The following is a 72,089-nucleotide window of genomic DNA, read 5'->3' as shown; positions in this document are numbered from 1 at the left end:
GTTGAGAATTTAAAACACTGAGTATCTTTGTAAGTAACAACACTGATGGTTTTATCAGTATTGATTAACTTGGATTTAAATTCACTTTTTACTTTCTAAGAATAGACGTAGAACTGATTAAGTAAAGATTACGATCAATTGATGTTAACACAAAGAGGCAAATTATTTCCGATTAAGATTCCGTTAAAATAGAGTCTCTATATGTAGACAAAACTAAAGAATATTATTTTGCTTTCTACTTGCGGTATAAATCTGAATTCATTAGAGTTCACTAATCTTCAATTACTTATAAATTAAATCTCATAAAAACTGGTGCTTTAATAATGAAACAATGGTCACATTTTTATAGCTTTTTATATAGAAGCTATCCCATCTCTTTGAATTTGATCACTTTGCCACGTGCAAATTCATATATAAAACAATTGCAATAAAAAAGTAATAATAAACAAAGTTATTATTACGTATTATTTAATAATAAAAAAATCGTATATTTGTATTCTTTTTTCAACAGCCTTTTATATATCTCTAGATAACTGCAGATAACTGATACGAGATACTATCGAAATTTGATTAGGCTTTCTTCGTTTCGCAGTTTCTTTTAAATACTTATCTTTTATATTACGATCATTTTAAAATAAAGTCTGCTTGAAATTAACATTTCAATTTAATACGTTCTAAATTTATCGCTAAATGCGAAACACGTGTCTCACATTTAGAGATACAATAAATTGAATAAATAATTAAATACTTCAATTTACTTTTCAATAACTTCCCCTCTCTGTTTCATTATCCTCTTGAATGCGCTCTTCGCATCTCGCCTCTTCGCTCGACAATTTCCTCTCAATCTTTTTACCGCGGAAAGATTTCGCCGTGGTAGTAATTGGCGTTACAAACAACAACCCTTCGACAACGACGGCATCGGTTACCAGGGGGATGTCTAGAGAGAAAGAGAGAGAGACGTGATTGTGTCGCTCCAGCTGGCATTTGAATGTAGGCCGCGGTGACTCCGAGTCGATATTATCGGCGTTATTAAATATTCCGGCAGTAATGATTTTCGCTGGGGTAGCCCGTAACGATCGCTCCTCCATCGTGAGAATGTACGATACAGCGATACTTCTTTGTTGGCCTGCACGTGGAAACCTTACAGGGCACTCGCAATAATTATTTTGCGGGTGACGTTGCACGGAATTCTGTGCTCTCCAAGAAATATAACGGCGCACGGATTTTCTCGATTCCGGAGAAAGTTTCGGCATCTCGTGGCTCTCAAGTAGCATCGCAACGCGTTCGCATTACTCTCTTCGTCTGTTTTCCGTCTCTATTCTTCTCTTCTTCGCGTGCGAATTGGCAAGTAATCGATCGCGCTGCGGAAAAACTAACTGTATTACTTTCGTTCCGGTGTAAGTACGTCGAGCGCGGAATCGGTACTGTTTTGCCGTTATCAGATACTCACGGAATTGAATTTTCGTTTAACAGAATAGCACTGTAAACGCTTAACGCCTACACCTTTATAACGTTAATCTCATCGCTTTAACGAGGCTAAACGCCGATGGGAATTCCCAAATTAGCATCCCTCAGCAGGATGCTGACTCTGCTCAGACGTGCCGGAGCATAATATGGACGATACAATTAAAAAGGAAACGAATTTTCTGCCGCAGCTGTATAAACAATCTCTAAAATAAAATTAAAAAAACTAAACCCACGTAAAGACGCATGCTGATTAGTGGCGTGCGAACATATTTAATTACAGTTAATGACAATCCCTTGTATATGTAAAATATTGTTTTTCTCAAATTAGACGAGATAACTTTCTAAATATTTATCACGAAATTAAAAAATAACAAAATCGATATACCGTGTGCATTTCATGCATTTTAAAATATACCGAGTGCTTCTCTCTCTCTCTCTCTCTCTTTCTCCTCTCTTCCTTCACATGGTATTGATTACCTCAAGAATATTCTTTTGTTTCTGTTCCGACATAAATAGCAATGATAGATATATATGCATCACATAAGACACATCGAGCTTACTGGTATGTAAAATGCATCTCACTCCGATACACATTGCGATAACATCAATTCTTTTATCCGCTGCTCATTATATAACAGAAGCTCTGCCAATTTATTTTCCAAGATAAAATAAAATAAAATAACTAGTGGTTTTTTTTATCTACTTCCTTTCCATTTAATAATATTAATTTATTCCTCGCAAAGTCGTTTTAACAAAGGTCGTTGCAAACACGTTACATTTTAAGCCTATGATGCAATAGCTAGATTATCCTTATCGGAGTTTGAAATATAAACTGCTAGAAACTCAAGGTAATTAAGTATAAATATTTTTCTCCTCCATATGTGAGGTCCCGAGGGAGACATTCCGACAAATTTTCTCGACTCTTTGACGCACGACCAATCGCGTTCTCTGGAACTATTTAATATTATAAAGTTCATACGTTTCAATATGTTTTTTGTGCATGCATCGCGTACGTCAGTTAATAATACGCGCATACAAGTATAAATAAGCCTGGCTTTGCGGCACCGAGCGGCACGCCGCGTACCTTACGCCCGCGAGCAACCCACGCCTACACAACAAACAAGCCGTCCACGCACCTTCCTGCGTGACAGACGGAGAGAAAGCCGCGAGGCGACTCACCGGAGGAAAACGGGGCGAGCACCTCCTGCCGCTTCTCCATCGTTTCTCGCGTCCCTCTCGGGGGCCGTATCCTCGCGCGGCCGCACCTCGCTCTTCTCGAGAAACACTGCACGGACTGCAACAGTCGAAAAGTACGGCCTGAGAAACGCGTGGCGACGAGCCGGACCCTGCACGCAGGGTCGAGATTGAAGCGCGCGACGGCGACGACGGGGCGCTCATTCGGAGGCGCCGTGGGAACCCGCGGCGGCGACGCGGTTCTCCTCTTCCGTGTTTCTCTCGCGATCTGCAATTGCGAGAGATCTGCCCGCGTCTCGGGATCGAAATGCTCCCGTGGAGGAATTCAAAAAGACAAAGGACGAATTTTATTCGCGGGCAGACAGACGCTCGCTCGGGCGCTCACTCGCTTGCGCGCGCGCGCGCACCCGTCGCACTTTGTGCGCGCTAGGTATTGACCAGTATTGACAGGTGGATCGCGGTCGATTGGTCTCAATCCCGCGTCTCCTCCGACACCCACGCGGCTCCCGCACCCGCGGGATACGTACCCAAGTACGCCCTTTATCCCGCGATAGCCATTTAGCGTCGCGCACGTCGGCGTCCCCGGGGCGCGTCTCTGTCTCCGGGCACGGCGGGGCTCGTTCTCGGGTTGCGCGGGGTAACGCACAGTCTCGCGTCGGCAGGCGGCCCACCGTCAGCGCGACACGGTCAAAGGCACGTCGACCATCTTGTACTGGCCGCAGTGCCGTGTCGCGTCACCGCCGTCGCCCTCGGCGTTCTGGAACTCCGGACACCGGGCTGACCGGGCCCTGGGGACGGTGACGAATGGAGATAAAATTTCGCAAATAATGATGATTAAAATCTACTGATGAGCGTCCAATCGAATTAGTTCTCGATCTCACTTGGGGACGGTATTTATACTACTATAGAAAAACAGGAATGACAATTGGGTAAACAATGGTGGAAGAATCGGAAAAATGACTTCTCGAATTGAACGCATACCTGTTGCGCCTCGTTTCCTCCCCCGTTTTTCTTTCAAGTCGTTTTTTTTTTTCAACGCGTTGTGCCTTTTTTGCTACGAGTATGCGATAAATGAAGACGGATTTGTTAGCCGATGTTGACGCCGCGGCAGCTCGACCACGTTCCGGTCCTGCTTTTAAAAGGAAACGGGAAAAGCAGTTAGGGCAAAGAAAATACACAAGGTGGAGTGGGAGGGATAGAGGAAACAGATTACGTTTACTGCATTTAAAATCAAACGTCGTATGTATATGTATACGTATGTACATGGATTTCGAAAGAAAAGCTTGTAGAAAATTATGAAGAAGAGATGGAACTGTAACATATACATACATACACTATTATTTATACGTAGATTTATTAGTTTCGGTCATATCTTGTCCTGAAATTCAAAGTGAAACGGTATATCCATGATAAAGGAAATAGATCCTGGAGAAGTGCAGAAAATGTAGATGTAGGTATCAGGTAAAGGAGCAAACGAGCGAGAACGGTTGCGAGATGCGAGATCAGCGAGATCCTTCGACGTGAAGGAGGCCGTTGTCGACGAGACGATATGAAAATTGTGCGAGTTTTCGAGGTTTTTCTCAAACTCGAGAAATTTTGAACGATAACAAAGCCGACGCCACGAACTTTGAATCTGTAGATTAGTGTAGATTGAATAAAAGACGAGGGAGACAGTAGTGTCAAATGGTTCGAGTAAACGGCTTTCGTTTCTTACGGTTGGCCGCATTGTGGCACGCATTTAATGGGCGCGTTCAGCAGACCAAGCCGCTGAGTAGCAATCGAACGTGATTGGCTCTTACTTTTAGAACCAACCAATCAACGTAGAGTGTTGATAAGACGAACTCAACAGTTGTATCTGCTGAACGCGGCCAATATCGCGCATGAAATAATGTCCATTTCTATGTAGATAAATTTTAATTTTGGTTCAACTTCAATTAGTTAATTGAAGTTTAGTTGAGGTCGGCCTGAAGAGACCATATATTTTTGTTAGAAATTTTGTAATAATTCCTGCTGATTGAATTAATCGCCGATTAAATTAATCGGAGGTTGGTCGGTTCGTTCCGAAGGCAGAAACATGAATTTTTCAATCATTTTCAAATGTAACATTTAATCACAGTCTCCGATTAACGTGATCCTCCGATTAAAATCACTCTGCATCTCTTTCTAACTGTCCCCCTAGAAAGAGATGAAGAGTGAATTTAATCGGAGGATCACGTCCAATTCAAATTCGATGTCGCCATCGTCGCCAATAAATCGGCTCGCTGCGCATGGCGGTGCCGCGACCTCAACCAACAAGCAAACTCAGCAAACTCTCTCGCATTTCGCGTCTCGAAGCAACTCTACGCAACGCGCGTACGCCGTGGTGACGTGTGATACCGCAATTGTATCGCGTATCCGATTGTGCTGGGAATCGGTGGGCTATTTTGCCGCGTTTTCCGTGCGAGAATTCGCGTATCCCGATTCGACGGTATTAACGAGATGACACGTAGATCTTGAGCGCGATAACCAGCGATCTCGAGCCACCAGCCCGGCCATGTGAGTATGACCGCGAGCGAGCGGAGCGAGTCTCTCTCCCCCCGTGCTTGGTGGTTGGTGGTTAAAATCCATCATCTTTGACGTCTCCCTGTCGGGTCGGGCGTTCGCGAACGTGTCGGCGAGCGTCGAGCGAGGCAGAGGCACGCTTTTGCGACGGCCGAGCCGACGCGTCCGATCTTCCGATTGCAGTTTTCGTTTAATTTTGTCAAACCAATTCGGAGATATATCGCGACCGCACACTGAACTATAGATCACGGAGATTGTAGAGATAGCGACGGGGGAAAGGGGGGGAGAGAGAAAGAAATAGTGAAAGAGAAAGAGAGAGAGAGAGAGAAAGAGTAAGAGGAGTAAGAGCAAGAGTGTATGTATATATGTATGTGTATTTTATTGTCGCATTCATACAGCACGCACGTGAAACGTTTTGTCGGGTCCTATTCACAGATTAATCAATTCCGCGTGTGACTTATTTGTACTTTTCATTCGAGCATTATCACGTATCTTTGTGAGAAGAATCAAGCGCGATCAGCGTATCGTGTTGCAGTGAGCGTCTCACGTCTCGCATCTCGCGCTTTCTCATGTTTTTTTTTACAAGTGCAAAATGAGAGTTAAATTCGTACTTTGACACCATTTTATCTCCAACAGTTGCATTTTGTAAGCTGCGATACGTGCAGTAATATTTTTCCCTGTATAATTGTACTTATCCGACAATCAGCAACTTACTGCTAAGGTGTTACATTAGGATATCACTTTTTTTTGTATAATTTTATCATCTTATGTCAAACTCAGATGACTCAATGAAAGATCAATTTGCTTGATACGTAATAATGAACGGTTACTTTGTAATTGCTATAATTATTCCTGTGAGATTGTAAATTCATTAATCATCTGTAAAATACAATTGATTCTTACTTGTTTGCTCAACATTTGTGTAACTTATTGTTGCAGAGTGTTCATCGCTGTAATATCAATTTGTCACAATCATGTCCTATCCTGGTCAGCCGCCTATGGGTATCCCAGGGATGCCTCCGATGCCATACATGGTTGGTGCGCCACCACCAATTATAGGAGGTGTCATGCCTATGGCCCATGTAAGTAAATTTGCCTCTTTAGGGCATGATAGACGTGTTTCGATATTGATTGATTATTTGTAAAAAGTATTTGTTTAGACGCGAGAGTTAAGCCAGTTTGCGTGTAGTAACTTTTGCTTTTGCTACCGCTGAACATATTTTTTTTTGAAATTGTCATCAATAAAGTGTCTGCGAGAGCATTAATTTTATACAACGCAGTACGCAACATGCATAAGTGCCCATCTACAATAGGTGTTTTAAGCCCTAAGCCTTATGTTTTATGCTCTAAACTGTGACGTATTTCCAGCCTTGAGCGTTCCTCCTGCTGCTCTAAGCTCTAAGCTCGAAGCGAGTTGGCCAACTCCCATTTTTAAAAGCTTAGGGCTTGAGAGGCTTAGAACCCATGTAATATCTTTCTAAAACAAAGACTAGGGCTTAAAGCACCTGTTGTAGATGGGGACTAATGAAAGTAGCATTGATTAATACATTTGCTGTATTATCTTCTACACGTGAAGCACGCATTTACACATTTCTATTGCTGTAGAGTGATACGTATCGTTTAACAATTATTACATCATAGATTTTCTTCCAAGTATATGAAAACAAACGTGCTTTGAACGAGTTTATAAGCAGCTTTGTACATAAAAAGGAAAAAGTTATCTTTCTTTGAAATTTTTCTTTAAATTATTTAATGCATGTGTAACACGCAGAGCAGAATGGACAACTTGATAATCCGTAGCTGATGCTTAGTTAACCGAAGTAAAAATATGAATTAATCGTGCTATTAGAGAGGGAGGGGAAAAACTGAGTGCATGAGTAGATATGTGCATAATTAAGAATCCTACCATTTATAAAACATAGATGATTCCATCACCCGTATCTGCGATGCAGACCTCCGCGCCGGCTGTACGTTACTCGCGCAATCAGAATCGCCACGATAATAATCGAAGGCGCGAGAGAGAGTCCGGCCCACCTGTCACGGTATTCATTGGTAACATAATGGACAGAGCGCCCGACGTGATGATACGACATATTCTGGGAGCGTGTGGGCATGTTCTCTCTTGGAAGAGAGTACAGGCATTCGGCTTTTGCGAATACGCGGGTCCGGACGCGGGCCTCAGAGCAGTCCGATTGCTCCATGACATGGAAATAGGCACGAAGAAGCTCGTTGTTAAAGTGGACGCTAAAGCTAAGGTAGTCCTGGACCAATTCAAAGGTAAGCTTTCAGCAGAGGTGACAAAAACCAAGATAGAAATAGGATAAAATATAACCAACGCTTTGCTTTATAGCTGAAAGAAGGAAGAAACTCAGAGGTGGCCAATCGCCTCTACAGGACGAGGTACCCGGTGAAGGAGTTGACGGCGAAGAGGGTGAAGATTATATGGACGAAGGCATGAGAGTGGTCGACGCAGATGCGCTCGCTCGCATCAACCAGATTATAGCAGAACACGCTATAGATCTAGAAATGGCTCAGGTTGCTCCAGGTAATTATTTAAATGGTCGCTAAATCTTATGTACAAGGGACACGTGAGTTTCTTACTGTAATTTGTCGCAGAGGAACACCAGACAAAAATGGTAGCTAAATCCTTAAACCTGGATGATGCAGAGATAGAAGAGAGTAAAAGAGACTTGATTACCCGAGAAATTGGCAAATTCAGGGAGGTCATGAAGGTAATTATTATTATTATATTATTATTACGTGTATCTTTAAATCTTTTTTTTCTTAGTCTTATCTTTTTTCTTTTTTGTAATCATAAAAAGTTTGTCGCGTTAGACGTAATAAAAGACGGAATTTTGATCTCTCTCTTAAAAAATATATTGAAAATTTGTTCATTTATCAATCCACGAGGAAATTGATGTTTATGTGTAACACTCGGTTTACGAAGCATTATAAACATATCTTTTTACAATTGATCTCATTAGTCATTACACTGTAAAATAATGGAAATTCAACGAGATAAAATAATGCATTCCAGATGCAGCAAGGTCAGATAAATAACTGTGATTTAATTGTGCTATTCATATATTAGCGATAATGTATGATGTATCCGTATATTTTTCTCTGAGTATTGATATTTTTATTTTTCATCTTCTTGTGTCTTTTTCTTTATCATCTTGATATAAAACTTTGGAAAACATCTTTTCATCTTTTATTTTCAGAATATCAAGTATATGTTTGTAATACTTTGTATTATTGTTGATTGTTGTTTTTACATAATGTTAATTTTTTTACGCATCTATCGGTTCATTCACAAGTTTATGACATTTGAGTATGTCAATGACGCCGATCGGATATAGTTTGCGTACGTAAAATTTTCGCAAAGCTTGAGAATATTGAATGTATAAAAAAAAACATTGTTACATCTTGTTGATTTAGATGAAATCAGAGGTATACAACAGTTATTACAACGATGCTATACACGAAAGAAAGAACTCATCTTTTAATGTTTGTCAATGAATTGCCGCTAGTATCTACCTCGTATGTATGTTGCGATTGGACACGATTCATTACGTTCACGCTAGTGTAACACATGATCTAAATGATAAAACATGGAGATGCAAATTGACGAGCTCTTGTTGCAATGCGAGTACTGAAAGTGTCCAATTGCATACACATTCTATCGCAGACGCTGGTAATTAGATTCTTTCTCTCTCTCTCTTTCTCTGTCTTTCTCTCTGTGTACACTTAAAATGTAAAAAAATGTATTTGGATATATGTATACAAGAGAAGATTACGAGTATCTCGAAAGTCGTAGCTTTTAAGTAATTTGTGGTAAAGTGCGTGTGTGCTATATTAGCTCTGAACAATTGGAGCCGTGACTCGTTGCTATAATTATAATAACAGGCAGCGTGCGTCGCACACAGCAAACGCACACGCCTAGGAATGCTGTGTGTGGGGACCACCCTTTCACTCACTCATTGGCTCTGAAGGGAGTCAATCACAGCACATCCCTCGTATTTTCGCAGGCGGCTGCAGGCTCGTTGGTAAGTCAGAGTATAATCCAAACAACCAAACATGAAAAAAAAAAAAGAAATGCGCAATACATTAAGAAGGAGACTCATAGCTCTCCGCGACAAGCTGGCGACATGTAGCTGATCAGTTTGTTTCTCTTGGTATTCTGTTTTACTGATTCGTCGTAAATACAGTATGCTACATTGCGGCTATTATACTTTTGACGTTTAGAGAAAGATACCATTACGATTTATTTGGCACTAAACTAACTTTATCTACTTCTGTATATGTCATACTAAACTGCTAGGAATTAATGTCCAAAATATGTTTTAATCTGCCAAAATGGTGCGCTGAAATAATGAGTTCTTTTTATCTGTTGTGCAGCTATATCTGGTTTTTACAGTAAAACACAATTTTTATTCGATACATGGTTGCCGAATATATTCCGAGCATCTGTTTATTTGATCTATCAATATTTTGTTTTCGTTAATTATGAATACGCATTAAGATCAAAATAATTTATCAACTAACATTGCTGCAAATTACAGTGAATTATCGAATGTATGCTCGTATCAAACGTTATAAGTATTTATTTATTTAAAATAAGAACTAATTAATGCATTAGAGGATAGGAATGGAGGTTACTCCTATAAGGTGAATCACTAGAAACAGAACAACTAAATATTTCTCTATAATGTCAAAGATATAAAAAGAATAAAATTTAGATGGTTTTGGAAACTCTGACTGTGGGGATAAAAAATTATCTTTTAAAAGATCTTTACTTTTTAGAATTAGTTGATCTTTTTTAATTAGATATTTTTATAACAGAATTAGAGAGTTATTGGTCGATTCGACCCAATGTTCAAGATCTTGTTCTGGTCATGCCTCAACATCTTCAAGTCTAAAGAAAATCTTTAAATGTTTTGTTTCTTGTTAATCACCATGTATACGCATTATCGTGTATCGCGTTTACATTAACGAAGCAATACATTGTCTCTCTACTTAATTTTTTTTCGCAAGAGACACGCGTGTATCCGATTCTGTATCAAATTAAGATGAACGACGAGGAACGATTGTTTGCCGTTTACGGATGTTACATTGATTATTCGTGTTGACGCCTAGCAGTCTAGTATTCGCATATCGAACGTAGGTAAGCGGTTGTCCAGGTTGCTTTCACGCACACAGCCTAGGATTGGAACGTATTATCATTTTGAACAAAACACACTTTGGCGCTGACACACTTTTTACATCTTTTTACATCTTTGGGATAGACTATTTGTTAGGGCCGGGAGACTCTCTCTGTGCGCTACACACAATGAAACTGATTTTGTCCATCACCAAATGGCGACTGTTCAGTTGTTGTCTTTATTTTGTGTAAACAGCTTCTGTCAGCGTCTCGATCAGACATGTAGTACCTAGGTGCGCGCTCCTCCATTCTCCGGTACCACCACACTGACTGACCAAGTCAACTTCACACCGTGAGTAAACTCCACAACCATGAGCCAACACAAGCATTCGGTTCTTGTAGTATTTTTGCTAGTCAACTGCTCAGTCTGAGAAATACCTTTTTGACCACGTTTCATGTTTCAGCAGTCTATTTTCTCCTCACAATGTGCATCTACTTTTATGCACTGAGTTATTCTACCCTTGTTAGAGCTTTAAAATCATGGGTTACCGTATGGACGAGATAGCTTACGTTCTATGTGTCATGCTGACGAGACGATTGTGTAAAACAGTAGTAGGATATCATTGTCAATGATGAGAACGATAAAAGATTAAAAGAGCTACATTTTCTCAAATTCGATTATTGTAATAGCAAATATGCCAATACTGTAGCGATATCATTTCTATAATTACATACGTCAGGAAGAATAGTAGAGAAAAAAAATGTATAATAGTGTAACGAGTAGCATTTTACTAATAGAGATTATACTTGTTTGTAGAATATTTTATTTAAATATAAATATTTATATTCAAATATTGTGAGCAGATTACGTTTTAATCTCATATAATGATCGCGCAATAATTTAACGTCGGGATCGATTTTCCAAACAGTAACCCATTTTTGGATAGTAGTATAACAGAATAAGGATGAATCACACTAATTTATTTCTAAGACGTTGCGTTTATAACACGGGACGATAACGGTGGGCAAACTATTGTGCATTTGATATTCAACAGTTTGCTGCATCGGCTGCCATAACGCGTGTAACCATTACCAGAGGAAAACAAATGTTGTCAGACAGTGTGAGACAGTTTCTTGGCAAATGTGAAAAGATGTTTTGGTGGGATACCCTTCTTCGTGATGACTGCGCTTCCGATTGGTATAATACTTTCTAATAATTATTGAATATTGATCAAGAATGTCTAAATAATCTCAAGACCCCTTTCAAGCTCTTAGATTTTATCATAGATTTAGACACTATCGATTTTACAGGCACATTTGCAATGTTGTAAGTACATTGGGTGGCCTCTGCGATGCATCTGTTAATAGCGTTAAGGTATTTAAATTATAAGCTAGAGTTTAAGATAACTCTTATGCCTGTATCCAAACATTTGTACCTGCACTTAGGTAATTGATATGTAAACGAGATTTCTCTCGCGTAAGATGCTGCCGATCGAGCATACTCCAGTGGAGTGAGTATACCATATTGAAATGAACATCTCTCTACATTCGTTATGTCAGATGATTAAGGCTTATTACAACTAGTAATCGTTCTGTATACGAATCGTGACATGGACATTTACACGCGATTTAAATGCGATTCTTTTTTCTGTTTACGCGTACGTCCTTTCTGTTGATTGTTAAAAAATGCAATAAAAACATCTCAACAATTGACATACATTTGGCAAAATGTATTTAACAGATTGGAATAGCTGCGAATTTTTAATTTGAAGTTTTGTTCAGTAATTAGTATGCGTTCTCATTTTTATAATGATGATCAGAAAGATCCTTATTTGCTAACAATATTTACAAACATAATAGTATTTTTTGTTGCATCTGAGGAAGATACGATTGCTAGTTTCTTGGTTTCCATCATTATCACAGATCGACACGCTTGTTTTAACCTTTTTTCTCACCTGTGCCCGCGTTCTTGTGTTTTATAGAAGCAGGAGGAGGAGAAGGCCCAGGTAAAGCGAAAGAAGGAAGCTGTCGAGAAAGAGGAGCGCGAGAAACGGGAAAAGGAGCGACGCGATAAGCGTGACGATGATGCTTCCAACAAGGATGACCAAGATGGTGACCCTGGTAGTCCTACGTCTCATAAAGGTCGTAGTGATAGTACCGGCAGCAGTAGAAGGGACAAACGTCGCTCTAGATCTAGGTGAAGTAACGTTTGCATCCCTTATTGGATAGATGCACTATATTGAGCAATGTATAAAGCATATTGAACTAAATATTTTTGCGAATAGGAAAGCGCGTGTAGAACGCAGTTTGAATACATTGTACAGATTTATGCGAGCCATGCTACATGATGCCATCCTTGGACATTCACCAGTGATTTCGTTGTCTTGGATAATTTTTTTTGGTGTTGTTTACAAATATAGTTTATTCTCTACTTCATAAACTGTTTGAACTTTTCAGATCTAAAGAACGTGACAGGGATCGGTCGAGAAATGACAGAGATCGGGATCGAGACAGAGATCGCGAGAGAGATCGAGAACGGGAACGTGAACGGGAACGGGAACGAGAGCGAGAGCGAGAGCGGGAACGAGAGCGGGATCGGGATCGTGAAAGGGAACGCGAGCGGGAACGTGAGCGAGATAGAGAGAAGGAGAGAGACCGAGAACGGGAGAGGGAACGGGAGCGAGAAGAGGTGAGGAAGAGCGAAAGAGAAATTATGCGCGAGAGGGAGGAGGAGGAGGAGGCAAAAGAGAGGAAGAAAAACGAGAGGCGAGCCAGAGAAAAGGAGGCAGCGTACCAGGAACGTTTGAGGGCATGGGAGACACGCGAACGACGCAAACAGAAGGAGTACGAGAAAGAAGCAGAGAAGCGTCGTGCGAAACGCGAGGCCAGAGAGAGGGAGGCAAAACGTTTGAAAGAGTTCCTCGAGGATTACGACGACGATCGCGACGATTCCAAGTATTACAAGGGTAAAGAGTTGTCTCGCCGACTCGAAGAACGAGCACTGGAAGCCGAAGCAGATTCGCGGGATCGTTGTGCCGAACGCCAGGAGCTTCAGCGTTTACGTGACAAATTATACGCGGATGCCTCCAATCCGGATCCTGCCGCGGAATTTGAAAGGGTAGGTCATATTCTGTATTTAAGCTTATAATTAAAGAAACATGAGATTAATTCTTAATAAATTAAAATAAATTTTAATTTTGCATTTTTTTCTTTGAACTGAGTTTGAGACTCGCACAGAAATGTAATACTTCCAGTATTAAATTTCTGTAAAGAGGAATTATTTTGTAAAAAAGGTATATTTTACAATATTGTATAAGAATTGGTTCTGCTTTCTATGTTATAATTAAAAATATACTTTATTACGCTACAATACTACATAATGCTGTAGACATTATCTAATTACAAGGAAATACGTAAGGGAATTTTTTATCTTTTATTTACTTTCATGTTTTGCTCCTTTTTTTTATTAGTTGAAAGCCGAAAGGGAGGAACAGTATAAGCCTAAACCAGTAATAACTATAATTGACGAAGAGGATGACAAAGTGGTGAAGAAGGATAAAGAAATAATGCCGCCGATAGAAACCGAGCCAATAGAGAGTGACAGTGATGATGGTGTGCAGTTTGATGATGTTTCTCAGCCAGAAGCACCATCCAGGACGCCACCGCGACATCATCATCACCATCGTCGGCATCATAGACACCATCAGAATCATCATCGCGACGGTGAGGAGAATCAAGACGTATTAGCGGATGCGGATCGAGAGAGTCTAAAAGATGCACGACCTTCACCGGGGCATCAATCAGGCGCGACACCTGCTCAATCCATTCCACCATCGTTAGATGAAGATTCACGCATGTCCCTTGTTAGTGAACCAGAAAAGACAAGTGGTAGTAAGTGTCTCTTGGTTTATCTACAAATACAATACCGTAAATTGTTTCCTCGCAATTTTCATAGGAATACAACTTCAAACAATCTTAATCATTTATAACAAATATTTCGTGTGTTTCGATAATTTTACATTGTCGAGTTAATATATATGAAATGTGCTATAATGTATCGTATTGATATAAATTCTTCAATGTATAATAGCATTCCTCCTTGGTGTAGGTAACTTTGTTCCATTTGCTATGGGAAGTGGGGGCAATCGTGCTAGCGATCACAGTATAGGCGGTAAAACACCGGTCAGTCCTAACACCGCTACTAATACGAATTCACAACAGGCGAATCAAACGCGGAAAAAGGGCCGTATTGACGTTAAGGACGTATTTAATAACGACGACGATGACGATGCTGCTAATAACGCGAAAAAACGTAAACTTGTACCTTTAGGTAAGTGTTTTACCTTCATTATTAGTTCTGAAGTTGTTGAGAAGTTGAGATACTTAGAGCTTACATCTTCTCAGATTACGGAGACGAAAAGAAAAAGAAAACCGAAGAAGCCACGAAGACGGGGAAAGAAGAAAATACAAAAAGCCAAGAAGAAAAACGAAAACACATAAAATCTCTTATAGACAAAATACCTACTGATAAGAACGCATTGTTTGGCTATCAACTCGATTGGGCACTCATCGATAACGTAAGTATTATTCATTTTTAGAAGAACAAATTTTCTTTGTGGAACAAGCTTTCCTTTTTATAAAAAAAAAAAAAGAAAAAACTGATTTTATTAATATATCGTTTAATTCCAATCTTGTCTTAATTCATTCTGTACTTTTTTTTATATTACGGTGATTTTTATTGGTAAACCCGACTCTTATAAGCATGTTTTTACATGTTTCGCTTTTTCGTTTAGACATTGATGGAGAAGAGGATAAGACCTTGGATCAATAAAAAGATTATCGAATATATTGGCGAACCCGAACCTACTCTAGTGGATTTTATTTGTAGCAAAGTAATGGCGGGCAGTTCTCCTCAGGGAATACTAGACGATGTACAGATGGTAATTACACCGTGAAATACTTCTTGCTTTCGCATTTTATAGACGAACTTCTTGCGGAATATATATCTCGCGCGTTTCAGGTATTGGACGAAGAAGCGGAAGTGTTCGTAGTCAAAATGTGGAGGTTACTAATTTATGAGGTGGAAGCTAAGAAGATGGGCTTAGTGAAGTAAATGGAGTGTCGTCCATAAATTCATCAATTCATGATTTATACTACACATAAAATTCTTTCGACTAAGCATAAGAAAATGTTTACTACATACTTATATGCAATTTAATATTATTAAATAGGAATTCTATCCTACAAAAGCACAAGTTGCTCGATCAATAGGTGGTACTAAGTGTGTAGTAATTATAGCGTTAAATAAACTTGTAATTATGATTTATAATATTTAGTGTGTTCCTCAATTTATATACGACTGTCGTCGAGCGTAAATGATGACATTCCTACATGACAAAACTGGATATCGGTATCCTGATACACAAATATTTTAATTGATGTTAAATTTATTAATTATTGTATATTATATGACAATCGTTTTCATATATTAGATATACAAGACTCAATATCTGTAGGAACATGATATTAATAATCGGCAGTCGCGATTAAGAGAAAATTACTATTTTTTCTTATTTATTATTTATTAATCAATAGTACAAGTGATAAATATTTTGATACAAAATTTTAACAAATATATTATAATGTTAAATTTATTACTAAAGGAAAATATGTTTCTTTCAATCGTTTGTTTCTGATTAATTTTTCAATGTATGTATAGAAAATTATATCATGAGAATACATGTACGTTACATGATCTTAATATAGAAATTAAAATTGGTATTAAAAATATAGTCATCTATTCTTTTTCAAGTGTTTATTGCAGTCTTTCTTTTCTAATATTTAGAATTAAGCAACGCACTCGTGAATGCTTTTATATGTGAAATTGCACTGATTCTGGGCGCGTATAATTGTATTTAAATAAATATTCGTACATTGCGTATGTGTGTTGTATAGGGATAATTTTACTTTAGCATAGATAACGAAAGAAACTTTATAATAAATAAAATTTTTGAAATTGACCTTTTCGAAGTTTGGCCTTCTACTTCGTTACGTTCTCTTGATACTTAATCTATTTTTCGGAATTTAAATTTTCGCGGTTCGAATCTCTGAAATTATAAGAATTTAGAAATTGGATTTATAGTTCTTGTAATTTTATAATTAGCCACCTTCTATCTGATTATATTTTTCTGATACTTCATAGATTTTTGAAAATTGAATTTCTTTCGCAGGAATGCAAAATTCAAATGACGTTGGTAATTATTGACGGTCGGTGAGGCAACAAGCAGCTCTCTCAATGCATGCTGTATTATCGATAGATACTTCTCTCTTACGTGATTTTGTTTTATTTAAGCACTAGATGTCCTTGCGTGCACTGTTTTCTTTTTTTCATGTAAAAAAGCATAAACTCTGGCTGGTGCGCTGGTGGCCGGCTCTGGCATAAAAGGTATTTCGTTATTTATTGTTAGCCCTAGATAGATATATAATAATCGATCGAAAAGACAATTTAAGGCATAAAGGCAAACTTTTACAACTTGTACAACAGATTAAGACCCGCCGGTTGCACCAACGTCGCATAACGTTTAATTAACCTTAGCTTAACTCACTCTTTGTCTCTTTCTAAGGGGACAGTTAGAAAGAGACGAAGAGTGAGAGAGAGTTATGCTTAAGAGGCCTGTTTTTTTTAAGCTGAATTTCTTGCACAGTTCATCTTTTCTCTTTTTCTTTTCAACGTGAAGAGAAAAAGAGAAAAAACGAACCGTGCAACAAGTTCAGCTAAAAAGAGAATAGGCCTAAGGTTAAATGTTATGGCGACGTTGGTGCAACCGGGCCTAAGAGTCAACTGAATAACTGACTGATTACAATAACAAAATGTGCACTTTCGATAAAGACAATTTTACGTGTTTTTACATCGCACGAGTCGATTTCAATTTCACAGCAAACCTTCTCTAATATTCATTCTGTTTTTCGCTTAACGTTATTGCGAAAATAGCGGCCGGCGCGGTGGTCCGATTCTGTTAACATTAATTATTCACGTCATAAAGTGTAACTTGAGGCTGCTCGAATGACCGAATGGTGGAAAATGACGCGAATGTCTCATCTCGGTGTGTCTCGGTTCTACATGTCGGACCGACAGAGATTAATCGTAATTGACTCGATACGGGCGCTTTTATGCAGTATTTTTTATCCGCGGGGAACAGGTCGACGGGTTTTCTCCTTTGTGACAAAAAGCAAGGATATGCAAATTATAAATGGGACTCTCGGAGTGGTCCACATAATCGCGCGTATGAGTTATATGATTATAAATCGGGGTTCCCCGAAAGAGACAAAAATGATTATACCGTTTATGCGCCTTTTTTCCCCCTGGGAGAGTTTTCGCCTTTTTAAACTTTGAGATTAATCTGTTTATCCGTGGCTCGAGCTTTTTTTGCACCGCGCGCGATGAGACATCTTCGACATCTTTTATATAGTTCCGAAGGTTTCTTTACGAACTTATATAGAAAAATTGTTTTGTAGTATTCGAGTGTACAGAATCTTACCATTTTTATTATTATGCCACATTTTAATGACTGTTTCTGTTTGACCGGTTTAAAATTATTTGTTCCCTTAACTTTAAAAATATTGAAATATTAATTTCCCGGCTCGTCCTCGTGTGCTGATTTTACTCGACGTGTAATCGTAGGTTTGATAATAACATTTAAGATTGATCCCATCAATTATCTTAAAAATACGATTTTAATCGCAGATAATTGGATAATTTGAGTTGCGAGGTGCATAGGTATATCATGGTGAACAAATGTATGTTGCAAAAATTGTTTTGCGTAAGATAGACACGCATAAAGATAGACGTGCCTCAAAACATGCGGTAAACAAGATACCGTAATATATAAAATTGTATTTGCGAGTGGCTATTTGCATTTTCGCCGGTTATTTGATCGCAACTTTTTCTTATTTATATCATTGTCATGTACATGTCGTGTTCACTACATTTTTATTATCTTTTACTCCTTCACACTTCGTTCTTTCTTTTTCTACATGTATCGCGAAAAGAGAAAAAAAACTATATTCGAGACAATGTTCAACAAAAAGCTCGCCTATCATAATTGGTAACATTAGAATTATCATTTTAATTAACATGTTCTGTAAAGCAAATGCTTTACGTGTTTTCACTGTTTATTATACGTACGTGAATATATACACGTTAAGAAATTTCTGTTAATCAAATTTTTTTAAAATTATACAGAGTATATTTCCAGGAAGAAATATATCTAATTGAAGGATGCGATTTATTATGAAAAACTGTATGACAAGGTTCATTTTCAAACTTTTATTTATGACGAAACTTACGAAACAACCGGTACCGTAATTTCGCAGAAATCCACAACCCGATCCTCGTCCGATCCTGGCCTTTTCTTCTTCCTTCTGTTACAGACCATGAGAATTGCGTCATGACATCTCAGAATTCCTCTTATGCAATCGATCGTAATCGGCCGGGCAGAACCTACGGAGCCATTCTCGCGCGTGATCTCGTTTCGCTAAAATATATAAACATTTGTTATATTAAAAAAAATATATAGATATTTCCACGCGCATTATGCATGCGAGACATTTAAATCTTTCGATCTCAAACGATTGACTGCGATCATTATTGACCGCAAACGCACAGGTGTTCGCTATCGATCGGCTTGACCAGTTTAGTAAACGCTTCACGTGATCACGATTGGATCGATCTTTCCTCATTGCGAAAGTGCCACGTCCGGTTGAGAATCTGAATCCGTTTCGGAAAAATCGAACAAGTTTAGATTTCCCAACTAGATAATTTCCATTATCGTTTTTTCCGCTTTTATTTACAACAATAGACGATCTATTTCTTCCAGCATCTTGAAAGATATAGCCTGCATATATCTCTCTTCAGGTAGCACACAAATAACGTGTTTAAATATGATTTACTTCGTTTAGCGTTATCTACGATTCTTTTCGTTTAAACCAATTCGAGATATTTAATGTTTGACATTATATTTAGATGTAGTTCGCACGCAAACGCGTTTGCGTTTTAGTGCGCATTTGCGTCATCGTCGTGTGACGGAACTCGACGGAGAAAGCGCGTTCGCCGAAAAGAGTCTCTCGGAAAGAGGTTTTGCGCCATCCCCGAGCGGGGCGGGGAGGGAGAGGATCGTGTGGGAAACGCAGAGGGTGGCAGATACAAAAATGCCAGAAGGTCTGGTGACGTTCGTCCGGCCACAATTTGGCCACATCGCTCAGCCGCGAGAAAAAGAGAAAGGGGGAAACACGTGGGTGAGGGGAAAAAAAGGGGAGCGGGATTTACGTCAGAAAAGAAAGAAGCAGGACCGCGAAAGTGCAATGGCATTGCACTTACACCACCCTGTGAGACTGATGCGTGCGACAGCTGACAGTAGCGATTTGCCTCTTCGCATTTTCGGGGAATTCGTTCCAGAATTCATTTCCACTCGTTCATTTAGCCGCAACGTAATTACAGCACGATAGCAAATTAGATTACCGGTTTGCAATAATTACGATATCCGACGGCAGAGAGTTTGTCTCTGTTCCCCTTTAATGGACATTTTAAAATGTCCTGTTTCTATTTTAAGCCGGTAACGTTTCAAGTTTAATACTATTTTTGGTTTACTGGAAGGAATTCTTTCCGTTGCAAAAGTAATTAATACGAGGAAGGAAATTATGTACAACTGCGCTGTACCGCGTGCCCTTAAGCATGTATGTCAAGTTTAAGTAAGTTTATTTAATTTAGCGATCCCCTTTTTCAATGCCAGCAAGTTAATTTTGCGCTTTATGCGGGAGATGGAAATAATAGACCGCTGTCGAGCCATCACCGAGGAATTTTCCCCGTGTTTCCGTTCGATCGGCAGAAAATCATTATTTTATCGCCGATGAAGCATTATCTTCCGGCAATCGGGGTAATAATTGTCCACCGTGGCCGACTCGGTCCCGAGATATCCCATTGTTCGAAGGATCCCGGCTCGAGATACCAGATATTTTTCATCGTCCCGTATCTTCGTAACGTTCGCGTATTGCGACCACCCCGTGGGTATCTCGCATGAAGTCTCTGGGAGCATACTTAGGCATCGTGCACACTGAAAAACGATATTTAGATTTCAGCTTCTCGCCGCTCCAATGCCGTATCGAAAATAAAGGCGACAAATATCGTCGGTTCTAAAATTTAAACAAGGGTAAAAAAACTCACAAAAATTGTCATTAGACGTAAAATCTCCTACGATCTGAAACGTCGATATTTATTTATCCTACGAACGTCACCGGCTTCAAACTCATCACTTCTTAATCGAAGGATGTTAAACGGTGTCTCTGTACCTGCGTCAGATATAGCACTCTCGCATTTATTCGTAATTTCCGCGCGACAATTTTGTCTCCGAAAATTTCGCCCCTTTGTCGATTAATCAATGCGCCGCTTTGTTATGCTGAAAAAGAAGCAAACGCCACGCCGACATATCGATTAAGATTTTTTCCCAATCAACCTCGCACGCTATTGTCCGAAAATCCTTCGTTCGGCTTCCAGATTTTCATGTCCCGAAGGCACGCTTTCGGCGGGCGATCGACGACTTCTGCGGTTCTGCCGGGCCGCGGAACGATACGTGGAGGTCGTGCTGCGAGCGCTCTGTCTGCCGGCAGAAACAACGATAATTACGATCGGAACGATCGTGCCAGCTATTATCTATCGCGCGGCGCATACGATGCAGTTCTCGCAAAAGGTTACAACACCGCGGCTCGTATTGTAACCTTTGGCGAGGCGTTCTGTCGCAATCCTTTACAATACGCGCCGCGTTTGCCGCCGTTGAGTATATTCGCTCGCGCGCGCGCGCGTCTAACGCTTTATCACAATCCGAATTAATAGTGCGCCGCGGCGCGTTTTTTAATAATCCCGCTGATTTATGAAACGCAGGCCGTGGTGTTAAGGTGCGATTCCATTGACGCTAGAAACCAGCGGCAGCGTCAAGAAAATGTAGTGGGGGAAGAAGTTCAGACCGTCTCAACTTTTTAGCGTACCGCAAAATTCAACGAAACTTCTTCCCCCACTACATTTTCTTGACGCTGCCGCTGGTTTCTAGCGTCAATGAAATCGCACCTTTAAGCGCGAGGATTTCGAGTTGCGACATCAGACGCGAGCACACACTTTTTACCGCGTCGCGAGAGACGAAGCGATCGCGATCCGCGTTTCGCCTTTCGCGACTGTTATACTACGAGACACACGGCGAGCAAGCTCAGAGGAGCGCGACCTACTAAAGATCGGCGCGCGTGCACGCGACATCTTCGCTCTTTTCAGCTTCGGCTATCGATGATCGCTTCGGCCTGTCGCGCGTTGCGAGGAAACCTAGTGAAAAGTTATATATTTAATTTTTCGATTCTTGCAAACGGCGAAAGCATGTAAAGTGGAGGGAAAAGTATGTTGGAGATGCGCGCTGAATAGAAATTTTTCAATACGATTCGGTCACCTAGTTGTATCTAGGTGCTTTCGCAAAATTTGTAGCCCGACATTTTCTCGTGTTGATTTCGACAGTACAATAGTAACGTAACATTCGTACTTGAGAAAGATAAAAAAAATGTCTGTTACTTTGTATATACCTTCCGTATCTTTCATTTGATTTTATTGCATCTCCGGCAATGTGCGCGTAGTAATTATAATGCAATATATGTTTCTGTGGAGTTTCGGATATAATTGCAACACATACGTTAACTATTTTAGAGATAAAAATATTAAAATACTCACTTTCTCTCTCGTTGAATGCAATTAAAACTAATTCGGAGATAGTCATGCGTTTGATTACCTTGATTCAATTTCAGACGCTAACGAAATCCTGTTTTATCATTACTCAACGTGCTGCAATTATCTTTCTTTATGTCCCGCGGTACAGTATTTGGTGGTGTAACTGTTTTTATGACGCGATGATAAATATAAATGGTATGTATGCGATGGATGTAGGTAGGTTTTACGTGTGCAGGAGATACGAATAAAAATGTCAGAACACGTGTTTATATTATTTCGAAGTTAAGACACAACGCTCCCATAAGTCAGAGGTTGAGAGCAAGTGCTACGTGCGTCACGCACTCTTAACTGCATCCTGTCCACACACACACATATATGCGTGCGCTAATATAATTCTATTACTTTCAAACAATGTCCTCCGATAGGAGATCAGAATCTGAGCCATAACTCCGCGAAGGTATATAACTTAGGGCGCGCACAATGCTCCGGCGCTTTTTATCGATTGGGGGCTAGCGAAAACAAGCGTGATTCTTAAACGAGAAAAGAATGCATTCTTACCGCGTGCCCCGGTGTGCCTAGTTAAAGCCGGAGTGTCTCCCGGCTAGGGCGGTACAGCCGAGGCATACCGTAAGATCAGGCGTCCCGCGCTCAACCTTGATACGACAGTAAATAACTCGCATGTGCGTAACGCGCTCCTTGAAATCGGAGTCCCGGCTCAGCTCGGCTCGGCTCGGCTCGGCGCGGCGCGGCGCAACGATTCGCGCGAGAGCGCGCAGGCATTCGCGTGGGCGATTAGATCCGCGACACGCTTTACGGGATAAAAGGGAAAAAAGAAGAAAAGAAAAGGATCGGTACAATAGCCCTTTGTGTGTCTGTCCGCTCGCGGGACGGTTCGGCAATGGCGACGCGCGCGCGCGCGCGCATTGCGTACGTCATCATTGCGAAACGAATTCCAGGACAGGCGTTTTCCGGATCTGCGCGATCTGCCGATTGCGTAAAACGCGCGTCAACCTTCGTGAAAACGATCGTCCTTCGAAGGCGTCCGTTCAATTTCAACGCCCTTCGCCCTGCGCGCCTTTTTAATCCTCGTCGCGCAACTACATCTGTCATCGATGAGTTATTATTGCTATATATAAAGTCGAGTGTTATATTGGCATCTTTACCGGGAAAATGTTTCCTAACGCGTTTCTTTGCACGATTCCCTGAAAAAGACAATGATTTAGTTGAGCCGTCGCTAATATATTGTCTTGTTTGCTAATAATTTAAAGATATCGTGCGCCCGATTCAAATGTTACACTCTACGATTACGACGAAGAGAATGGGATTTCAATACGTCTTCTTCTCTTATTAATTCCGACGTCGACGTCCACAAAAATCTGTGAAATGAAATTACGTGCCAATAACTAACGACGGTTCACCGACAATGGCAAGTCAAATCGCTGGGAAATACACGCGAGAGAAAGAGGGGGGGGCTGCGGTAATTTAAACAAATTAACGGAGCTCGAGCGTATCCAGTACTTTCACCGAGTTAAAGAAAAGGAAGGAGTACTCGAACAAATCCTTCGCGCGCCGGATAATTGCGATTAATGACCATTTTTATTAACGCTCGTAATTTTTGTTTTTTGCCAATAGCTGAACGTATGCAGATTGTGTCAAATTAACGTCGGATAATGAAAGTTAATCTTTCTAATTAATCTCTTCGTCTAAAATTAATTTTTGTTCTCAACCCCAAGGACTGAACATCTTTTCTCTATAGAATTAAACTCACTTCGGAAATATGTCAATTCGGAAAAATTGATCGATTCAGAATTAGACATAAAGTTATTTTTGCTTTATCACTCTTAAAATTGTATCCAGAAAATAAAATCAAAATTGATTAAATTAGGTATTAACTTTAGAAATAAAATTAAACAAAGCATGGAAACCATTTTGCCGCAAAATATATACGCGCAGTGTTTGTTTTAGGTCAGATAATTATTGCGCACTTAACTAAAATATATTGGATGCTCGTTTTCGCGTTGTGCAGGATCGCGCAACGCTTAATTTATCGTTCGAACTGTTAAATCGACGTGATCCCACGTGATCCGATCCGCGATACGATCTCACGATATACTTCTCGGTACCGTACGGAAGATCATGTAAGGAGGGAAAACAAGGAGAAGATACGATCGTCTCCAAGTTTTTCAAGTACGTTGGAAGAGTGCTTGGAAACGTCACCGATGCTCTCCGAGACGATCGATGTCTTACATTAGCAACAACGGTCGTCGTGGATTTTTTAGACGCGCGCAATCGATTTATTCACCAGCATGAAAAAGATAAGCGGTATAATCAGTATAATTATCGACAACGTTACGTAACGTCAGACGGGTTTCATTAGACACGACAACTTTGTTGAATAGATCTATAAGAATCGTCGTGGAATCGACGGACAATAGTAGCTGTTTCATTGTTTTTACATTGATGTAAGAAAAATTTTAAAAATTTATTTTAAGAGGGTACACATTTATCTTCTCCAGCATCTCGAGTAATTAATCTGAAAAGCAGCGTTAGCGTTCTCATTTAATATAAAATGTCGGGTTCTGTGGCATTTGAATTTTAACGATCGACGCTTCTCGATTCAGTCCGAATTCGATTTTTCCGTTAATTAGGAGAGACACGTCGATAATTTTCCACGGCGCTTCTCGCACAGCAAGCGAGATAAGCAAGCGAGAAAAACAGATTTTCCGACAATTAAGATAAAGTGGTTTCCCTTGCGCGATCGCAAGAAGGGGAGATCGGCGTCACGAGAGGCGGTATGACGCGCGGCGGACTAAAAATCGCGTTAGTCACTTCCGTTGCGTCGGTATCTCCTTGCGTGAAAGAGAGAGAGAGAGAGAGAGAGTGAGTGAGAGAGAGAGAGTGTGTGTGAGAGAGAGAGAGTGTGTGTGTGAGAGAGAGAGAGAGAGAGAGAGAGAGAGAGAGAGAGAGAGAGAGAGAGAGAGAGACTTATCGTCGTCGCAATTTCACGCGTCACTTTCCAGGCTGATTGCTCTCCATCTCTCTCCCTCCCCCTCTTTCTCGCGCGCGCGAGCAAACGCCGCGCCGCGCGCGGCGTGCCTTCCCAATAATAAAACCCGCCGATCGGCGATAGTTTCGCAATTTGGCTCGCGCGCACGTAGGTACTCTCGACTCTCTTTCCACACGGTATCATAGAAAGTGTAGCAACGCCATGTGTGACTCACGCCGCCATGCGCCATCGCAGCTCGCGGCGATCGCATCCGACGATGGAATTGCGCCGCCGCCGCCGGCTGCAAGACCCATCGCCGTCGCCGTCGATTCCCACGGCGTAAATCTGTGTCGCAATCGCGATCCCGACAATATGAGCAGCAACGCGCGACAGGGATAAATTCAGAAAGAGCGTATACACAAACGTTACGCATTGTTCGCGCCTGTCGGAGCTAATCAATTGAGCTTTTACCCCGACACGCCGACGCATTTTGCAGACGTATATCGACACTTTGATTGCGAGGTCTTCAGTTTTCCTCCGCAAAAATTCGTATCTTTATAAAGCTTAATTTCATTAAATAACAATTAACTGGCACAGAGTCATTATTCATCCGAATATAAATCGGAGAGATGTACCTATATTAGCAATAAATATCGGTTACGTGAAATCTTATGAAGAGCTATCACTGATGTGCTTATTTCGACATAACAAATATATATTTCTCAAGAGAATACATTCAAAACTATATCATAACTGTGATTATGAAATAATCATTTTGAGAATATATCCGATCTGGCCGTCGAGATTAGATTAAACAAGCGCGAGGGAGAGCGTGGGTCGAGCGGAAGAAGGTGTCGAAGAGAGACGGCAGTAAGAGCTGGGAGTAATGCAGGAGCAAAAGGCAGAAAACACCGGTAGGCAGTTTTGTAGCTGTTTTTATCAGCTTCTGGGCATCGGGGGTCCAGAGGCCCGACCATGGCAGGACGCATCTTGGGGGGTTCGTGTGGGAACGTACGTCTCTTTAGCGTACCATCTCCTTTCTCCCCTCCACCCCCCTCTCTCTCTCTCTCTCTCTCTTTCTTTCTCTTTCCTCGTTCCCTCGCCGTCCTCTCGTTCTTCTTCTTTTCCTCTTTGGCGAGCCCGCCTTTTTTCTTCATTTGGACCGGCTCGACGATTCGTTCCTCCCTCGCATCCACCTCCCTTCGCCCCCTTCTCGCTCCCTCGGCGCGCTCGTCCTCTTCATCGAGGCTGGCTGCCTTCGGGTACCACTTGGGTCATCGGGGTCACCCTCTACGGTGCACTCGCTACGTGGTATGCCCTATATTTACGCACGGTAAGAGCACCCTGAAGAGAAGGTGGACGCGCCCGTCCGCTCCTCCTTCCTCTCTTCGCCGAGCATCGCTTACGCTCCTCTTCTATCCTCTGTGTATCGCGGCTGCTTCTCAATAAACGCCGATCGCGTTAAGATCGGTTCACAACGCGACCGCGCGCGGGAGGATCCTTTCCCTGAAGGATTCGCAAAATCGTGATCTCTCGCACGAACCTCGTACGAACATTTTTACGCTGCTCTTTTTGTTTTTCTTATCCGTAGATAATTTTTAAAAAATTAACAGAGGTTGATCTCATCGTCGTAACTCTAAAATATCTTCAAATCTTTTATTCGTTTATTCAAGAAACGGCTTCCCGCAGTGAGTACGTTGCAAAACGTCAGCGTCTTGAGCCAATCTTTCAGCAAAAAAAAACGCGTATTTGTAATTTAATAGCGCGTGTAATTAGACATTCGTTATATGTAAAAAAAAAAATAATAATAACGGTTTTCCGCTTCTAGCAATATTTTTCCATTTAACTTGGCGAGATTTGACTCTCGCAATCATGATTAGACGTTTTCTTCCATTTTCTTTCAGCGCGAGTGATAAAGTGGCGCGAATAGCGTAATAGGCGTGAAATTCACTCCTCTCGCGAACGGATCCTCTCGCGCAAGCCGACGATCTTTATTATTCGCGCCGGTGAAGGTCCGCCGGGGACGGACGCGGGAGGAAGAAAGAAAGAAAGAAAGGAGAGGGGAAAAAAAGTCGACCGGGCGCCGCGCCGAGCTCGATCGTAACACCACGGCCTGCGTTTCATAAATCAGCGGGATTATTAAAAAACGCGCCGCGGCGCACTATTAATTCGGATTGTGATAAAGCGTTAAGGTGCGATTTCATTGACGCTAGGAAGAAGTTCAGACCGTCTCAACTTTTTAGCGTACCGCAAAATTCAACGGAACTTCTTCCCCCACTACATTTTCTTGACGCTGCCGCTGGTTTCTAGCGTCAATGAAATCGCACCTTTAAGAAATTCAGCGAGCGCGTTCGCGGACAACGAGGAGAAAGAACGATCCGTCGTTGATATTTTCTCGCGCATTCGTCGTTTCGCATTTCGGCGTGGAGGTATCGTCCGCGGCAAATCCGCCGCGAGGACACGCGCGAGAGAGCGGAAGCTGTTGGGCGCGGAATTAAGCGACCACGTGTCCGGTGTCGCGGAGATTCGCGAATTCGCAAAGGCGGAGCGACGTTCAGCTCGCCCGCGCCGCGCCGGGTTGTGGATCGCGAGTCGCGGGTGCGCGCGCGGCGCGCGCGCATGCGCGAGTTAGCACTTAGTAGGTCGCCCGCGCTCGGCCGACTTCGGCGACGCTCGGGCCGATCGCTTCGAATTCGAACGCGCCCACCGACACCAAGTCCCGCCACACGCTCGGCGCTCGCTCGGCGGCGGCGGTCAGTCGGTCGATCGTACGCGACACACGAGGGTTGTGAGGAGCCGCGAGGAGCCGCGAGGATTCGCGAGAGGCACACGGCCGCGCACGCGACGAGGACGGAGAGACAAGGAGGGATCCGGTGACCAGGAGCAACTGGATAAATACTTGTTGACGGAAAAGGCACCGAGCGGAGAGGACGAGGAGGATCCGGTGGATTTTCCATCGTCGTCGTCGTCGTCGCCGTCGGCGACCGCGTGAAGACGAAGCAAAGTTGATCTCTCCACTCGATCGAGAGCGTCGAGAGATCGATCCTCGCGCGCGAGGACGACAGCTGTCAAAAGTGTCAAGTCGGCAGCGAAGGCGAACGAGATATGGTGTACGGAGGAGGATTCGACATGGTGGAGACGGTAAGTTTTGACTTTGAATTATATATATGGTTGGTTAATTGTGTTTGCTCGTAAAGCGTTTTGCCTTTGACACGAGCCGTTCCTCGTAAACATTTTATTGTGATTTATTTTAAATGTGCCACTATGATAATTCGCTTAAGAATACGCATGTATTACGCTAAGTTGTGCGTCATACTTCATTTCGTTCTATCAAAAAAACTCTTACTTGGCGAAGTGAATGAAGTGATACACTGTTAAATACATAAATGTCAAAGATTAGATTCAATTTGAGTTATTTTCTATTATTCTTATAAGTTCACTGCTCCTATTCAATATGTTGTCAATTTAACTAAAACAATGTAAATTTAACTAAACCAATGGAGTTAAAATAATAACTATTTTGTATTAAAATAATAAATTTCGACACACATGGTAGTTAAAAATAACAGAATGTTATCTAACTCAAGGTATTGATCAAGATATTTTGGTCAAGAAATTTTATCTTTTAATATTTAACAGTGTATTAATCCAATAGAGTTACATATTTATTAAACTAAAGTACAAACGAACCACGAGAATTCTACATCGAAACTACGTCGAATTGATTATTCTCTTGAACATCAGATGGTTTTAAAGCTTTTTACGTTCTGCAACAATTAAAGTAAAATTATTCACGCGAATTTAATTTAATTAATTCTTTATAGTTTTTGATGCGCTAAACGATTTACATTACGTTAAGTAGTTAAGTTTGAACACTATAAGAGCAAATTCGAAACCCTCAACTTCATAAAAATACCGTAGCAATCCTATTATACGCAATTATAAATATGCGCGGTTTATCGTTATCGCCGTATTTCAAACAGACAAGCGATTGATTTATTCGCCCTGTAAATAGAGGTGTAGAGAAGGCGTTAAACGTCAGAGAGCGAGGAAAGGATCGTAGTGGAGGATCCTTCGATCGAGCGAGTCGCAGTAGCTACGGCCCTGTCGAAGAAAGACACGAACCGACGAGTCGGTCGTACGAAAGGCTAACTTTCGAATCTACCACCACTATAAGGCCGGCAATGTCGATAGTTAGGTACGGAGAACCGAGAAATTCACTCGGCTGGTACGTGATGGAAAATTTCGCGGTAAAAACAGAGGCGAAACCCGCCGCCGATCCCGCGGTTTTCTTGGCGGCGCAACTTTTACCGAGCAGGTTTATCGTCTTCCGCAAAACGCGTCGCCTTTGACAGGACTGCCGTGCGATTGTTGCGCGGGTCGCGCCGCTGTCCTTCAATTTTGCAAAGAATTAGCGTGAATTGCGAATCATTTGTTCCCTCCTCTTTATCTGACTGAATGATTAATTAAAATATGTCAACGATTGAGAGGATTCGAGGCATAATCGAAAACTGTATCACATATATAAGAACGCGGCGTGAACTCAATATTCTCAATTTTTTGCACGATTCTTTATCTTTATTTTTTTTACGTAAGAGATAGCACATTAAACTTGAAGCAATCTTGTTTGGAATTATTCTTTTTTGATACTGAAATCAATGTTATTTAATATTAGCGGAATTTTATTATCATTAAGAATTGTTTTCGATAATGAATAATTTAAATTTGATAAAATATTTAAATTTACAATTAAATATCTGACAATAATATATCAAAATGGAATCGAATGATGACAACAAAGCTCCGAGATGTGATTATTATTGACATAATACGCGTTTTTATTACGCATGATACGCAAACAGCAAGGAATTATTAATAATAAACATTATATAAATGATCTACCTTTTGAGCTTATTACATATTTTTTTTATCGTTACTCCTCAATTTAGTAAGTAATAGGTAATCATTTCGCGGTAATCGACCTATCATTTCACGTAGTTGGAAACAAGCGAGCTAATTATAAAGATAGAAAGGTTTCGTGAGATCTTCGCGAGGAGAATTTATCTCTCGTGAATATGCTCACGAGAACACGGCGTAGAAGGTATAGTTGATACGAGCGGTTGAATAACATTTTTAACGCCTTTCCTCCACAGCTGGACTTTGCTTTCCGAATAGTAGATCGTACTTTGACCAAAAAGCATTATCGCCGCTTGCAAAAGATAATTAAAATATTTACATACGAAATTTCTATGCCGAAATAAAAAAAACGTAAATTGCGTGTCGTTAACGATTTTACGAAAATGAGAAATAAAAAATGTAGAATATATTGTCTTTATAATGAAATTTCTCTAACATGTCTCTGATGGCTCTTTTGATCACACAACTATAGATTATACAATCTGTTACTTTCTTTGTGCATCTCTTCATCTTTTCCTTTTATTCTCGCTCGAGTCTTAAAATTTCTCTAAAATACCGCTTATTATTCGATCGGTGGCAGATACATTTTTCCATCGTTCTAGCATCTGTTAAATTTGTCGACCGTTTAAATTCTCGCTAAATCTACCGTGGCAAAGAATTCAAACTTTTCGTTCCGATCGAACGACCGAAGGCGCGCTTCAGCCTTTGTCCAGGTTATCGTGAGAGTTTTCGGTCGCCGATACGGAGAGACACGTGCTCGTATCGTGCGAAACTTTATTGTCGGCGATAGCCGCGGGCAATACTGGCACGCCGCTGGCGACCCGAGCGAGGCGAGTCTCGGCCGCGTAAACAGGGTGTAATTAAAAAATGTCAGTAGCCGGTCTTTGTGTGCCGCGGGTGCATTGTATGTAGCAGGCGTCCTTGCCGAGCCGATTCGAAATCCTGTCTCGCGCAGGCTCGCGCATTAGCGAGGGCGTGGTTGGTCGTTCGTTCCTGGTCCGAGGATAGCCAGGCCTCGTAGTAATTGCACCAGACTTGTTTCCACCGCACGACTTTTACGGTTTCGACTTCTCCCCGCGCCTCTCGCCTCTCTCTCTCTCTCTTTCTCTCACTCTTTCCCTCTCCTTCCTTCCCTCTTTGTCAACGTCACGAAACTCGCAACTGGACGTCACCTACGAAGATCTGCTCTGATTTTAAATAAGACGACCGGTTATAACCTTCGACTTGATCACCGTTCGCTCACGTCCGCGGTATTTTACCTGGATTTTACCTGAAATCAGACACTCGATCCGAGCGTGGTTCGGGTTCGGGTTCCGACACGCCACGGACGAGGTATTTAATGCTGAAAGTTGCGAGAAAAGATGGCGATCGATGGGACTTTCGTCGAGGCGAATGTGAAATATATTCGCGCGAAAAATACCATTCTCTTGTTATCGCCGTAAAGGTTCTCCGGTTCTCCCCCGTGTATATATTGCGCGTGTTGTTACATGAGGAACGTTATAGATAATATACGACACGTAAAGCTATTCACACAGAGATATTTCTGTTCCTATACTTATCGATAGTACATAAATTATGCGGGAAACGTTAAACGTCAAGTACCATATTTTTCTTTACAAAGCTAAAGCGGTTGTTGGTATTTATCACGATAAAAGTTCGCTATTTATTGTACGTCGGGGTTAAAGGTAGAACGCGTCTTTCGATCGTTAACGTAAGAAACATTTTCGCGAAGTGAATTAAAACGATTTATTCATCCAAGGCGACCCTCTTGGCTTTTTGCGACTTTGCATCTTGTTCTCTCTTCGTGCTCTCACCTTTCTTCTTCTTTTTTTCATAAGGTTTTGGCTTTGCAGACGTCCTATATTTTATTTTTAATGAAAAACCCGTTTAAGTTCATTAAAATTAATTTCATTATTACCGCCGTATCATTAATTGTTTTCATTATTATTTGCATTTTTATTTCTCTCAATAACCTGAGATTATATCTGTAGAATTTGAATTCAAAGATTTAAATTTCTCTCATTATTAAATGCTCTGGTATTATCCGCAGATTTATTATCTTCGAAAAATTGTGGTAAAAATAAACAAACGGTTAAACAATATGAATTCAGCAAGTTCTTATTTGGTATCCATTTTTAGACAATTCGTGTGTTAAGATTGTTACGTAATATTCAACAACATATTTCGTAATCTAAAAAATTATTCCGCGACTCCTGTATTCGCAGTTCTTTGAAGTGAGCCAGAAGAAAACGACAATGCAAAGTAGGAGATATTGATCAAGAACGTGTTTGCACTTATCGCTTATTAATTAATTAGGCCGGCAATGATTCATGATATTTTCCCAATTATAAATCGATCCAAATTAAAAATCTTTAAAATCATTTCGATTCAAACAGTTACTTAGTTACTAGGTTCTTAATATAATTTTACGAAAATATTAGATTATTAAACTGATATTATTTTTGCACCTTGAGGTTAAAACAGCTCTAAAAATATCAATGTACCGAACTATTATACTTATTCCATTCTATATCTGTATAGATGTCCGTGTCTATCGCGCGAATAAGACATCTAGTTATTATCGAAAATAATAACGTTTAACTGGAATGCAGATCTGTGTGCGAAAAGCCACTATTTTCCTGTCGCTTGGGGATGAATTCTCTGGGGTTCTCAGGGTCCCGACACGTGATTTCTGAAAAACTTTCTAACTCGCGCGGTGTATATCTGTCGGAGGGTTCGCGGCGTGTGTCAGTTCAGCTTGTCTCAGCGCGCGCGGCCGCGCGGTACCGTTCTCCCGTACTCCCCGCGTACTTAAGGGACATGAAAGGTCGCCGATATTGCTAACGCAAGCGGAGCATAAGTCGCGAGTTGCGCAACCTCAGCCGGCCCTCGCGAGAGCGACGTCGGGTTGCGTGTCGGCGCCCGCCGATCTACGATCTAGGATCGATCCCCGGTTCGAAATCGAGGACATTAATCAGCGTTCGGCGGCGCTTGGTGCACGTGGGTGGCCGTTACTGACGCAAATCGCAATGGCTCGTTCTCCGTTTGCTGCGTTTACCCGTGTTGCGCGAGGTAAATCGAGCGAGGTCGAATCTCCTTGGTGAGGCAAGGCAGAGCAAGGCAAAGCAAAGCGAGAGCACTTGGATTTTCGAAAGGCGGTTTCAAAGGTCGATCGCCCCCTTCGATACCTCTCGGTTCCCATCGAGAAAGCGAGCTCGTGCAGCTCATGCGCTCCTGCGTAAAACAAAAAAATATATATATGAAAAAGAAAAAAGAAAGCGTTTCTCTGGGAAATGCCACGTGCGAATTCCCACGATTTATCGTACGGAATGTATATATCGCGAGGGCAATATCCGCAAATTCATTCGACCAACGCCAACGTGCAAATAAATAACCGTCGTACGAATTGCCGTAGGTAAAAATCTGTCCTTTTACCTCTCAACATTATGACTCGATTAGAAATATTCCTATTCGTCGATGACGTTGGTGTAAATTTATACTTTCTTACAATCTACAATCAAATTTTTATACGAATAATTAATTCGCCTATTATGTAAGATCTCAAAATGGTTCTAAAATGCGTTTCTTCCCCCAATGTACTTATCGCGTGTTGTAACGCATTCTGTCGTGTTAACTCGCGGTATTTACAACGACCATTCATTACACTCCGATATTCTTTGTTTTTTCGTTCAAATGAAGCCTTTATCGCCTTCGTGCCGAGCCGTCTTCGAGATACTTTATTAACTGTGTTGATACTTGTCAATTGTCGACCTTAGATGTTTCAGTTTCTCTTTCTTTTTTTCGAGTCAAATTTTTACCTCAATCCTCGATCAAACAAATTTCCGTAACTCGACGTATTTTCGAATGCGTGTTAAAACCTCGTCTCCAAACCTATCCGTCCATTTTCGAATTTAAACTCGCAGAAGTTCTTCAATTTCTAATGACTTTAGACAAGAGATCGTAATAGAATCACTATAAAGTCGCGCGAATTGGTGCAGACGACGATCAAGATACTCCCGCCAGCGCATAAATTACAATATCATAAATTACAAGCGCCGTATTAGCCTACGACGCACAAGGACGCGGCCGAACGAAAGATACGTGCGTTACGTGTATCCCGGTATTGGAAGGCTCCACACGTTCGCGCGCACCTCTGACACGTTGCTGACGGTGTTACCAGCACTTTACGGTTAATGCCGCCGTGCGGGATTAACTGTATACGGAACGTCATGAAGGAGTAAATATAGCGCGTCTGATATATATCCCGACGATCGAGCGGATTCCGCGATTGCAACGGTCGTCGCGGAGCGGCGCGTATCCGGAGAGACGTATGGGGAGACCGAATAAGTAACTTAGCTTTAACTATACTTGCCAGTTGTTCGGCGAAGAAGGAAACAATAGAGAAGCGGCTGTGTTACGGCGCGCGTTTGGTACCGCTGCATATATTCCAATTACATTTCGCGAACTTATATGCATCGTGAAATATGCCCTAATGTTTGCTTAACGTTCGAGTTTTAACATCGCGAATGAAAATCGCGGTAATTGACTAGAAATAGTCAATTAAGTTTCTAACGCGCGTATGAATATATGTCTATTTTGATCGGAATCCAGTTAGATACAGTTTGATCTTGGCTCAATTTTGTTACCTGATTTCGCGTCGGCTCGACATCGTGTTATGCATTAAACCCAATTAGTATGACTAAATTTAGTCCGAGGAGTGTCCGCGGAGGCCGGCATTCGCCGGAGCAATTTGCCTTCGTACCCGATGTCTTTACTTCTTTTCTGTCGATTAAACGCCGTCGCGACTACAAATGTCATAACACACGCAAAAACAAGTCCCAAGTCAATTGCTACATTCTAAGCACATTACGTAGGAGTTTACTTCACGGTACGTCCCGTTCCCAACAGAGGAAATAAAAGTGACAATACTAACTATCGACTTTTCCATCGATATAAAGAGGCACTTGACATTTCCTCGACGACTTCATTCGTAGTCGCTCTTCACAGTCTCTCTCGTTATTGTTTTATTGCGCCAGGAAAAGTGTACCTTTCTCTACCACGTTCCTTTGAAAATCGTATGTACGCCCATGATAATTTGTTTTTCGTTCGTTCCGATTCTCGCTGCACAAGTTGTGATAAATAAAACCATATACATAAATATTAATAATGTTTATTTATTCAGAATATATAATTATGAAAATGTAATGATTTATCGATCGTTATTTAAGTCCCATCACTATTGATTTTTTTCCTTTTTACTGAGGCACTAATAATTTGATAAGCAAGAATGTCGCATAAAAGTTTTTACATTTACAATGTCTCGTCTAGAGAGATAAAAATTATATCACTTTATAAGTTACATTATGCAGCAATCAATCAAATTTTGCTACAGCTGCATGATTGAACACTTCTCTCTTTTTCCCCTTTTTTTTCATAATTGGAAAATGTCAAGCGTCGTTAATGCTTTATTCGCATTTAATTTCTAGTCCCGTTTAGCCGACTGCGCCGACGCCGACGTAGGAAAGAAATTTTCCTAGGAGTCTTAATTTGCGGCACCCTTCGATCGTTTAGAGGCGTAATCGCGCTTTCTTCCAATTCGCCTCGGTTATGCCGCGTACGCCGTGGTATTTACGCGTGGCTACGTGATCCTACGTGTATGTACGTAGGTAACCGCTGCGGCAACCGAGTTTCTTCGGTACGTGACTTTACCGTTAGGCCGCTTCTCCGCTTCTTCTGTCCGCGAGTTGCCTACATACGGAGCAAGCCACTATATACGCGTTTAATGAACGAGTTTTCGATGTTTCCTCTCTCTCCCTTCCCTCCCGTCTCTCCCTCTCTCCCTCTTTCCTTCTTTCTCTCTTTCTCTCTGTCGGTCTTTACGTCAATTGAACACGACGAGCGATTGACGATCCCCGCGATACCTCCGAGTCAATAAAATTCTGTTAATTTTATTAGTATCTTAAAGAGGAGAGAGAGAGAGAGAGGAGAAAGAGAGAATTGAAAATTCTTTAACATATATGTCACGTGTGACAGTTAAAATTTTGTGACATATATTAGCATATATGCGTGATAACGATAATAACATTAATTTTCATAATACTAACAATAAGTCTAAAAGCAGTGTGTAGTTTATTAGATAAAAATATAGTTATTATTAAAACAGTCAACAACAAGCGCTTCTAAAATACTCGAGAACACATATATAAAATATTTGTGAACTTTATGACATTATTAATGTATTTTGTTCTATATGCGTAAACATTTATGCGAAAGGTAGAGAGGTTGAAATATAAGTTTTCCTTATATCTCATTAACAATGCGATTCCGAGGCAAAAGAAGATATTCTTGAGATACCGGGAAGGTTTGCAGAAGCAACAAGAGCGCGAGTGGCATCTCCCGAGAGGGAGAACACGAGTTTCATTTGAATAGAATGGATCGATAGTGATTTACGATACACTCGATGCCGTGCACACTCGTGACCGTTTTCCATTTCTCCTAGCTGCTCTTTACCGGTCCCGGTCCGCCTCTTTATGAGCGTCGTACACACGTCTCGATATCAGAAAATTCAAGTACGCCCGCGTGCACGACGCGAGCGAGCGTTACGCCTTGCGATTTGCGATGGGAATGGAACAAACATGTACGATCGACAGTTTACGACGGACGGCTAATTGCGGGAACGCGAAAGCCCGGTGCGAATCCCTTTTCCGAAATCCCAGGTTATCGGCAACCAGTCGCTAATAAAACGACCCGCGACGCACTACACGTAATCGTTACAACGGACTAAATAGAAAAGAAACATCTTACATGAAAGTTATAGAGCGAAACCTTCGAAACGATATACAGTTTCGCAATACGCGGCGTGGCGCAATCGTAAAGAAGCGGCAAGAAAACGGCTATATCTTTTTGAGTGGAAACCAATACGCTCCGCGTATCGTGCGCGAAAGCTCGCGATACGTAATGGGGAGAAAGCAGGAAGATTACGATCTCTGAAGATTACGTACACCCTGTTTCGTGCGCACGATGCGCGGGGTGGTAAACGCGTGCGTCAGACATCTCGACGTCTGAGGAGAGTGAACCATGGCATCGTCTCGGCGTCGTGTAAAGTTATGCGTGAACCAGCGGCGCGCGGTGCATTCACGTGCAACGGTATCTCCTGTGCGACGACTGCGACGCGGCCGTCTGACTTTGACGAGCTTCATTCACTGGGAAACGCGTCGACTGCGCGTAGCGCGCACAAGAAATGTTTCACACAAAAGTTGCGGGTCTTGGAAAGAGGGAGGAAAAAAGGGGAAACATACTTCGACGGTAATACCTTTGGCAATGCGTATCGTCGTTACGGAATACGGCAATGATTAGAGCTCATTATTTTAAATGAGTATCGGACGAAAAAAAGAGGACGAATATAATTATCATTAGAGTACGCGCAATTATCTACGAAAGCATTTTAAATTCGTAAACAGATTAGATATGTTAGTAAAATATTACCGTTATTAATGCTTAATCTTTTTACATTTCTCTGATGGAATGTCAAACAGTTTTGGTAAAAATAATATCTGTCGAATTTTTGAAATATTAAATGCTCTTAACAACTCAATTCAAGAACTTATATACCTTTACGCCTCAAGAAGTAATTAATCCCTATCTGGTCATAGTGCTCCCATGTAATCCAATTTTTGTGACTTTTTTATTCCTTTTTTTTTTAAACCTTTACGTCTCAAGAAGTAATTAATTCCTATCTGGCCATAGTGCTCCCATGTAATCCAATTTTTGTGATTGTTGTTCCTTTTTTTAAAGATCAACATAAACCTTATGTATTTAAAGTAATACGTGAACCAAATGACGATTTATTTACGTTCTTCCCTCGGTAATATCCGAATAAGACTTCTAAAAAAAAACGGAAGAGGAGGAACATTGATCGATGGTAACAAACGGCATGGTCGCGGTGAGAGGATGACGACAACAACACGCGTATCCTATCTGGCGCGAACACACGGAGGCGGATTCTCGGAACGGGAGGCCATTACCGGTACACAGCCGCGTACTGATATCTCAATATGTGCCCTTAGCTCGAATCCATTATAATGCCTCAGGTATACCGCGAGGACAATCGTCGCGCATGGTCGTGTAGAGAGAAAGGGAGCGAGAGAAAGAAACAAAGAGAGAGAGAGAGAGAGAGAGCCGTTTGGTATTGCTCCGCGAGAACAGCCATCCGCCGCGGCCGGCGCGTTCCAGGAACGCCACCCAGAGTTCTTTCGCCGCGAATTTCGCGCGACCCGTTCGCTCCATCGAAGAATTCGCCACCGCACGCTCGATTAGGAGAAGTACCCTTAGGAATGGGCCTTGAAAGGACGCTTCGGATAATACTTTACGGCGATATTTTGTTAGCGAGGGATTCTTAAGTTAAGAATGACAACATAAGCAGAGCGCATTTTAAATCTGGGATGACGCTGCACGGAGACGCTCAGGTCGATAGATCGTGATCGGGATAGAGTCGTACGTTGCGCATTTACATTTCAATGCGAGACGATAAGGGCGGGAGTTTTCTGAGAAAAAAAAAAGAAGAGAAACATCGAATTCGCGTATCACATCGCGCGCGATATGGGACAAGCTCGTCGATTTTGCGCGCCCCGCCGTCATTTCACGAACGACATCTCGATAAAGCCGCGTTACAACCAGTAATTTCGTATAGAATAGGGGACGCCGGGGATGCATTTACGGATGCGAATTACCGTGTCGCTACGCACCGTAAACACCGCGATGTTATGTCTTCTACAGGAAGTATCGACGACGTTTCTCTCTTATTTTTCTTTTTCCTTTCGATTCCACTCGCCCCCGCATCGCTCATACGCATAAGCGTTTCTCGCTGCGTCTAGATATCGTGGCATTGCAAGAGAATGCTCTTGTTATATGGCGGGTACTATCCTGAGAAACGATAACACGTACGCTTCTTGCATACATATTACGGGGACGGTGTTACAGAATTTTGATCGCTATAAGAAAACAACATTCACGAGGAGAAGGAAATTATTGTCGCAATCTATATATTTTATCCCACAGTTTCACTTTCGGGACATTTTGTGTATATATGGGTGACTTAGAACTCTTTAAAGAAAATTCGGAAAAATCTATTAATTATATCGAAATTCTAAAAATTTGTTATTGTTCCAAAAATAGAACCGTAGAGTTGATTGGATTGTGGAGAAGATATTGCGATCTTTTGTAAAGATTACATGTGCATGGCTTAGTTCTTTGAAGGCACTTCTAACCTAACTTACTTTTCCGAGAATGTTCGACCGCATCTCTTTGTTTCTCACGATCAATCTTTCTGATTGACTTGAATGCGGCGCGCGAGCAGCGCGAGAGTCTGTCTAATACGATTAGTACCTTTTACACTAGTTTGAGATACGTCAACGGAGATAAATTTCAGGAAATATATACGTTCCTTCGTCGTAGATATATTGTGTGCGTGATATAATCCGCTTCGTTCACTTCGGGCGAGGGTATGACAATGGTATGGTTACGTGGGTAGTGGACAAGAAAACTGTGCGACTCCTACGCGAAAGGCTTTTCAGGCTTCCAAGAAGTAGTGCGCCTTTGCGCACGCACTTATTCGATAGCGGTCCTTTTCCTCTCTGTATCTCTTCTTTCGCTATTTGACGTTGAACACTGAAGTGGCAATGTTGCGAATAATCCCGCGGTTTATTCTCCCTCGAACCCGAGCGACGAAGTCGGTCCGGTTAGGTCGTACGAACTATTGTATCTGGACCCGGTGGAAAAAATCGAACGTTTTCACGCGTAAAGGTAGATCTTTGGATTATCTCCATAGCCTTACTCACTCGCGATATCCGCGAGAAAAATATCTATGATATCAGGACTTATGATGGAATTAATAAGAGTTGTTTTAAATTTATTTTCTTGAAACTGATTCACTTAAACTTTTTAATTTTTAACAGTAAGTCTGTAAGTTATAAAGAGATATTGATGTTCTCATCTTGTATAACTACCGTTTTTTATCTTCATGAAGATTTTACTAGGCAAAAAAGAGGGGACGATTCGCTCAATACTGGTTAAGTCTCTTATTAGCTCTCTTATTTAAAGTTATCAAAAATTATTATCGATTTATTTTTAACTTGCCGTACGTTCCTACTTCTCGTTCGTTTTTTTTCGGGGACTGCACCGGGGTCTCTACTCTCTCGACTCGACGAATCTACGCTCGATCTTACCGCATTCGCCGATTCTTCCACGTATGCGAGCCACGCTCCGCGCCGCTGAATTAAACATAAGTCAGCGTGCGCATAATATATGCCGCAAATGTTACCGGCATGGCGGTTGTGAAATGCGATTCGATAGTTGTATCCGCGCACAGCTTTTTGGGGAAGAGAATTTCGTCTTGCTCGCGACTCCGTCGCAAACACGCAAGTCGCTTTGTTTTATTTTCTTTTAATCCTTAAACGAGATTTATTTCCATAATTTTTAAAATATTAAATGCGGATTCAAACATTTTTCGACAAATATTTAACGCTACGATAATTGTCGTTTTATCGGTAAAAAATATTTATATAGTTTACTAATTTGACACGCGCGATCGATAAATATTTTCTCGTAGAGCGCGAATTAGAATATCTTTCAGAATACGAGATGAATATGGCGCAGAACAAAATTTTCTTAAATGCGATTCTTCGTGTATGTATTATATTGATGTTTGTTTAGCTGTAATATTATGCAATGTTTAGAAGACGTAGTAACTATGTGATCCGAGAAAAAAATGCAAAGAGGTATTTATCGTACGACTGTCATGTCGCGCGTCCGATACGATCGAGAAGAAACACAGACTGCATTTCCGGACTGCATCGCGCAGTCGATGTACCGTTGCGTCTTGCCATCCATCGCGATAAAGCGCGGAGACCCAGAGAGAGAAAGAGAGAGAGAGAGAGAGAGAGAGAGAGAGAGAGCCGTAATTATCATCATTATCGTCGTTATTCTATATAGCGCGGATATTCGCCCCTCGGGGGCCCATGCTCGTTCTCGCTTCGCTTCGAATCGCGGCTTATTAACGAATAAATTATGTCATAACGGTTTGATCAACGTCTCAACGCGCGCGGTTGGAATGCTACTTGCGTGAGAAATGGAAAAAAGAAGAAGAATCCGATGCCTTTTAAGTGATCAACTAGTTTACTGCTGAACTCCCGCCATTCGATGTCTGGCGTTGATATCTCTTATCCGTTTTCTCACTAAAGTGATAAACTGTGAGAGAACGTCCAATCGTAACGAAGTGATCATTTTATCACAGTTTGCCTAATATCTAATGTTGAAAAAATGTTGAGCAGTTTTAGAGTAATAAAATAACTTATGAATAAAAATCAATCGGAACTGTTCGCATTTTTAATTTGTGTGAGTGCTAGGTGTCAGTTAATTTTATTGGTTTCATTATTTTAAACGTAATTTTGAATCTTTTCATATGTATCTAGAACAAAAAACTGTAATTACTAAGGCTACTTAATTTACTTTTTCTAGTTTATTATCCTTCTATTTATCATCAATTTTTTATCTTCTTGATTATTACTTTTAAATCTCTTACATATTCTTATTATTTTTACTTATAGCTATATATAATTTAGTTTCTCACGTAAATAGCTATTATTATGAAAAAGATAAAAGAGAGATACTGTTTTTATCTTTTTCATAATAATCTTTAAAAAGAAATATGTACTTGTATATCTACTTTGTTCTTTCGTCACTTTATTTCTAGGATATTTACGATCGTTTATTATAGATTCGATAAAACTTAAAACTTCTTATCTTACTATTTAACTGAATTCAACAGTAACATTGAATTTGGTTGCGACTTGTATTCTTGATGAAAAGGAAAAGATAGAGAGAAAGAGAGAGATCTGTAACGTCCCGTCTCTTCTTCTCTCGTTCCTCTCTTCTCGTCTCGGCGGTTTATATTCACTCATCGAGCTATTCACAGTCGCCTTACAACTGGAGGTGTAACCGTTTCCCCCTCGTCCCACCTCGTCCTCTTCCTCTTTCTCTCTCTGTCTTTTTCGTCGCGTCTGTTCCCTTTCACGGGATGCAGATAATCTCCTCTTGCCGTATGTCGAAGAGAGGTGGTCGTTCCTCTCCCGTGCCGTGCCGGCAGAACGGGCCGGGGCCGGGGCCGGGGGCCGGCAGCCTCAAGGTCGGTCACTTCGGGTTTTCCAAATCGTGGTCCTGCATGACGGGCAACTTCCTATCGCCGTCCTCGTCTCGCCCGCGAGCTCCGAAGCGAGCGAAAGGAGCGTAAAGTGAAGGCAAGGGAACAGCGTCGATGTAATTTCGACGGACAAAAAGTCACATAACTACTCCTCGACGGCGACCCTTCGGCGTTAGTATCAAATGTGGGACACGTGCAAAGATACAATTCGGCCGACAATCGAATATTGGTTTGTGCTAGAGATATCATCTCAGGAATGTCGAGTGACACGAGGAAAAAATTAGAAAGAAACCTACGCGTTAGAGGACAGGTCCCCAAATCTCTATCAAATCGATGACGTACTTCTATTTGGTATTCATTTGCGGATTCGACTAATAAACGATTTCTTTTATTCCGCAATGTTGTTTGTACGAAATTCTTATTTTGAATAAGGAAATTTATTGAACTTTTGCGAATTACTTAATTTTCTTTATTTTTATATCCTTGTTATATTTTAATCGTTTTATATTGTTGCTATTCTTTAATCGCTAATGTTTAAAACGTTGTTACTGAAAAGATGAAAATAAATCCAAACTATAGTTAGAAATAGTTTGTTATAAAAAAAAGATCATCCTTTTAGTTTTTGTGTGAATTGCATAATAATAAATTAGATTATATGCAACAAGGAAATATGTATTATATGTTGTAATACAAAAAATTAAATATTTCTCTTGTAATATTTCAAAGAGATGATAAAATCACAATTCCGAGAAACGGATTTGGCTTTTTTACCTTTGTCGGAGCTTAGTGAATAGCTCAAAGATTTTGCGTCGTCAATTTTTTTGCTGATCAATCTTGCGATTGATCGACACTCGGAGAACAGCCCATAAATTAAACCGTATATACTTGTAATATTTTTTTTTCTTTAACGCGTGGCTAATCTAAAAGCAGCGCAAGGTCCTGCGTCACAAATGACAAGGGACTCCTTCGAACACGGAAGCTGTCGAAATCACGTATTTGTTACGCAGTAGTTTCACGCTGAAGTCGGCACCTTTCTGCGATGCACGAAATGACGAAATTACTACCATCGCCATCTTTTTAGTAGATACTTATTAATTATATAATTTTTCGATATTTGCAGCAAGTATATTGATACCTATTATTTTAGTCAGTTTATTTTCTGATTCTATGAAAGTTTATCGATTAAATATGTGTTACGTCGATATTGTTGCATATTTTCTCCGAACTAAATATATCTCTTTTCAGTATAAATATATGAAAAAATATTCAGAGTATTCAATAAGATAAGGTTTTAAAAAAAGCAAGAATAAGAGAATTCTATGAATAAAATATCAATATATCATAGAATATTGAATTAGTCTTAAATAATTTTCTAATTTTGTTAAACAAGAAATATATATACAGTCCAATCTTTAAAAGAAACGCTAATAGTAGCGATAATCTCGAAAAAATAACCTTGAAGAGACAAAAAAAACGTGTTTTACATAACATTTGTTCTTCGACGCCATCTAAATCATTTAAAATATCATTTTAAATACCTTTATACATATATTTATATTGCTTATATCTGCCCCTCCAAATTTGATGGAGATATTTCAGATCGTATTTCGAACAGGTCATTTTTTATTTAAATATGTTTTTTTTTATGCATGTAAATTTAAAAATCAACTTATTCAATTTCTTTAAGCATAAATATTGAAATAGCCTCAGAGAGAGAAAAGCCGCTCTAAATGTCTTCCATGCGCGGTCGAAGCGGTTCGATTGCGCGAAACCTGGCGCGAATTTTTCGCGGTTATAACACGTCGTGCAACGTGCGCGTGTGAAGTGAGCAACACACGCGCGCGCGTAAGACATTATAGCCGCGAGGGCGATGCGTGGGCGGTAAAGTGTTATTAATAGCGTACACCGTCGATATATCGGCTACGGGCGGCGCAACGATGCGCAATAATGAGGCAATTATTAACGAGAGTCGATTAACGGTCGTGAGAGAGGAGCTCGAGCGCTCGAGGGAGAGATGTTTCAACGAATTTCCCATAAAATTATCACACGCGCGATTGTTACATAAATCTCGTGTGACACTACCACGCTGTGTCCCGTTGCTTCTTCGATTATCCATCAACCGTATTGTTTTTTTCACTCTGCATCCATTTGATGTTTATTGGACATTTGTAATTTAAGATTAAATTCCCTCGTTATGTTCCTCGGAACGGACATTTACGATTTCGAGAAGACTATAAATGAAGGATAAAATATCTATCGACAATATTATTAACACAAACAAGTACATTATTATCAAGATTATTAATAAAGCAAGGTGTCATAAGAATAGCATCAAGAAATAAATTAATATTTATTATTTGTAGGAATATAAAGTGTTATTTTCTCTTTTCTCGTAGAAATTTAATTCTTTTATCAACTTTTATCTGTGTATTATTAGATCCATTCATTGAAGATATATTTTATTACATTTTCTGGATTTAAAAGGAAATAGATATTTTTAGGAAATATCAGGAGTGTGTTACTAAAATAAACATTAAGCAAGCCCGAGAGAAAGCAAGATGAGAGATAAACGGGACCGACATTTGCGAATTTATCTCGTGGAATAAATGTGATGTTCGAGATCTGTATAGTCTTCTCGAATGAACTCGAATGAAGCTACGAGAGGTCCACCGTGTAGCCGGGGCCCTTGTGGGGCCCCGGACGCGAATTTACGATCCTCGCTGGATTATATCCACGGACGTAGGGTAGTGCCCTAGGACGCGATCCTGTTGGGGGATCCGAGGCGTCCGTGAGGCGCTTAATAACGCTACTTTAAAGCTCGCTCGCGCCGAACAAAAGCCGACCTGCCATAACTTCTTCATGGTGATGCACCGACGGCATTACCGTGGCGCGTTATGCCCCCATTATGCGGTATTATGTTACTATTTACGCTATCGCGGCTGCCTATTTATTTGTCTTGCCTCGCTGACCGTTCTCGATCTTCCGCTTTTTCCTCCCACGCGCTCTCTTTCTCCGGAAGGCGCACGATCGTGGAGGAATCGCTGAAAATTAGATTAGACGCAAATCAGTCGACAATTAGGCAATTATGAATTCGTTTCCGCAACCGATCGCACCGACGATTCTTTCAAAATGTAGAAAGTTTTGTATTTACTTAATAGAAGATAAACATTCTAAGGATCGTGTTCGTGAAGATTTATTTCGCGAAATGAAAAGAAAACCAAGCAGACTTTCAAACGGCTTTAAGGCCGAATCTTTTCCGATAGCCGACATGGAACACAAGCACCTTGTGAGTTTCCCCTCGGGTCAGGCAACTTGCAATTCTCGCAGAGTAGAGTACCGCAAGTATTCCGCGCGACGAGGGAAACGCAGCTGTTATCCCGAGATAAAGTGCTGAACTTAACGGCGGCGCGTACGGGAGACACGAGAATGGAGGAAACACGCGGCGCGAGCGTTCAGTCATTAGTGTCCGCGATATGCCGTCGTTTACCCCACCGCGTGGCGATAAAGTAGCCATCGGGGCCATCGGGGGTTGCGCTCCGTCGCGCTGTGCGAAAGCGCGTCGCCGCTCGCGACGTCCACTCGTATAGCCGCGTCGCGTAGTTGCGTTTCCGCACAAGATCCTCCGGACTATACACGTCGCGTACGTTACGCGCGATTATCGTCAAGCGCAGCATCGCACGCCTCTGTAATTTCCGTTCTCTCGAGTGTTACGCGGACAACAGCAAACGCGGCGATACTCGCGCATCTGCTCTTATACCTGATATGTTGATTGTTACACGCTTTCTTGCCGCATTACCTGGTTTTAAAACGTAGTTTCTTCCACCTTTTACGCTTGCATCATATGTATTTTACTTGACTTATAATTCAAGGAGAATTGCTCGCTCCCCCCGATCTTCTATACACACGGGGGGGATATTGAAGATACCTCTACCAATCTTTGAATTAACTGATCAGTTTACGATTAATATGCATCGTCTTATTTATCTTTGTAAAATATAAACGTCAGAGATAATAAATTATATTGATTCGTATTCGAATAGTAAGTGGATGATTTTATAATTTTGATTATATCTATATAAAATTACCATGTCGATGTAATAAATGTTAAAGAAACGGATGAATGAAAATTTTAAGAACTCAATCAAATTGCACGCGTAAAAAAACACGTTATGTGGGATGTCCGGTGTTTGTCATAGTCGATGAAATATGACCGCGAATGGTTGTAAGTTAAACGAGCGATCGCTATCATTTTTCCTACTTATTCCCTGCCCGCGCGATGGATAATTGATCACGCGAATAACCACCGTGACCGCGAAGAAATATTCCTCGCGCCGAGATTACACTTAATTTGTAATAGGGGTTTTTATAGTTTTTTTTTTTTCATCGGAATTGAATGTCCGCGGTGGCCTTGAGGCACGTAGGACATAATTACGGTAACATCCGTAGATGAGATTTCACGGCGAGACAGCCGCCGTGAAACGAGAGAATAATTCGATTCTGACTACACGACGAAAAGAAATGTGCGGTGAAAGACGGTTCACAGATAAAGCGAGAAAATTTCAAGCGTGTGTTCGTTCACAAAAATGATTGGGGAAAAGATTCATAAAACAAAAGATTTATGAAAATTCGATAGACAGTGCGCGAGATTGGGTAAGATGCATGCGTGATTTAAAATTATCGCTTTGACGCTTGCGGCTTGATTAAGATTTAATGGTAATATAATGGGAGACGCCTAAGTAGAAAGATGTAATCGCGACGTGTGAGGCGAGTGAAGTGGGAAAACCTACTACTCACTCGTAATATTTGTATCTCGCGTCGAGATGCTGCGATACTATTTTAATGCGGCTTTATGACGTCACGTACGACACACACACACACACACACAGGCGGCGACGATTATAATCCGGGGAAAAAAATATGCAGATGAGACTCGAGTGCATCGCGGCGCTCCGTTGTCTCTCCGTTGCACTAATATAATATGCATGGAAATCAGCCGCGGATAATGAGCCGCAAAAATACTTCCTGCATCTTCGTTCGAGGAATAAGTGAGTAATCCTCGACACTTGGATGTGCCGCGCGATTGTAACGGCGGCTGTTTTCTTCGTGGATGCATATAATGAATACTCCGTATGTCGCTTTTGATATGCGTTAAAAGCGCTAAAATCTGTCACTCGACAAAAGAGGAAACGGTATTGCGAGGCTGTAATATGGATGTAATATCACGAAATCGATTGAAGCTGAACAGGAAAGTTCAGCTAGGAGTTATATTCTTATCTAGTCGTTTACATTGTGAATAATTCGCGTGTTGTGTCTATTAGAGTATTTTTCTTCTATTCTAAATATGTTCTTATGTAATATGTAAAGAAATTATATTTCTTATACCAATCGATTGACGGAAGTTGAAGGATAGGTATTTAGAATGTATTTACGTTATATAAATATTGATTTCACTCGCTATTTTTGTATAAGATGCGTATTTTGTCTTACCAAACAATTATTATGACAATATTCTTTTTTATCTTATTATCTTCGGATAACAGTATTAACAAATTTATTCCGAGGAATTTTTATTGAAAAATCTTTTTTTTTGATAATCAAGTTTTTAATTAAGATCGAGAAATTCCCTAATTATTTCTTCCAAACCAATTAACGTTCTAACGCCTAAGCGGTGCTTTACGCTGATGCCTGTGATGTTTATTTTATATAAACATTTAATTTTAATGGCCGAAAGCGTGTGCAGCGTGTGTCCCGGACCGAGACCGAGACCGAGACCGAGTTTGAATGGGCGACGAGCTGGAAACGGGGTTTCTGGAGTAATTTCAGAGGTATGACGCACGCGAGCCGCAATTCCCGCGTTCAGGTTGAGACGGCTGACATCAGTTTGCCGCATTTAGCGTTAGTGGGATTAATTGCACGATGCACGAACGTCCGAGCGAAATGAATGCCCGGCAAGGTGGAAAGAATACCGGTCGCGCGATTGGCCGTTCGCGCATCGCGCCTCGTCACAATGATGGTAATTCGAGAGGAAATTCCTCTCATAAATATTTCGACTCGTAAAACAACGTGATGATGCGGAGATATAAAGATATATCTGCATATGTGTGTGTGTGTATATTATATGTATGCGTGAGGACCTGTAGAAGATACACAGAGTGTCTCATTTCTACCGTGTTATATTTTAATAACAGATCCTTTGGCCAACTTCGAGTCGATCTTTCCGTAAGGAAGAATTACTCCGAAGTCGTTATGCTTTTTATAGGACACGTACCCTACGTACGGCAAAAAGTTGCGTACGCGGTTGACCTTCCTGCGGATCCGAAAAATGCTGAAGAATTTCGGGATTGCAATACCGAAGGCCTCTCGTCTCTTCGCGTTTTCACTTCGCACTTTAATAACGACATTACGAAGCGGTATGACCACGGGTGAGGTAATTAACAAGAATATCAGGTACGATGGTATGGCTGTTTCAATTGCTCAGTGGAATTTCTATGGCGAAGACAAAGACGCAGTTGTGTCAATTAAAATAAAGATATCTTTTTATACTTCTTTATTGGAGTAAATTTGCAGAAAGATAAGAATTAAGTTAATTACACGAGAATAAAAAAAAACAGTTTAAGTTTATGAGGTATAATGTAAAATCATATTTAAATTAAAAGTAAGATAGCAACAGATTTATATTTTACGTTACGTGTAAAGATCTCGGAATTTTTTATAGTTTCTTTATGTCAAAATAAAATTAAGTCAAATTTTACGAAATATCGTTGCTTTTGATAGCGCCCGCATTCTTTTATAAACTACCTGAAGAATTTCTGAGAATACAATGTTATATAAAAATAGTTTCTTTCAACTTATATTGCCGTTCCTTAAAATTAGAACATCGAAAATTTTGATTAAGATTATGCCTATTTGGAATCTAAATCGTCACCCGATAGAGATATGTTGTCATTTTCTAAAAAATGACAATATTTATACCATTAAGTTAATGAAGATAAAAATGTGATTAAACTATAAACTGCGTAAGCTATATAAAATCGCTGCTGCACTTGCCTATACTATTTTAATATTACAATGAACGCTAATATAACGCGCATTATTAAAAATGTGCACTGCAGAAATATTTCTACGCATGTGCAAATATAAGCAAAAGTAAGCGCATTTTGCAATATACATCTTAGACACTCATGTTTTTATGACCGTCTCGTAATTTTTCACCTTTTTTTTCGTGAACGTGGAATGCATTATCCATTCTACCGGTGACTTGGTAGACGTCGCGAAGACGTTTTTACGGCACACGAACGAAAACCGCGTCTCGAGAAGAGCGCCTCGTCTCTCGTTTCGTGGTCACAGTGTTATCGAAGGTCGCGATTTCTCGCTCAAAATGTCACCGTGCACGTTCAAAGTCCGACAAGATCGTGAAAACTCGAATCGTATTACGAAACCGCGCATGGCCGATAACTCGGGCGTTATCTCGCTCAACGGCGAGCATCTACGACGACGATTCTCGTTATCGCGTATATTGCTTCTCGTGGTTAACAACAAGATGGAGGTGTATCACAACAATTGGATAATTTATTTATCCAATTTTGTTTATCGATCTCCAATTGTGAGTTCACAAGTGAATGAGAAAATTCATTTTCGGCGTCACTGTGGAATCGCGACGATAATGATCTGGTGTTAATGTTACGCGTTCCTTCGTCATCATGATGGTTCGTAATAATTTTATCTACATTATATTTTGCGAACAATGGAAAATGTGTGAATTTGGGGCAAAAGCAAAAGGACAGAGAAAAAAGATACTTGTACGATTCCTGTTGAATCTATCGAAATATTGTTGTCGCTTTTCCGCGATGCCGATTGGTTCTCTTGTTGCGCCTACTTCATGAGCGGTTGTCATGGCATATTTTGACAGTTGCGTGATTAATAGTGTAATATAAATAGCGCGCGAGTAGCGCATCTGTGATGTCTAGTATAGTAACTTGTGTTTCTTTATCTCTTGAAGTTAAACCACATCTCAGGATATCAACAGCGCAATGTTCTTAAATTCTATTCATCGATGTGTAAAACAGTACGTTTCTTATGTGTTACAATAAAGGGCCAAGATACACATTTTGGAGTAATTATTTACATGGAAGCTCAATTGCACGGGGAGATACGGCAACGGGGTACCGCGTGCCGCCGTGTAGTTGCGAATAAATAACGGTGTTTAAACAGGACGACCGTCTCTCGAAAATTATGAGGTCGCCCCGTGGCTGTTGCGGCCCGTGACTCCGGTGGAATCCCGTGTTTTGCGCACGGAAGGGGAGAATGCAGCTGCACCGGCGATTAGTCGAACGTGTGACGTCAATGGCTTGTCTTTGCGAAAGTCTCGAGAGGGAGGCAGCGAAACTCAAGGAGAGCCATTAAATGGTTCTCCATGGGAGCACCGTTCTCACACGTTTGCCACGCAAGTGCTTCACCGGCGAAGCCAATTAGATTTTCCGAAAACTCCATTGTTTCTCGGTAACAGAATATTAATTGCATTTCATAATGTACATAGTGATAGCAAGAGAGTAATGAAAAAACATAGAGCGTCTGTTCAGTTCGCTGATTACGCGAAGAAAAGTGTCCGAGCTTCAAATATAAATGTCTCGATGTTAATGATCATATTTGATCGAAAGTGTTGATCGGGCGTTTTTCAGAGACGCGAATATATATTTTCACGGTTGGGAGTCGCGGCCGAGTCTCATGGCTTCGCGCGAGGTAAATCCAGGAAGGTTCTCTCCCGAGAGAGCATCGTTCTTAGATTCCATCAGTATATAGATAAACATTCTCTTTCTCCTCGCGGAGCCTTTCGAGAGGGGCCCCAGGAGAGAATAAGCAGTACGCTTTTGCCGTGCTCGCTCGTATCTCTTTGGAGCTCCCATCCCGTTGCGCTCGTGTACGCGTGCGTTCAGCGTGCACGTGAGAGAAGCGCTCTCGTGTCCGTACGATCAAAGTGGGAGAGGTATTGTGTCTCTACGTTGTCTGAGAGCCTGCGCGCGCGAGCGCGCTTGTGTGTCTGTGGGCATAATCGTTTATTTCGCGTCGACCTTTGCGGGGCACTACGTCAAAATGTCAGATGCGACCCCGCCTGAGCGCGAGGGAAGATCCACTGGGAACGCTGTAATGGGCTTACAAAGCGTAACAAACTGATGCGAGGTCAAACACACGACGGGCAATAAACACACGTAGAGATAAATGGGCCCTTAAGGTGCACCACACCGGGCCCGCCGGGAGGCGGGCGTTTCGTCTCTCCTCGACGCGCCGTGCCGCGCCGCGCCGTATCTCCGACGTTTTGTTCGCCACGCGAGATGAGCGCCGACGATCTGAGGCCGCGATACCCGAAACTCGCGCTTGTCCCGCCCGTTTTCAGAAATCAACGTTCTCGCAAGTAAATGCGGCCATTTATACAGAAACAACGACTTCCCTTCTTCAAATGTGAATGCTTTAGCAGATTTATTAGAGATTCCACCTTTTATCTATATGTATAAATAGATATATATTTCTAGATATATTCGAGACATATATACTTTTCCTGAACATTAGCATTGCGACTTTTTCTTTTTCATGCCGCGACATATTTCTTCTTGAGCTTTATATCGACTTTCTCTTCATGAGAATTTATGCATTTCGCAATGTTCATAATTCATCTTTAACTTTTATATTAGACTCCATCGTGTCCCCTCGTTCATATTTCTCATGTAAGTTTACCAATGTAAGTACAGCTAAGTGTAATTGATTACAAGTAATTTTTAGTTTGATCCTCTCTGCAGTTAATCTCCCTGGTTTCGTTAAGTCTCGAAACGGTCGCGCGTCCCGGGCCGCAGACAGGAACGGCGCAGTACGATTGCCGTGAGCCCGTGAGCGACTCGCGGAGCGTAACAAACTGACGCGGGGTCAAACGCATGACGGGCAATAAACACGCTGAAAGATAAACGGGCAATCGGGTCCAGCCCGGGGGCCCAGGTCTCGGGGAAAGTGTTTCGTCTGCGGATATATTGGCGCGCGGTATCACGAACGGCGGTTTTCGCTTTCGCGCAGATCGATATGAAGAACAACGCATCGTCCGGACTACAAAAGGCGGCCAGGTTTATTGCCTCCTCTCTCTGTCTCTCCCCCTTCCCCCTTGTACGTTTATAACGTACGCTTGCGTTCACTTTACGATTCAGCCGCGAACGGTTATCGAGGCTCACCTTACTCGTTACCGCCGCGCTATCTCCTGTGGGAATTATTTCTGCTAGAGACGATGCTTGGAAACGTGTTGCGAAATCCGACGCGATTATATCCGTTATTATCCGCGTGGAGAGACACATCACATTTTTACAGAATACGACCTTCACGGAAGTGATCGAATAATCGGATAATCTGGGGCGCGATATCCGATGAATGTTGTATAATTGAAATAATGCCTTCCACGAGATAGTTACAATGTGAAATGATTGAATAAGCTTTCAAGGAATAGGTGTATTATAGGTAGTAGTCCTCTTTCTCTCTATGACGCGTCTCTTTCTCATTGCTTATGCAACGTTACCGCGGCCGGTGCCAGCGTTATGCGTCCGTCATAGGCGCGATCGCCGGCCGGCCACCACAAAACCACAATCGCACTCTAATTGCGAACATTAGCCACTTACGGTCGGAGTACCCCTCGTGGATACTCTCGGATCGATCTAGCCTTGGCCGCGACGGACGCGAGAAACGTGTCTCGCACGTCAGGCGGCGGGCGGGCGTCTTAGCGTGCCGCTTTCTCTTCGCCATATTTTTTTTTGCAAGCTAATCGTGCCGAATGACGGGTATGTGCGATCTATGATCTTCGATTCTCTTTTCAGATGCCGCAGACGGTGCCCACCGCGGCCGGCTACTCGCCGTCGTTCGACTACAGCACTTTTCAGTTCGATTTGTCCCTCCTGCCGGACGATTACAGCCCGACCGGCGGCCAGGTCTGCCTGAAGAGCTCGCAGATCAAGCAGGAGGCACGCTCGCCGCGCTCGGCATCGCCCACGACCTACCAGAGCCCGCCGTATCCCAACGGCGAGTTGCCGTTGTCGCCTAACTACTCGCACGAGGGATCCTCGCCGGGATACCCGACGAGCCCCTACTACGTACCCAGGAGCCCTCAGAGCGCCCAGTTTTATCCCACCAGCCCGGAACCGTCGGCCAAGCAGCCGGTCAAGAGGGAGAAGAGCCTCGATCTTTTGGCCATCCTTCAGGAATCCAGGTAAACGTCGCGATTTGTTTTATGATTATGCTAGACAGGTATCCGAAATTCATTTATTGTTAGAGGCATACAAATGCTTAAAGGAATTTAGTCGATTTATTCGTAACGGGAATATCTAAGAACTTTTTTTTCTTATTAGGACTTAGAGCTCTTTTGGGATTACGTATGATCGTTACGCGCGACGAGACTGAGATTGAAAACCTTTAATTGTTCGCATTTAGCGCCATGATTCTGGGCATTATTATTTATCGCGTTCCTTCGTCGTCCTCTTCGTAATCTTTTAACGTGAATGGATTGCGCGCATTTTCGCATGATTACAGACTCTTGGCCGAGAGTCTGGGTTACCGCGAGGACTCAACCGACTGCACGGTGCCCTGTACTCCGCCTCGAAGCGAGGAGGACATCTATAACAGTCTCGACGCCGACTTCCTGCCGAAGAAGGAGGACCCTGGCGTGCAGGGACACCCGCTGCTCAAAGAGATCCTCTTCAAGGAGGAGCCGCGATCCGTTTCTAGCAGCAACGGTTCGTCGCCGTCCTCTTTGTCCTCCTCTTCATCTTCGCCCAGTCCCTCGAGCGAGTTCGAGGGTAGTTCAACGTTGCACGAGCTTCTCTTCAAAGGCGTTGTCCTTCGTAAAGATTTGACGGAGAAGACGAGCCAACCCAAGGTGGAACGAGAATCGCGGGAGGAGCTGGCGAATCCTCTGCGAAAGGAGGAAGAACTCTTCAAGGACGGCCAGAAGAGCGATCATCAGCTGCTGCGGGAAGTGTTGAGGGACACCAGTTTCCAGAGGAAGTACAATCTAAGACCCGTCGATCTCGGCGGCGTCGGCACTGGCTTCGTCGAGGATATGGAGGCCGGCGAGTGCGTCGGTGATCTCGCCCGCGAGCAGCTCGAGCCGGTTCTCAGTCTGGCCATCCAGCAACTGCAGAAGGACTTCGACAACACCTGCGTGGCGCTCGGCATTCACCCAGGTGAGTCGACTCTTTCTGTTAAAATTCTATAAAAGTTTAATTAGAATTCTACAAGACCGTTTTCTCTCTCGTTGTTCATATTTCGACGTATCGCTTGATTATCCACATTCTTCTCATTGAAGCACAGAAAGTAGCTTTGAAAACTCAAAAAATGGAATCTTTTCGTAAGCTTGTGCGAACCGAATTAATCGAGACATCAAAAGTAGCGATCCATGCGTATTTGTCATAATCATGAATGCCGGATAATGAAATAAAGAGCCGAATTGATAAAAGATGTGATATAAAATCACACATCTTATGATTATCGATACTATCACGCTGGCGATTAATTGCAAGTAATGGAGAGTAAGTGCGTATATCCTTATATAAGCACGCCATTTCTATAATAGTCTCCGTGACAATGACTACAATCACGTGCGCGTTAATTATTATCATTATCAACCTCATGGTAATCGTCAAGTAAGATTTATTCCCGCGTTTCTTAAGGTTTTATCATTACATCTTTTACTATGATCATCTCGACAATGTAACTCGCAAGAATTATCCGTCTACACGATTTTCGATCGTGTCGTTTTATTACACGGTGAATTTTGTAGCGTTTATTATCATTCCACAACTTATGAAAGTACTAAAATCGAGTCGAGAAGCCTTTTTCTTCAATCTGTCTCTCAAGCTGCTTATCGTGGTCATAGTTCTGATGCAATGGCTGAGATTCGTTTGTATCTCACTTCTCCATCTATAAACTCTCTCTTCGTAATCAGATACCGTGGAAATTCACTCCGTGCCACTCGATGATGTATGGACGACATGATTACGAGCGAGCCATCAGAAATTCCGACGCGCACTTCGGTTTTCTCGGTTAAGTATCGGCTAGCCTCGTTCCGTTAGACCTTCTCGTTACCTTGCCGCAGGCAGTAATTTCGACGTTGTCGTCGTCGTCGTCGTCGTCATCGTCGTAGTTCATACAACTGGATCATCTATTAATTTGAACCATAATGTTACGCTTGAAATAAATTTCTAAGCGTCGTGTCGGCATGCTTTCACGCGAAGTTACGAAATTACGGCGCTCTGCCGTGACGAAGATCCACGTCATCGATATAATTACGCCTTACAGATTTTCGTTCCTAATGTCCTTCTACGCTTATATCTGCGACTACTTCCGCGCGATGTCGTAACACTTTGAGGTTTTTCTTGAAGGAATACGAATATTCGTGTAATTCGAAATATATCGTTAGAGATCGAATTTCAAAATTTCTGATTTTTTTACCGCGAAGAGTAACATCAGATTTTCGACGTTTAATTACAGAGCCCAGACGCTGGAGCGCGGCGGATGTGGCGGCTTGGGTGCAGTGGGCCAGGCGGCAACTGCAATTGCCCTCGGTGCCGATGGAGAGTTTCAATGTGGACGGCGCGACGCTAACATCCCTCACGGAGGAGGAATTTTGTCAGAGAGCTCCTCAGGTGAGCGTAAACTTTTGTTTGTTTCACTTTAATCGAAACTGAATCGCGGAGATGCTAGAGATAGATTATACATAGATTACAAAATATTTTTTTCCGTTTTTTTTTTTTTGCGACAAAAATTTTGATGAGTACCGTTTTTTCTTGCAATTTTTCTGTTTTCGACATTAAACATTTTGAGACCTATTGTAAGAAAAATTTAGCATCAATTTCTTATTCTTTATTCTTTGCTTTTACATCTTGTCGCGTCCGACTTTTATTTTCTTGCACACTTAGTGTTAACCGCGTGCACGACTCGCAGCTTTGACGTGTACCGTTACGCAATGCCTTGCGTCTGCGATGATCGACCTCGTCGCCGTCGGTGATCGTACATGCTTTCGACGAATCAATCAGCGGCATGATTTTCAAAATGCTTTTATTTTACGTTGAAGTAAGGAGGTCTGACGCGCTGGCGGAGAGCAAAAAAAAAACACTTAATTTTACGCACGGGTTTTTTTGCATAACATCCTTTCCGTATGAATGCTCGATGATGTTAGCAACAATAATAAAGTAATACTCAATCTTGCGAAAATGCGTTCTTATCTGCCTCATTGATATCGTTGGATTTTTCGCGGGACTTATCTCTCGTCGCGTCGCGAAAATTTATAATAGAGTTTGCATTTATCGCGGCAGTTGCCGCGTAATGCGTCTATTTTGTTCGTAATTTATATTTTTGATAGCAAAACTATTTAAATAAACACGTATTTAAAATTATTTAAATTATTATCTCAAACTTATTTGTTAATTAATTAATCTTGAATGAATATCAGGGTTTATGAGCGAGAGTAAAGCGTGATATAATAACATGATGGATGCGAATTGGTAAAAGTTGTGAATTTACGTCTCGGTGAAATTATGGCAATTAAATTTAAGTTTGACAACCAGGAAAGTTATCACGCAATCAGTGAGCGAGATTCTGACTTCATTACCTTTATTACCGTAACGATCCGTGATCGTCGTGAGCAAGTTCGCGTTTGTATACGATGAGGAAACCGAAGGGGGACTTGAGAAATGTCCGTTGTCGAGGTTCGGTGAAAGTGAATTTCCTGGTAATCGACGCGCGCGTTTACGTTCCTTCCGCGTAATTCGTACCCGAGAAATAAATGGTAAAACATACGCCGCCCAAGATTTCGACATAACGGAATTCCCCCGAGAATCATCTGGCGCGTGAAAGTTACATGTTTGCGTCAGGGATACGGTTTCAGGAAAAAGAGGCCCTTCAAGATTGTCCAAGGTGTCGGCATCTCTCTTTATCAATTCCTTTTTTTTACCAGATTGAAACTCACTCGTCAGTAATCTGATATTACAAGTACCAACGAGAAAGTTTGACCAAAATATTCTAACATAATATGTAATAAATAAATTCTAACATAAATATGCCCCTGTCGTCTTATTTCGAATGAAACAATATTTTACATTATCATATGTATCGAATATTTTCGCATATCGCAATCTTGTCGTATAAAATAGTGACGAGATCAATTTTGATTAGAAATATGTGCCTAGCGCGCATTTACACCTGCATATAAATGCAATCTTCTACATTATAAATAATATTTGATTTAAGAATATGCGATTGCAAATACAAAGTTCGATTAACACATAAAGTAACTTAATTACTTACAAGGCAACGTTGATGATCAGTCGTTGATATCCCGATGTGATTATTTGACGAATCAAAGTATGAAATTATCTTACGAATACATCATTATTCCAAGAGAACTAAGAAAATAACAAATTGCGACGGCTTCTCTTCGCTGGCTTTCCTGGATACTTGTGCATACAATTCACATTAAATCGCTTATTAAGTAACAAGTTTTATATCCATCGACATCGAGCGTGCTAAAAACCGGTTGTGCCAATATTGATTATACCCACTGCCGACTGTAGTTAACCCTAAACTTGACAAAGCTACGATAAAGCTGGGAAAGTGAACTTGACATTGTATTGTAAAACGAAGTATCATTTTACAACAAATTAATTTTTCCCAAGAAGAGCGCAATTCTTTTTTTACAGCTACAATACTTTTCACTCGTTGATTATTTTTATTAGTATGATGATTGTAGTAAAAAAGGATGGAGAGAGCAAGATACATTTCCTCGCGTTATCTAAGAATGAATTTTTTCTCCGCCACTTTCCTGGATTTGTTGAAGAAAAACAGGAAATATTATCAAAGTCAGTTAAAAACCTGTAACATTATCGATGCGGCATAAACCCCGGATGATTATGTTATGTTTTAAAATCGTAAACAGGTAGATCTCTGGAGTCCCGTCGATCGATGTGCATCTCATTATTCGATAAGAATTACAGGCGTAAGTCTAACGGAAATTAATAACGAGTAGAGTAGCTATGTGTGTATGGCGAGCAGCCGGGGAAGTAGTCATGCATAATGAATTCCGCTTTGCGTCTAGTAATTGGATAATCGCGCTACGAAGTACCGCGGTAGAGTTCTCGTAGCGTGGAATCATGGTCAGGCTTATGGTCACGTTCTATCTGCGATCTCGCCAAGTCCTTTCCTCGTTTCGTTCGTGCTCCGCTGACGCGACGTGCGGTCGAGTTTCCTTCGCGGACTTCATTCATGGTTCAACTCACAAATGTGCACGCGTACTTCGCATCATCCGGCGGCAAAGGTTCTACTCCGCTAATTGACTCCGCTATTTGACTTTACAGCTTGTAAAGTCGCGATTTAATCCGGTGAATTTAAAATTAATTATAATTGTACAGTTTTTTCTTTTAGAACTGTACATTAACCGCTTTCTCGAATTCTTGCTAATGCGATGCTGCAAATAGAATTGGAGAAAATATACGCGTAAGGAAAATTTTTTCCGGATTACTATAAATTTTCTCGGAATTGAGCGAAAGGTGAAATATCGAAAAAAGTGAAAGAGCAGAAAATTGGATTGCACATTTAATGAGTGGCGTTTAATGCTGACGTGTAAGCCCCGGACGAGTCATGCCACATTCGCTCCTCGAGGAAATAATTACGGCATTCTTTGCGGTTTGGCATCGCGTTTTAATGGCGGCGATTATCGATACGCGGGAATATTTGTTTCTCGGAACATTGCGAAGTATCCGAGTATGATTGCACCGCTGGATGAGGCACCCAGGAATGCTGCGCGCGGATTACATTGATCGAAGGAAATGCCTCGTTATAAGCACCACGCGGTCTAATTTCAACAATTAAATCCTGCAGATGATCCGAACGTTTACGTTCGGAATAATAGTTATAAATATCGCCCCGATCGCTCGAGATGAAGTCTCTCATCGAACGAGCATCTCGCATCTCTGGATCTCGATACGTTTGTACGCACCGCGATGGTAAGCGACGCAAAAGATGTAACGGCGCTGCAAAACCGCGTCCGAAATGAATGTGCGTTCGTGCGTGCGTGCATGCGTGCGTATATACCGCTTCTCGGACGTTCATTCCGCGATCAGCAGGATCGGCTTCGCCGTGCCTACCGGTGCGCGCGCCATTGGCTCAGCAGAAACGATCGAGAAGTGGGTCAACCGCTCGAATGTCTTGCCTGCTGCGTTGCGTCTCTCTCGACGGAGCCGCTTTCTCTTCTCTCGCGCACAACGACTCTTCCATTGGAATTCTAATGCTCGTGACGCACTTCTCCGTCTCCATCTCTCTTTTTCTCCTTCCTTTTTATCTCGCGTCTATTCTTCCCCGCGTGCTCGCCTTTCATCTATAATGGCCTCCCGTGACTTTGAAGGCAACCGAGTAAGTTTTGGTTTTCAATGCACTTCGAATACCTAATACGTGATAGACCGCGTGAGTTTGACCTGTTGAAATAGAAATAGAATAGAGCATCGATGATTGCGTTGTTTAATACGTATATAGAAATGGCAATAGAATGACGAAGTTATATAGGTGATCTGCAGGCTAATAATGCCGGTACGACGATGTTTAATGTTAAAGTGCGGGAGCATGCTGCACGCGCAGTTGGAGATCTGGAAGGCCGCCGTCGAGGAGTCCCCGCGGAACACTCTGGCTGCTTCCTGGAGTCCCGCGGGGGTAGTTCAATCCCCGAACAGCGCCGGAACGCCGACAGTTGGAAATACCACGGCGGTCAGCCTCAAGGAATCTCCCTGCACCGTAGATTTCTCAGACGGTACGTTATATGCTTCTTGTATCATTTAGCGAACGATTATTAACTATTCGTGCGCGAATAGTAAACTCGTTTAATGAAAAAATAGAGCAAACTTGCATTTTCTTGCCTGATTCCACGCGTGAATCAAACATAACAGTGCGAAGTTGAATTTGACTAGTACTGACAAAAAAATACGACATTAGGTACATTCTCGCATATCGTCAGTACATATATACAGTTTCGCTTCTCACCCCTCACCTCTTGCGTCCCCCTGATTTTCTGCGTGCAGACGAGGATGAGGATTGCGCTTCCGCTCAAGGTGGCACTAGCAGCAACGGCGGTACTGGCGGCGGCAAAATGCGCAACGGCGGCAGTCACATTCATCTGTGGCAGTTCCTGAAGGAGCTGCTGCAGAGCCCGGGCGTTCACGGCTCCTGCATACGCTGGCTGGACCGCAACAAGGGAGTCTTCAAGATCGAGGACTCGGTACGCGTGGCGCGACTCTGGGGCAAGCGGAAGAACCGGCCTGCGATGAACTACGACAAGCTCAGCCGCAGCATCCGGCAGTACTACAAGAAGGGCATCATGAAGAAGACGGAGCGCAGTCAGAGACTGGTATACCAGTTCTGCCATCCTTACTGTCTATAAGAGAGACTCCCTCCGTCTCTCCTTCCGCCTTCCCTCTCCTTCCCGCGCTTCCTTCTTCGTATTACAAGCCCTCTCAATCTCTCTTCCTTTGCGCGCATAGGCGCCCGCGATCTGGAGCGAGGAGTGACCTAAGGAAGACTCCGGCACGAAGATCGAAAGGTAAAAAAAGAGAAAAAAGAAATAATGATCCGCCGTGCTCGATATTATTCCGCGACGATAACGCCGAGCCACGGCCGGGTCCGCTTTTAGTACGCCCGTTTTGGGCGATCACTTTTGCCTTACGTTTATTCCCCTCCTTTCCCACTCCCTTTCACTTTCCTTCTCTATCTCCTGTGCGTGTATATGTGCGAGTGTGTCTTCGAGTTTTTTCTTCTTTTTTTTTTAAATAATATTTTATAAGCAGGCGATTCTTCACCGGGTCGCTCTTTCGTTTCGACGTGAGTTTTCGTTACGAGGCGAAGACGCGAGCGGGTGGAAATTCGCCAGAGAAAAGGGAAGAAATGACTCTTTCCTCTCTATTCTCACGATCGCTTGTCGGCACCAGTTCGTCGGATCCTCGAGCTGTCTGGTAACGCACGCGATACGTCGATGGGGGACACCACACAATCAGCGCGCGGAACTATTCGCCGCTGCTTGGTGCCCGTTTTCGCTGTTTCTCGAAGCTGATAACGAAGTCGGGGGGACAATCTATATTTTTTATACGAAGAATTTTTCCAAACACACGTGCGCGCTACAACAACCGTCCTTCCGTGTTGCGTCGTAAACGAGCAAAGGTACGGAGAACAAGGAAGAAATGAAATGTCAATCTGCAATTATAGCATCGCGTAATGTCACGCGTGTTTAACGGAAGATAAAAATATCTTTGCCGACATAATCATTACCTGTTCGCGACGGGATAAGATTGTTAATTACATTTTTGAGCATCTTACGACCTCTGACACCCGCGAGGTTCGCGGAAATATTTTTACTGATGCGCGCAGGTGTTTATTAAGTTGTCGAGAGAGTGCCTTAGACGCGTGCGGTGGGAATCGCGATGATGAAGGACGTGCCGCGTTTCAAAGCCGTGAGGATTTCCGATCGGATCACGGTCGGCGGTCGTCGCGTTGTCAATCGAGAAATTTTACCCTGAATCGTCTGTATCGCGATCGAGGACTTTCCATTCGGGAGAACGGCGAGAAAAGGAGAACAATTACGGCGATCGCGTTGCTCTCGAGGCGTCCCAGCACGGCTGGTGCTGGTGATTTTGGTCCCATATATCTATGATATATTAAATACTGTATGTTCCATGAACGATTAGGCTTTAAGACCAATTAGCTGCGTAAGTGTATCGGGGACTCACGTGAGTCACCCTTAGGTTACTCGAAGAGATTTTCTTCTTTATTCTCTTTCTTCTCTTCTCACACTTGTGTTTCTCACTGCAACGTTCGCGCGATCGCGATTGCGACGTCGATCGCGTCGAGCTTTTATGCTTTTAATTCGTAAGCGGCTCTCATGCGTTTTCTTATATACCTCGTCTTTCTTTTCACCGCACATGATGCTTGTTTAGTAAGTTCGGAACTTAACTTTCGAAATAATTTCATTGCGCTACTCCATTTCTATATATCATGCAAATTATCGGGATTGGGGTTCATGTATATCATTCTCTATCGCTTTCTCTTATATATAAAATACTTCCTTTGGATATTTTAATAATGCTCGTTTGCGATTTTGAGTTACGCATATATGAAATACAATTAATATAGAATTTCGCAAATTTCGATGTAATTGTAAGTATTTTACTAACGTGTCCACGTTCGCTCACCAATCGGTTGTATATAAAAGACATGTATGGCATAACCATTTTATATATTCGTTTTATTTATTTAATGGAGTCTGTTTTATAGTTGAGACATAATATGATCTTGCCGTGTAACGCTGGAAGCGTGGCATTCCGTTGATGCCGATTCCGTGTGACTGATATCGGTACCGTTTCAGCTCGCTCGTGTAGATTTCACGGAGTTAACGTCGAAGAGATTATTACCGCTGCTGTTTCTCGGCCGTGCGAAAGTGCAATCGATGAACAGTGCAATTACGTCCGTGCATCTGTTAGACTTGAATCATTCTCAGCTCGCTTTGCGCGACGTCCATTGTTCAGAATCGTAATAAATAGAATGGATTTAGCACGTTGTTGCGGAGAAGTTGAAAAACCGACTTGCATTTATTTTCTTGACATTTTGCAAAGTATTCACGAACGAGGACGAACTATTTTTTTTTTTATATTATTATTTTAACATAATGACTCATGAGTTTAACGTTGTTTGACTTGAATTGGTATTTGCGACGGATGATAACGTTGCAAATTACCAATTCGACAAATACCTTTAACGACAATATTCGGGTTGCTGAAGAATTCAAGTCCCTTGTTTCGAACGCAGAACTTAAAGCCAAAGAACACGGCAGCGCGAACGAGCGAATACTCGATCTGTATGGAACCCAGGTCTGTCGGGGAAATGAATTTGCTCGCGTAATTAGATCGTAAAGCGCGCTTCCACGGCTGCTGGATTTCTACGACGCGATACATAATTTTTTTTATGCCGCCTGGCATGGAACGCTCGTCAAATCGGAAGTAGACCGAGGCGGAACTTCAAAACATCATTGTTTTAATGCATTTAAATTAAAACAGAGAAATATTACGGACATATTATATGAGAAACAGCATTCGGATTGATTTTATTTGCGACTTCGATTTTTCGGCACAAGATACGATTCGTTTTCAGTTGATATGTTTTATCGATAGTTTGAAACGGTACGTAAATTCTTTTTCTGTTATTTCAAAAATTTATATAAATACATACAACACGAAAAATGTCTTTTTCTTGACAGAACAATACAGAGACTTTGGCGATCGCAAAAGTGTCTCTATATTGAAGATCGTCCGTTTCTGTGCCAGGTATCATGGCATTCTGTAAGTTTAACGGTAGTTGGTTCTTCAATTCCGCGATAAAGCGCAAGGGAGACCCGAAAGCGGGAAGGCAGGGAGTTTATCCTCGATAGCTACACAATAACGGAAAGGAAGAATGCAGTTCGTTGACACGGACAAAACGAAGGAGCGCGAGTTAATTTTGCAGCTAAGCAGAGAGGCGGGAAATGATAAGATCGGGCAAAACGAGACGAGTATAACATTGGATAATAGATCCCAATCGCGCGATATAACATCACAGAGCGGCTATTGTTGTGTATAACCGACTGTTTATTTATTAAATTATTAATTGCTAAGGTAAAATTGTAAGACTATAGAGATAATGCGAATATTTTTTTAATATAACGCGTTTGTCAATAGACGTATTTCTTGTTTGAAATTAAAATAACTATTCTTAATGTCGAAGAAGTCGACATTTCTTGTAGCACAAATAATTAAGAAATGAGAATTCATTGAAACAAACCGTAGGATTCCGATGACAATAATGAAAAAAAGTTTTAATATTACTCAACATTTTCATAAATAAAAAGAAATTATCCCGTTCACCAAATACGTCCATTGTCAAGCGTCACACGTATGATAAGGGGTTATACATAGTTGTTATCGAATCGTTATGAAATTTCTAATGTTGGAGTTTATTAAAACCGGTGCAATTTATTTATCTTGCTGAGAGAAAGCGACGAAAAGTGGCTTAGTGAGAGAAAATTGTGCTTCCATTTTCCCAGTGATCTTTGGCAATCGGAACATAATTGTTGACGCGCGTGCGCGTTAAATCTTGTAAATATTTGTGACTAGCACGAGAGAGAGAGAGCATATCTTTATAACCGTACAATTAAGCCGTTGCTGGTTTTATATGAGCAGAGATTTAATTAGGATTAAGCGTTGATTTTCTACGTAACCGCGGTCTTGCTCCGCAAGACATTTTGTTATGCATATATTATATATATTTATATACGCATGTTCGACTGTTCTAATGAGATTAGGGTGGATGTGGCGAGTAGACGTGGCGTGGTAATAATCGTAGTCAAGGCTGTTCTCAAAGCACGCCGATAAATTGGCATACGAGAGAACAATGCTGTCGAAAATTTGTTGCGTGGTCTGAAGATTAACATCGATTACGGGCGACTGAAACGTTTGATACATTTCGCACGCGGACTGAGATAAGCCTCGACGAAAGCAATAATATTATTATTATTAACGAAAAAATTATATATATATACATATATATATAATATATATATATTTTATTACGTCTACACATTTTTTGCTGCCGATATTCGGAGCGAGTTACTAACACGAAGCAGAGAGAAATAAAAAGGAATAAAAAAAACACGCGTTCGACATTTATCTCGACTCCCGTATATTCCATATTCCTGAAATTTGCGCTTGTATCATCCAGCAATCCCTCGAACTTTCGTTACGCCAACGCTGAAAAAACGAAACGCACTTTTTGAACATATATTAAGAATCGCCCGGCAGAAAGGCGAAAGCGACGTGGTGAAAGTCTTTTGGTCGAATTTCTAATCGTCGCCGATCAATGGGCAAGTGAATCACCGTATCTAAATTCCGCACACGGTGTAGCAAACATCCTCACAGTAGCTCGTTAAGAAAACAGACTCCTTTTTTGCCACAACTGGTGATTCGAAGAATATTTTTGTATCTCCCATAAATATATATTATAACATATATATTACGTAATATAGAACACACTTCCATATAACACGGAGAATGTATTATCATATGAATCCATTATTCGAGTCACATAGATCATGAATATACATATATGGATTATGCATATGAAAACACATGTTTATAAAAGATGTAAGGGTTTGCTATAAAAAATGCAAAATGAATGTTAAAGATGTAACACAGTAAAATTTATTTTATTTTATTTTAAAACAAACAAATATTAAAATTTTTCTGTCGTGTTGTACGAACCCGTAATTAAATGAGGAGTCTACTACATAATATACTTTAAAAACAGTATCTCTCTCATTCTCTTTTTGTCTCTTATATAATATTCTATAGAAGAGTTGGCTCTCCCTTGACATTTTTGCGCCTATTTACCGCGAAATCGAAAAGGACATTCCACAACTCCATCGAGTATTTCCACAACCCTAATTGATACCAGTCTCTCATACATATAATCCTTTTTTACATCGCTAGTTTCGTCCGCGAGCGATACACGTATGTATAAACTTCGTCCGATTGCTCGCCGATAGCCCACGACGGGGGAGTATTTGCTCTTGAGAGGGCGATTCCTCGGGGGCGATCCGACCGAGTGAGCCGGGCATTCCAATTTCAGGATCGACGTCTCTGACGGCGCGAGGAAGAAGGGAACGCGGCCGGGAGAAGGCGAGATTCTCGCCCGCGCCATAAAGATTCGTATCGCTCTGGAAACGTCGAGGAGGAGCGCGCGAGGAGGCGTGCTCTTTCTCTCTCTCTTTTCTCTCTTGCCTTTCTTTCCTTGCACCCTCTCGTGCGCTCGGTCGAGTGGGCGTCCCTTTTCGAGATTTACGACGATTTAATCGCGCAATTAATCTAACACCTTGTTGCAACAACACTTCGCGCCGGAGCGGCGGCGGGGAAATAAAAATTTCGAGCGCGCAAGGGGGGGAGGGAGAAATCGGGGGGCCCCGCTTCGATCTATCGCGGTCGGTATCGCGGGGTCGATGGAGAAGCGCGAGGCCTAACCACGTGTTAAAGGGGAGTAACGAGCGCGCAGCGACCGCGGTGGGGGCCGGGAGGAGGGCAGGGAAAAGGGGCAAAGGGCGAGAGAAGAGATAGCCGCGGTTTCATGGTGCGCGCGCGCGCGTAGGGCAATCATAAAGCGCCGCGAAGGACCGCGATAAATGAGTCCCCGCAGTTTTTGATCGGGCCGCCATTGTTTCGCGAGCAGCAAAGTAGTATTAAGAGAGAGAGAGAGAGCGCGGATACGTATCGCTCGGAATACGAAAATTCTTTAGTATCGACGTGTTACGATTCTTTCTTTGTATACGTGTAAAACTTTTCATCAACGCAACGGAGGATGACACATTGTTAGCGCAGCTAGCGAATCAAACGAAACTGCTAATACTCTAGCATACTAATGAAATAAGATTCAATCTATTTTTATAGCAGTTAAATACGCGACTAAGTAGAATTGATTTTTTTACAAGCGTTAATTATACTTGATTTTACACGTCACCTAAAGAAAAGTTAAGAAAAATCTGAATGCTACGTTTTACACAACATACTTACACTATAGATATATTAATACTAAGCTGTATGAGAGCCCAATATTGAAAAATGTATGTACATTCGGCGATATATATGCTATATAAAACAATGTTACGCAGTTATGTAAAAAGCAGTCCCATCTCGGCATCATAAACTCGCGGAAATTTACGTAAATTCAATTTCCGTCCGACGCGATCATCGAAAGCGAAGCGTATATATATAATTCGTCTTGAGATCCTCCAGGCTGTTGTTCTCGGCGACGTACAGACGGCGAGGACACCCCCGCAAACGCTCGCGCTCGCTCTGTGTGTACGACCAAGGACAACAACATTCTCCGCAAAACTAATTGCCAGGTAAATATATACGAACAACGATCGAGCGGTGTGCGCGCGCGTTTGTGTGCGCGCGTTGCGGACGACACACGCGGGGGCCCCCGCGGGGGCCCCGTTGTCTATACGTCGGAATTTATTGCGGCCTGCCCGGAGCGGCCGATAGCGGGCGGTGGAGAGGAGGGGAGGGGGGGGGAGAGAAAGAGAGTCCGGAGGCCCTCGTACGAGAGCGCGTAATTTATGCTCTCATTATGCAACAACCGAGATTCATTACGAGCGACACGCGTTGTCTCGCGGATTCGGAGATCTCGATCTCGCGCAGGGGACAATCCCGATGGGGCGAAGGTGTCGAGAAGCGCGGCCGGGAAGGTCGTGCCCTCTCGATGGCGCTTTGAAAATCGGGGTACCATCCTGCGCGCGATTTGGAGATCATATAGAGATAGAGATCGCACGTGGGGAAGGCAGCTACGGGAAAATTTTATTTTAGATGCGAGAAGCCTGGGTGTAATCTGTTCTTTGAGACGTAGAATGTTCATAACTCAAGTTTATTTCCTTTTTTCATATGATGTATGGTTATTCGATGCGAGCGGTGAGCTGCGTAAAATTCACAACTGCGCGGATTTTGCGTTTGTTGACCGAATCGCCAAATTCAATGTAATACAGACGGTAAATGTTTCTCACCCCTTCAAAGTCTGCATTCCGGATTATTCTCGAAGAGACCTTCTGCGGAAGAATGTGTGTGTGTCAGGCGATTGAGAAAAATGAGGCTAAAAGAATAAAAATCTTGAAACGCGAAGTTCATCGAAACATTTGATATGTCTTCAACGATATCTACAGCTATTACATATTATGTCATGCATTTACACAATTGTAGGATTCCCGGGTCTTCTTATTATGATTTTATGTAAAGAAGGCTATTTTATCGAACGAAAAATTGCTGCATTGAAGCCAGCGAGAAGTGCGTGTGCCCTCTCGTGCCCCTTGACCCGCTTTATCGCGGGGATCGAGGCAGGGGAAGTAGAAGGAAGCGCGCAAACTGCAGGCAGGGGCTCTCGCAGGGGGTGGGTGCCCCGCCCAGGCGCGTTGCATCGCGGAAACTATCGGTCGCCGTAGTGGGCCGCGCTGCGCCTGTAATCTCCGTGGGCCGGGGCCCGTAACCGCTCTTCGGCCGGCGCGGCGCGGCGCGGCGCGGCGACAAAAAACCGCCGGAGAATGAAATACGGATTACAGTGGTTGGGCCGGGGCCGGATAATGGTCGGATAATGATGACCTCGGCGTCCCCGGCGCCGATTGCCCTCTCCGCTACCACCGCCCGCCACGGCCCCGCACGGCCCGGGGATCACATTTTCCCCGTTTCCCTGCTCCCCTCCCGCCGCGCCGACGCGCCCGCGCCCGCGCCGTCTCGCTCCATCGCGCTTCTTTATCGCGTATATCAAGATTTCCATACGAACTTGCGCCCCCGACGATATATCCGCGGCGGCCGCGGCGTGCAACTCGCTGCGTTTCTCACGCGCATCGCGCGCATACGCTCGCGAGTGCATCGGCCTCGTCGGCATTATAAGGGAAAAAGAAGGAAGCGATCGAGGAATTTCCGCCACAGATCGTTCCGAGGCTCTCAGAACGATCTGTGTGCGTCTCGACGACGGAATCTTGAATTCGATTTATTCGGACGCATCGGGTAAATCTCCAACGAAATCTCCAAACGATCTTTGATCCTAACGATGGGATCACGGGCAATTATTGCGACTAGTGATGGGATGAAGTACCTTACGAGTAGTCTCTATTGTCGTGGTTTCGAACTCTCTATGATTCTTTCGAATAAAAGCAATACTTCAAGCTAGTATATTCGAAGCTGGATAAAATGGATTAAAACCCCCTATGAGTGTACCTACTTCGAAAGACGAGAGTATTACTTCCAAGTAGGCTCGAACCTGAGTCAAATGTGTTCGAATCTTTTATGAGTACTTAAAAAATGTAATGTGTAAAACAAAATGTGTGTATATATATATATTATATATCATACAAATATCTCTATATTACAATTTTACAAAAAATAACTTTTATGATAATAATAACAGATTCGAATACTATACTTGTAAAATTCAATTCTTCATGATAGGAACTACTTATAAGTTTTGAATATGCTGATGGAGGCACTCATTCCAAAATTCGAAACTAACTAATCGACATTCGATTACTTCGCAAGTACAATGTATAAAATATTATTTTTTATTATGAATATTACTCAAATAAAAAAAATCAAACTCGATTATTAGATTTAAGTACATATTAAATTTGATCTCATCCCTAATTATCTTGATTGATCGAGGTATCGGAGCAGCTGCGAGGGATCGTAAGTTCGGATTGTAAGTCTCATTTCGCAAGATTCTTATTTTTACCACTATCTCTCTCTCTTTTATATATCTTTCTTTTTATTATCATACGCATTAATTTATATTATTTATGTTACATTATATAAATCACGTCCGACACTCGTGCAGTCATTTCTTGTCTCTTTCGTTACGCGTGCGAAAGGATTAATCTCACCGATAAATAAATAAATAAAATGACACTCGCGCGGCACCGCTTCGATTAATGCGCTCGAGTGTGTGTGTGTTCGCGCGCGACGGCCGTCGAACACACACTTACACACCACGCCGATTGGTACCGATGAAATAAATCAGGCATCGATCGCGCGGGGGAGGCCGGCGCGGCGCGCAGACGCTCGCTCGTACAGGTGGAATTAATGCACGAAGATTTCCGATATATCGAGAGCGAGCCGCGAGAATAAATCAGTCGCTGTACACGGGGAACACGACTCGCCGCGCCGTGAGCGGCGCGCGAAAGCGCGGCCGATGAGACTCGGCGCGACGGATCGGCCGGGCAAATCCGTAAAATTCCCAGCGTCCGCTAAGACGATTCGGCTGAACGTCTGAAGACGATCCCTCGCGATTAGGATTTTAAACGAGACGCGAATGGTTCGCTAACCGCTCCGTAGACTCCTTTCCGGAAACGTACGTTTTGCAGACGCGGGGCGTCCGAGACGAATTAACGACCGTCGCGCGCGGTTGACCGCGACCCCAGGAGATCGCTCGGACCCCCGTAAAACCGATCGGCGAGAGCGAGGTGTCGACGGGATCGGCGCGCGAACGCGAACATAAATCCAAATTAGCGGCAACTTAACGCGCAATCGTGGCCGATCGATCCTGTCCTCTCCTCGCGTCTTCGAATGACAGTAAATCGCGAGGGTGAGGATCTATCGGCCTCGGTTCATCGCTCGAGCGCCGACGCGCGTTTCGAGGGCACGTTTCGCGCGATTTATAGACGATATATATATTTACAACCTCGTGAAATCGTGATATCTGATTTTGATTTAAAATTGCGCTTTTTTTTGTTATCATTCGTGTTTAATTATTTATAAAAGTTAAGAGAATTAGGGAAAAAATGCAACAATATATGTGATATTATTGAGTAAATATGCTCATTTATATGAAGCATCTATATAATAATAATAAATCGTGAATTTAATATATAAACAAATTGTACATTATATTTATTATTATATTTATATTTATGTCAACGTCAAAAATTTCATACCAATAATTGATAATGTCAATACCTTCCATTACCTTCCATTACATCTCCCCAGACGGTAATCGGGAAAATTTACCTAAAGTTGATAATTAATAATCTTTGATCTCATAAATTAATCTGAATTAATTAATAGTCGCAAATCTCGGAACGCGCAGCATATTCCGATCTTGTTAGCATTTACAGTAATTTACGTAGCAAATGAATCGGCGTGCAAGAAATATATTTTTCAATATCGATAATTTTGACTGAGAAACTTTGCGTTTTCACCGCACGAGATCACTGAATTCGCCTTCAATCACATAACGCCACCTGCGTCACTCTCGCTGTCAGTGAGCGAAGGTCACGCGGAGTGTCTTTGAGGTATATTGGGAGTACGTGCTCGCCTCGCACGAAAATTTTCACGACCATTTGACGTGACGTCCACTGCCGTCGACATGCTGCCCCGATTCCTCAGGCCCGTCATAAATGTCAGCCAGCAAGGCGCAAAACGACTATCTACGAGCGTCACGGTAAAGTATCGTCAAAAAACAAACCGCAAAACCCACTCTCAATCTGTTCCCCACAAATCGGCCGGAAATTAATTAACGCTCGACAAATATATCGCATGTGTGAGTAGGGTGGTAACATCTTTACGTATCTTGTGTTGCTGAATATCAAGTATATGCACGTCGGTGGAACAATAAATATGCGCCGTCTTTGGAAGAATTCTTTTTAAAAGAATCTCATTTTTCGCCCTGTAAATCTCTAATATCGATATGCTCATTTTATACGCACGTAAATTCACATATTCTCATATTATATAGCATATAAGCCGCTGATTATGCCACGTTTGCTGTATCTCGTGGACCCTTAGTGATAACCTGATAACTACGAGAATCTCCATCGACCTTTAACGACACATATGGCGGGAGAGAGATATCGCTTGTCGCCGATATCAGTTACGTAGAGATCTAGCATCGTCGTACATCATTGGATCGCGATGCTGCAATCGTAATCGGAACATCGTTATGCAACTGCAAATTCGGCTCCAACGCTGATACGTTAAACTGGCACATCGAAACCTTAAATTTGCTATTGAAACTTGACTGCAAAAAAAGGAAATAATTCTGATCATAGACAATTTATCATAGACAATTTTTTTATGTAGCTGGATCCTTTATGCTTACTTGAAAAAATGAGCTAAAAATAAATTAGTTGAAACATTGCGTTTAACGTCAGAATTGGAGAAATCTTTGAGTGAATCAATTGGGAGTATAATTATTTAAAAAATTTAACGGAAACCAAAGATCGTTTTCTTAAATTATACCTCCTTAATCGCCTGGTTTCGGTTGTAGACGAGTGATTCTT

General features: G+C 41.9%; 4 protein-coding genes across 12 annotated transcripts in view; 3 read left to right on the top strand and 1 right to left on the bottom strand.

Annotated features, from left to right (window-relative positions):
- The window catches only part of Cyst (rho guanine nucleotide exchange factor 18 cysts), an 18,854-nt gene extending 15,465 nt beyond the window's left edge, over window positions 1-3,389 (bottom strand). For 3 of the 7 annotated variants that reach the window (XM_071795178.1, XM_071795185.1, XM_071795172.1), the window contains exons 1-2: window positions 3,189-3,388; window positions 2,647-2,761 (exon numbers count right to left, since the gene is read on the bottom strand). In XM_071795178.1, the coding sequence (XP_071651279.1) occupies window positions 2,647-2,686 (40 nt within the window). In that variant the 5' untranslated portion in view covers window positions 2,687-2,761; window positions 3,189-3,388. Of the gene's footprint in view, window positions 710-2,646; window positions 2,762-3,188 lie in introns of those variants that run through there. The other 4 variants (XM_071795168.1, XM_071795159.1, XM_071795204.1 and 1 more) reach the window with 4 other exon arrangements.
- Window positions 3,390-5,008: 1,619 nt separating this feature from the next.
- Window positions 5,009-15,673, top strand: LOC139822929 (uncharacterized). Of its 2 annotated transcripts, none has more exons than XM_071795137.1 (12): window positions 5,009-5,196; window positions 6,142-6,284; window positions 7,155-7,479; window positions 7,553-7,747; window positions 7,819-7,934; window positions 12,325-12,539; window positions 12,800-13,460; window positions 13,813-14,233; window positions 14,451-14,672; window positions 14,747-14,919; window positions 15,136-15,282; window positions 15,363-15,673. In XM_071795137.1, the coding sequence occupies exons 2-12, from the start codon at window positions 6,177-6,179 to the stop codon at window positions 15,453-15,455; spliced, it is 2,676 nt and encodes an 891-aa protein (XP_071651238.1). In that variant the 5' UTR covers window positions 5,009-5,196; window positions 6,142-6,176; the 3' UTR covers window positions 15,456-15,673. The 2 variants fall into 2 exon arrangements, with proteins under 2 accessions (XP_071651238.1, XP_071651229.1); XM_071795128.1 differs by having other exon boundaries at window positions 7,125-7,479.
- Window positions 15,674-27,531: 11,858 nt separating this feature from the next.
- On the top strand, window positions 27,532-62,485 carry Ets98b (DNA-binding protein Ets98B). 2 transcript variants are annotated; one of them, XM_071795110.1, is made up of 6 exons: window positions 27,532-28,224; window positions 53,041-53,429; window positions 53,750-54,402; window positions 55,709-55,863; window positions 59,822-60,014; window positions 60,283-62,485. In XM_071795110.1, the coding sequence occupies exons 1-6, from the start codon at window positions 28,189-28,191 to the stop codon at window positions 60,639-60,641; spliced, it is 1,785 nt and encodes a 594-aa protein (XP_071651211.1). In that variant the 5' UTR covers window positions 27,532-28,188; the 3' UTR covers window positions 60,642-62,485. The 2 variants fall into 2 exon arrangements, with proteins under 2 accessions (XP_071651211.1, XP_071651216.1); XM_071795115.1 differs by lacking the exon at window positions 27,532-28,224 and adding an exon at window positions 49,694-49,902.
- An 8,576-nt stretch (window positions 62,486-71,061) lies between these two features.
- Window positions 71,062-72,089, top strand: part of Mdh2 (malate dehydrogenase 2) — a 3,339-nt gene continuing 2,311 nt past the window's right edge. Inside the window, exon 1 of the mRNA XM_071795007.1 lies at window positions 71,062-71,251. Coding sequence (XP_071651108.1) covers window positions 71,177-71,251 — 75 coding nt within the window. The 5' untranslated portion in view covers window positions 71,062-71,176. The remainder of the gene's footprint in view (window positions 71,252-72,089) is intronic.

The sequence above is a fragment of the Temnothorax longispinosus genome, chromosome 1 (assembly GCF_030848805.1).
Source record: "Temnothorax longispinosus isolate EJ_2023e chromosome 1, Tlon_JGU_v1, whole genome shotgun sequence".
NCBI lineage: Eukaryota > Metazoa > Arthropoda > Insecta > Hymenoptera > Formicidae > Temnothorax > Temnothorax longispinosus.
This window is presented reverse-complemented; position numbering and strand designations above follow the sequence as displayed.

What these genes read in the sequence shown, in the direction of transcription:
- Ets98b (XM_071795110.1), top strand. Translation starts at nt 28,189, where the DNA reads ATGGTGTACGGAGGAGGATTCGACATGGTGGAGACG. An exon ending in GCCATCCTTCAGGAATCCAG is followed by an intron (nt 53,430 to 53,749) that starts GTAAACGTCGCG and finishes GCATGATTACAG; the next exon opens with ACTCTTGGCCGAGAGTCTGG. An exon ending in CACCGTAGATTTCTCAGACG is followed by an intron (nt 60,015 to 60,282) that starts GTACGTTATATG and finishes TTCTGCGTGCAG; the next exon opens with ACGAGGATGAGGATTGCGCT.
- LOC139822929 (XM_071795128.1), top strand. Translation starts at nt 6,177, where the DNA reads ATGTCCTATCCTGGTCAGCCGCCTATGGGTATCCCAGGGATGCCTCCG. An exon ending in AAACGTCGCTCTAGATCTAG is followed by an intron (nt 12,540 to 12,799) that starts GTGAAGTAACGT and finishes TGAACTTTTCAG; the next exon opens with ATCTAAAGAACGTGACAGGG. An exon ending in TACTAGACGATGTACAGATG is followed by an intron (nt 15,283 to 15,362) that starts GTAATTACACCG and finishes CGCGCGTTTCAG; the next exon opens with GTATTGGACGAAGAAGCGGA.